Below are 71,225 nucleotides of genomic sequence, written 5' to 3'. Positions count from 1 at the left end.
AAACAATATTACTTTCTTCCTGGCAGGAAGCAGAAAGGGAAATCGTGAGCAAGTAACAAACAAGATGCTTGCAGATAGTGATAACCTGATAACTGATATGGAGAAGAGGAATAGATTTGGTAGGGAGGGTGGGAGAGAGAGATGGAGGGAGGGGATGGCATCAGCCTGTCCCTGCTGAATCTGAGCCTCACCCCCACTCCCACCAAGCCGGAGTCAGGACTGAGCTTTCTCACCTGTGCCTGAGTCATGGGTGATTTGCCCTGGGCATAAAAATCTCCATCCTATATTTCTTCCACCTGCCTCCCCCTTTCCCTGCCCAGAAGGCATGAAAGCAGTAGCCTTGCTGGTGGTCATATTCCAGTCCTCCTTCCAAAGGGATTCCTTTGCTGCTGGGATAGAATTTTCAGCTCTAGGGACAGTTGTTTTGTGGCTGTCTCACTTACCTCACAGCCCTGGCAGCAACCGCAAGCAAAGTCCAGAAACCAGCGCAAAACCACAATATCTGCATCAACACAAGGCAACGCCAGGCAGCCAGTTCTCCCCACCTTCCCTTCTACACCCTTCCCCAAAATACGAGGATTAGAAAGTCATCTACAGCCAACACAGCCCTACCCAAAGTTCGGTGAATTCTAGGCCACGGGGAGCCTGGGAGGGATGGGGGGTGGGGCTGTCCCGGTTTGCACCTTTGGGGCATTCTGGAAAGTAAGACTTAGACCTCAACTTGGAAATTGCAAAAGTGCGAGGGATGTGGTTTGGCAGTGGAATGGGAGGGGAGGTGCTGTCCTGGGGGTAGAGGTGCGCTGGGTCCAGCGGGGTGCCGGGTCGCGGAAGGCTGGGTTGTGGCTCTGGGATCTGCTGTTTCAGAACAGGGTCTTGACCTGGAGGATGGTTGGGGTTTGGGCAGCTGGAGCAGACGAGGAGAACCTTCTCTCAGGGATGGCACCTGCTTCCTGCTCTCAGTTCTCTCTTCTTCCAGGTAAGAAGATGGTATTGTCGTGGCCTCCACTGGGTGGACTTCTGGAAGGTGCAAGTGGCCCGCAAAGGGCCCTGGGGCCATTTTAGAATCACTCATAATAAAACTGAGTGGAAACACAACAGAGAATGTAATTGAATTCCTCCACTTTACGGATGAGACCGAGGGCCGCTCAGTTAAGATCACGCGGGTAGAAAGTGGTTGTCCTGTGGCTGTCCCGTGATTCGACACAGATTTTTGGAATCTAGCTTGATGGCTTTTTTTTTCTACCACACTTCTCCTCTGTCTTACGCCCGGCAGCCCTGAGCCTGACACGTCTACAGACTGAAGGATGGAGGAGAGACGGCCTGGCATCCTGCGGAGTCTAGCAGAGGCCCTGGGTCACTTGGCTTCCCAGAGGCACAGCCAATTTCCCATACTTGTTGTAAGAGAAACTGAAGTCGTCCAGTTCCAATGGTGTTTCAGAGCCCAACAGACTCCCCCGGTGTGGCCAATATTCAGCTGGCCTGGCGTCTTCCGGGCGGTGCCACTGTGCTAGGCAGTGCTCTGCAGACCTGACTCTTAGCTGAAAAGACAAAAGATTGTCTCTTCCACTCATTAGTTATGAGACTTCTGACTTTGATGAACCCCCGTGTTCTTATCTGTACAATAATCTATACTCTTCTTACATCAGTTAGTTGCTAGAACAAAAATAAAATGTCTGCTATGAAAAGTCCATAGCTCTGCTCCAACTCGAACTGTTGGTCTGTGTCTCCTCCTCCTGATCATGTCCAGGGGAAGTTGAAGATGTGCATTATCTTGGATGTCGTTATGCATAACTCTAATTGGTGATTACCAAAGTCCTCAGGGGGCCAATGAGGATACCGATCAGTTACTTGAACTGCCCAGAGTTGGAACTTGTATTCCCAACAATTTCTTCTTTTTTTGAGACAGCCTCACTCTGTCACCCAGGCTGGAGTGCAGTGGTATGATCTCGGCTCACTGCAACCTCCACCTCGAAGGTTCAAGCAATTCTCCTGCCTCAGCCTCCTGAGTAGCTGGAATTAAAGGCATGTGCCACCACGCCCAGCTAATTTTTGTGTTTTTTGTAGAGACGGAGTTTTGTCATGTTGGCCAGGCTGGTCTTGAACTCCTGGCCTCAAGTGACCCACCCACCTTGGCCTACAGGCATGAGTTACTGCACCTGGCCTGGGAACAGTTTCAGTGAGAGGACTGCTCTGCTCCCAGTAGTTTCTGTAAATACTGATTTCTTGACTCACCAACCTCTTCTGAAGGTGGAACCCAGAGAGGCTGGGCATGGAGGTGGTTATATTTAGGGTTCACGGTTGGAGGTTCTACCACCAGCCCCAGCAATACTGCAACAGCTGGAACAGCAGACTGATTCCAGGTAGAGGCACGCCTCCCAGACACTGCAGCCTCTGTTCCAGGCTCCGTTCCAGGCAGAGGCATGCCTCAGAGACATTGTGGGCTCCATTCCAGACCATGGCAATAAAGAGACTACCAAGCTGAAGCTAATCACACTACTTTTTTTGGTTTGTTTCCCAGCACATATAAAAGTTATATTTCCAGCCAGGCATGGTGGCTCATGCCTGTAATCCCAGCACTTTGCGGGGCTGAGGTGGGCGATCACCTGAGGTCAGGAGTTCGAGAGCAGCCTTGCCAACATGGTGAAACCTGGTCTCTACTAAAAATACAAAAATTAGCTGGGCATGTTGGTGGCACGCCTGTAATCCCAGTTACTCGGGAGGCTGAGGCTGGAGAATCGCTTGAACCCAGGAGGCGGAGGTTGCAGTGAGCTGAGATCGCACCATTGCACTCCAGCCTGGGCCACAAAAGCAAAACTCTGTCTCAAAAAAAAAAAGTTATGTTCCACTGTAGTCTGTTAAGTGTGCAATAGTACTGTGCCAAAAAAAAGCCATGCACATACCTTAATTTCAAAATACTTTATTGCTAAAAATGCTAATGAAGTAAGCACATGCTGTTGGAAAAGTGGCACTGATAGACTTGTTCAATGCATGGTTGCCCCAAACCTTCAATTTGTAAAAAATATGAAATAGCTATGAAGTACATAAAGTGCAGTATGATAAAATGAGGTGTGCCTATAAAATGTTCCTAGTGACTGGGGTGAGCTATCCATATACACAAAGCAGGGTACCCCAGGTGGAGCAGTCGAGACAGATTCTCTGGAGGTAAACCTTCTTACCTGGGATGGGGGATAAGTGACTGGTTCCCTGAGCAGGTCAGAACTATGGCTCGTCTAAGATCTCCTGTCCATTCAGCCAGTGTGTGTTGCAAACCATCTGCTGTATAAAGAGCCAAATCATTCATGAGATATTTCCTACCTCCAGAGAATGAAGCCCCTCTTTCAGAGTGACAGGGCAGCGTGTCTACAAATCTGCTCCCCTGAAACAGTGAAAGCACAGTGTAGACTTCACACCCCAGCAGCCTCCTCATCATGCAGTGACAGGAAGGCCGTCTAAGTGGGCCCCTCACCCGGTGGCAGGTAGGTGTATGTTCTGGGGTCTGCGTGGTGTTGCAATACACAGACCGTGGACATCTGTAGGAGGATGGTGGACCCGTGCCCACGGCCCCCATTCCTCCCTAAGGTCTGTGCCAGGTCGACTTTGCTCATCTGTGTGTCCTGCCTGGTTCACGTGAGCAAAGCCTCCCTTTCCCTGTGTGTGATTCCACAGACTGCGTCCTGTGCGTAATCTGGTTTGGGATCATTTCAGGTAGCACTGGGTGAGCAGGCCATCCCCACCCCCTTGTTTGGGAACTAAGGGCCAGCTTTGGTGAGGAAAGTGATGAGCTCAAGGTCCCAGGGTGAGTCGGAGGCGGCAGCCTCCAGTCTCCTGTCTCTGACTGCTGCGATGTTCCCCTGGAGTGGCTGTGCCTCAGCTCCTGCAGGGGGATGGATGCTCCTCAGCTTCTAACCCAGTCCTCTCTGCTTTGCTGAGGCCCTCCTGACTCCAGTGTCTCTGCCTCCCATCACTTGTGGCCACCTGTCTCCATGTGCACCTGGATCCCCTCTCCTGAGCGTCTCCCCTCCCTCACCATCCCCTTCGGAAGAGATCCCACAGAGCTGGTGCCCTAGGGATCAAGCCATGCCCATCACAGAGTCCCGGGAGCCCAGGCCCGAGGAGCCTCTGGTGGACACGGTGAGGTCAGGGGCACGGGGCAAGGGGCCGGGGCTGGGCGGGGGATGATTTGGCCCCAGCGGCCATCCCGAGCCTGAATGGATGGAAGTCCCGGCGGAAACACCTGGTGGGGACGGAAATCCAGGACAACTTTTATTATCCCTGTTCACAGGTCCATTCAGACTATATTGGGGGCTTCCTATTTCCTCTGCTGGCACCTCACACTCATTCATAACAAGAAAGGCTATTGTGCTCCTGACTTATGGGCCCAGGAGCCCCACGGGGCGGGCATTAAACACATCAGCCCCAAAACTTACTTTTAAAATCGTATTCCCTGCTGAGTTGCAATTCTTATTTTTTCCTCCTCCCACAAAGAAAACTTTATGGGTAGTTTTGTCCCAACTTTGAGGGTGAAAAATAAGCGAAGTCCCTTTCAGGCACCCTGTGGGATCCCGCTGACTGGGAGGGGAGCTCCCCACAGCTCCACCCCGATTCCAATCCTGGCTGTGCCCACATAGTCTCTGCCTGGCATTGAGTGAGGGATTTGACCCAATGGTTCAGTCCCTAACTGTCAAATGAGGGAGTGAGCAAGATCTCTAGCGTTTCTTTCAGTTCCTAAATGCTAATGATTACATGGAGTGTGCACTGAAGAGTGAAATCTTCTGCTGGGATGTGGCCCATGGAGAGGAGCTCCACTCAGAGAGCACAAGAAGCCGGGCACAGTGGCTCTTGTCTGAAACCGCAGAACTTTGGGAGACGGAGGCAGGTAGATCGCTTGTGCCCAGGAGTTCGAGGCCAGCCTGGGAAACATGGGGAGAACGGCAGAACCTGTCTCTACAAAAAATAAAATTAAAAAAGTTAGGTGGGCGTGGTGGTGGGTACCTGTAGACCCAGCTACTCAGGAGGCTGAGGTGGGAGGATTGCTTGAACCCGGGAGTTTGAGACTGCAAGCGAGCTATGATCGCCCCCCTCTACTCCAGTCTGAGCAAAAGAGCAAGACCCTGTCTCAACACACACACACACACACACACACACACACACACGGCAAGACATGGACACAAACCTGGTTGTTCATCTGCCTGCAAGAGTCAGCCACAGCTCCAGGAATCACAGCGATGTTCAACACAGACCCTGGCCAGCATCCCACGATACTGGGAGACTGTCTCCAGGGGTGAGGGTGGCTCTCAGCAGAGGCTCCATTTTCAAGTCAGACCCTCAATAAAGAGGCATCCAGCCTTGGTAACCACCAACAGAGCAGTAGCTGGCACTCTGCTAGGGCTCCCCTCCAGGGCTGCTGCCTGGAGCTGCTCAGACTCTCCTCCCCGAAAGGGAGCTCCCACACAACTGGGTGTTCCACCTGCCACAACTCAGTGTTGGTATAAGGCCCCATAATGGCTCCTCGAGTCACTGAGTCAGCTCCACAGCTCATGCAACGCATAGGCAAGCGCCGTATTGAGCAGAGCACCCGTCCAGAGCAGATACGCATTTGTTTGTCTTTGCGTTTGCTCCTAATATTACCTGTTAAAGGAAACATTATTTTGATGTGTGTTTAAAGGGTAACGAAGGCTTTACTCAGGATTATCTGGGCAGGTTTCAAGACCCTCACAACAGAGGAGAGAGACTGGCCCAACTTGGAACATAAGAATAAGTGGGGACTTATCACCAAAGAGCAGGTTAGCGGGTCAGCACGTGGAAAATCACTAAAGGGATATATCAAAGGGAGGGATTCTGGCAAAACTGACCTGCCAGATTCTTGCCGAAGGCAGGCCAAGGTGCCCAGACATCACCGAGGGGATGGGGCGGAGGAGGAATTTGACCTGCTGTCAAGGGTGACTAACGCGGTTCTTAATTAAACTGAACTGTATAAGGGCAGACAAGGAGGCCCAAGGAGGAGTCTGTGCTGAAAACAGGGCACAGAAGAGTGTGTCTCACGGTTGACCACAGTAGTGGCTTGGTCCTGCCCCTGCCCAAACGTGGGACATGGAGTTTCCAGGGAAAAACCACGCCTTTCTCTTCTGGGTCTTGATAATCCTACAGTTGATGAGTTCTCTCCTTTCTTTTCCTGGCAGGGAGAGGGTCCTGGCCTTGGGGGCAGTGGGGTCTGGATGCTGACTCAGTTGCCTTTGGATTCCGAGTCCACGATGGAAGAAGTGCTTTGGGAATGATGGGGAGAGCCCCAGGGCTGCTGGGTGCACCAGTCCCCCTTCCCCAGTGCAAGTAGCTTGCAGGAAGCTGGCTTTTTTTTTTTTTTTTTTTTTTTTTTTTGAGTCTTGCTCTTTCTCCCAGGCTGGAGTGCAATGTCATGATCTCAGCTCACTACAATCTCACCTTCTGGGTTCAAGTGATTCTCCTGTCTCAGCCTCACAAGTAACTGGGATTACAGTCACCCGCCACCATGCCCAGCTAATTTTTAGTAGAGACAAGGTTTCGACATGTTGGCCAGGCTGGTCTCAAACTCCTGGCCTCAATTAATCCACCTGCTTTGGCCTCCCAGAGTTCTGGGATTATAGGCATGAGCCACTGCTCCCAGCAAAGGTGGCATTTCTCTTTGTCTCTTTTTCTTCTTCCTTACTTAGCTGCTTGTAGCCAGGGGAGGGGCCACATGGATTGTCAAGCCTGTGAGGAAAGGGCTGGGGTAGGACCTGTTCTCTGTGCAGAGACTCCTCAAACAGTGCCTGCAGGAGTGAGCGAATGAGGAGCAGACGGGATGGGGGCCGAGATGCAGGGTGAGCAGGTCCCTGGAATGGGAGGCTTTGTGAGGTTGTGGGACCCTTGGCCCACCGTGGCTTCTGAGAAAGGTCCAGGTTTCCCTTGACTGCCTTCTTAGCTCTTATCTGGGGTTTTGCTAGTTTGGCAGCCACTGGAAGTGAAAAAAGGAAAAGAAAATACACTGATAACCCTAATTATTCTTAGTCCCAGACCTCAATGGGTCAGATTAGAGCCAGCCTTGGGGTGGGACAGCTGAGAAAAGAGGCCTCTGCAGACCAGCTCTGCTCTCTGCGGTCCTGGGCTGTCCACCTGCCCTCTTGGAAGGTCAAGGAAGCAAGGAGGGGCTGCCACACCTATTTCCATCTGTGCTTCACAGTTTACTCACTTTGTCTCATCAGCCACTGTGAAAGTCTCTTGATAGATTCTGACATCCCCGTTTTACATCTGAGGACGTTGGGGTTCAGGGAGGTTAACCTTGCCCTAAGTCGTACAACTGCAAAGAGGCTGAGCCAGGATCCCTGCCCTGATCCCCACCCATGCTGCCAAACCGGGCAGTACTCCCCAGTCTGCCATAGCGCCACTGTGAGAACCCCCGGGCATGTCTTTGTCTGGTGTGTGGCTTCCTAGCATGATGTGTCTCTCACAGTCAGAAGATTCTTCTTCTGTCAAATCCCGATCACCTCTGTCTCTTTAAAGTGAGGGGCTTCCTGAAGAAAAGCAAACAGACCAGCAATGAACCAAAGGAAACCTCTGAAGAAGGAACGGGCTGTAGGGGAGAAGCACATGCCTCCATCTCTCCAGGGTGCAGTCAGTGCTTGCTGTGCTGGCCCCATTCACAAAGAACACTGCAGCCTGAACTGCAGACTCCTTATTCCTCCTGGGCCCAAGGGCCTTTCCTCACCTCATCCAGGGCACTCAGCCACTTGTAGTGCATGAGAGTGCACACACACATGCAAACCCATGCATGCATATGCATGCATGGGCACACACGTGCACACACATACACACACATGCATGCCCACACATATAGGCACACGTGTGCACACACACATGCATGCACATACATGCATGACACACACACATATACATGGCACACACGTATGCATGCACACACATGCACACACACACACTACGGAGTAGAAACCTAAATATCAGGAGCCGCTCAGGGACATCCAGGACACCACATATCAGCCGGTCAAACGACTTGTGCAAAGTGAAGATGCGGCTGCCATGAGGACAGAGGCAAGTGCTCCTCAGAGCCTTCAACCCTTTTGAAGGGTTAACAGGACCTTGATCCCACAAGGCCAGGGTAGGAAGCTGGCTCCAGGGCAAAGGGAAAGAGATCTGACTTTCTTGTCCAGGCCACAATGCTGAAAGTGAGCCAGTGGGGGAAGGGCCACGCACCAAAACCCAGCCACCCCAAGCAAAATTCTGAATGGGCTGCTCCACAGTGTGCAAAGTTTGGTGGGGGTGAGGGGCCAGTGTGCTGACAAGTAGCAAGGTCAGGGCCCCCATTAGCACTGTAAACAGGGGCGCACAATGCCCTCCCTTCCTCCGGAGAGGCAGCTCCTCTCCGGGCCAGTCCCCTGGGCCCAGGCCTCCCTGTCCCCCGTCCTTGCGGGAGTCTGACACTGAAAAGCCACTGCTGCTTCCTCAAGGAAAAGCCAGGTCTTTTGTGAGCTCTCACTTCCTCCTTCTGTGGGAACCACTCCTGGGCCTATGAACATCTGCCTGGGGCGTCTTTCTCAGAGGCCCGAGGTGGGAAAAGAGGAGGGGTGCTGGCTGCCAGGGAGTGGGCTGCAACCCGCGGGGCTGGGATTGTCATCACCAGGCTGCGGAAGAGAACAATGGGGGACCCCCAGCCCCCCCTGGCTTGGCTTCCCTCTTCCCACAAGCTTGCTCTTTTGTGCTTAGAGGGAGGCCAGGGGAATTCTTTTGTTTGCTTTTGTTTCCCTTGTTTTGTTTTTGTTTGGCCTTTTGCTCACCTCCCCCCACCCCAGGTTGGAGCTCCGGAGTGTGGAGGTGGCGGCCCAGGCAGAGGGGTAGCGATGGGGTTGGTGGGAAATCCCGCATCTCCTCTGGGAGGAAATGTTTTGGGGGGCTTCGTGAGGTGAGGAGAGTCAGATGCTGGGAGTCAGCGTCAGATGTTTCACTGCTGGGCAGACCTGGCCTCCGAGCTGTGTGCTCTCATCTGGGCAGCTCATGGCGACCCTAGGCAAGTGCAGCGTGGGTCAGCTCATGGTGACCCTAAGCAAGTGCAGCGTGGGTCAGCTCATGGAGACCCTAAGCAAGTGCAGCGTGGGTCAGCTCATGGAGACCCTAAGCAAGTGCAGCGTGGGTCAGCTCATGGCGACCCTAAGCAAGTGCAGCGTGGGTGACAGGTGCCCCATGGTCATCCGAAGGGCCACTGGAGGTGTGGCCTAGAGCTCTCCCTGGAGGGGAATCTGGAAGCAGCTCAGACTCGGGGACTCCGATCCTTGCTTTCAGGCTGCATTCCAGGAAATGTGTCCAAGGAAGTCCTGCCCACGCTCCCAGTGTGGCTGCCCCATGGGTTCACCTTGCCCACTGCCTGGACAGAGCCAATTTATCAAGACAGAATTGCTAGGTAGAAAGAGTAATTCACGCAGAGCCGGCTGTGTGGGGGATCGGAGTTTTATTACTACTTTGTCAATGAAAAGAGTCAAACTCTGTAAGATATTTGAAGAGATTTATTCTGAGCCAAATATGAGTGACCATGGCCAGTGACACAGCCCTCAGGAGGTCCTGAGAACATGTGCCCAAGGTGGTTGAGGCACAGCTTGGTTTTATATATTTTAGGGAGGCACGAGACATCAATCAAATATGTTTAAGAAATACATTGGTTTGGCTCAGAAGGGCGGGACAACTCAAAGCTGGGGGCTTCGAGGCAATCGATAAATTTCAACATTTTCTGGTTGACGATTGGTTATCTGAAGACCTGAGACCAATGGAAAGGAATGTTTAGGTTAAGGGAAAGGATTGTGGAGACCACGTTTTATTGTGCAGAGGAATCTTTCAGGTAGCAGACTTCAGAGAGAGAGCAGGTTGTAAAATGTTTCTTATTAGACCTAAAAGGGTGCCTGGCTCTTGGTCAGTTATCTACTGGATCTGGAAAGAAAGGAAGGAAGACAAAAGGGGAAGGGGATTCTCTATAGAAGGTGGATTTTTCCCACAAAAGACTTTGGAGGGCACTTTCGAGGGATGAAAGAAAATATATGTTGGCGTTAAATATATTTTCCTTGTCTCACAATGTTATGCCAGAGTCAGACTGAAAAGTAAGTCGCAATATATAGGGTCAAATAAACCCCATCTGATGAGAATTTATGGTTTGTAGGACGTGGCTCCCTAGACCCCTTAGGTAGGAATTTGGCTAAGATAAAAAAAATAAGAGCTTAGTCCTCAACTTAAGTCAGTCTCCCCAAGCATTAGGGGATTAGCGTTTTTAAGGATAATTTGGTGGATGGGGCTCAGAAGAGGGGAGTGCTGATTGGTCAGGTCGGAGTTGGAATCATAGGGGGTCAAAGTGAGTGTTTCTTGCTGTCTTCTGTTCCTGAGTGGGATGGCAGGACTGGTGGAGCCAGATTACCGGTCTTGGTGGAGTGCAGGGTCTGCCAAATCTCTCCAGTACTGATCTTAGGTTTCACAATAGTGATGTTATCCCCAGGAGCAATGTGGGGAGGTTCAGGCTCTTGGAGTCAGAGGATGCATGACCTCTGAACTGCAATTTCTAATCTTGTAGCTAATTTGTTAGTCCTGCAAAGGCAGACTGGTCCCCAGACAAGAAGGGGGTCTTTTTGGAAAGGGCAGTTATCAATTCTGTTTCACAGTCAAACTATGAACTGAATTCCTTCCCAAAGTTAGTTTGGCCTCTGCCCAGAAATGAACAAGGACAGCTGAAAGGTTAGAAGCAAGATGGAGTTGGTTAGGTCTGATTTCTTTCACTGTCATCACTTCCTCAGTTACAATTTTGCAAAGGCAGTTTCACCAGCTGCAAATGCTATGTGCTCCTCCTGGCTGGAAAAGACATGGAACACTCATCCCAGAACACCCAACGGAGCCCAGAGAAGTCATACCTCTTGGGAAAGAAACTGCCTTGACTTCGATTCTTTGCAAGCTCCAGCACGAGGCTCAGGGCACAGGAACACTGGGCTATTGCAAAAGGGCTCTGTTCTGGAGGAAAAAACCTCAGCCTCCAAGACAGAGTGCCAGCAGTCAGAGGAACAATTGCCCCCAGTCACAGAGCTCAGCCAGACCCCCCAGTCAGCTGCATTTTAGGCCAGTTTGCTACCCCTGAGACCTGTGCAGATGTCAGTGTGGACACTCACATTCTCTTGAGCTCGCACCCGAGTGGCCCACACATAAGTGTATCAAAGAAGGCAGAGGAAACAGCCCATTTCAGTAGCTGGGAGATGATTCAGAAAGATTTCCCAGGAACAATCCCTGAAAACAACTGAGCGCCTTGTGTTGTGTGTGGATGAAATGAAGACCCCAGCTTCATGAGCTGACATTTCTGCCGCATCTGGGATGCCTCAGTTTGGCTTCCAGAGCAGCAATGCTCAGCCCTGACTGCACAAGAGAGTCATAGGAGAGTTAAAACAACAACAACTACAACAAAACCCATCTCTACAGAGAGATGGAGAGAGAGAGAAATTAGCAGGGCACAGTGATGGACCCGTAGCCCCAGCTACTTGGGAAGCTGAGTGGGGAGGATTGCTTGAGTCCAGGAATTCGAGGCTGCAGTGAGCTATGACTGCACAACTACACTTCAGCCTGAGAGACAGAGCGAGATATTGTTTCAAAACATACCCCCCAAAACCAAAAAGCAACAACATCAACAAAGGCATTTATTGTAGAAAAGAGTTAGGCTGTATCTTATAAAACTGAAATGCAATTATCACAGAACCCAGCATTTGCGCTCTGGGACATTTATTCTAGATAAATGAAAAGTTATGTTCACATGAACACCTGCACCTGAATGTTCATGGCAGCTTTCTTGGGGATAGCCCCAAACTGGAAACAATCTGGATGTTCCTTCAGGGGTGAGTGGTGAAACAAACACTCCGGCCGTGCTCCGTCCGTGCCAGGGAGGTCTGCTCAGCAGCAAAGACGACAGACTCTTGTTGCACATGACAACTTGGGAGGATCTCAAGGGAATCATGCTGAGTGAAAGAAGCCAGTCTCAGAAACGTTCTTTGAGAACGTGTGATTCCATCTACATAACACGCTTGAAATATCACTATCAGAGACGGAGAACATGAGAGGCTGTTCAGGGTTAGGAATGGGGATGGAGCCTCAGGGATAACTGGAGGGATGTCGTTGCCCTGTGGTCATGAAGCAGTTCTGGCTGTTGTCACTTCTGACGGTCACACAAATCTGCACACGTGAGGAAATTGCACAGAACTACACACACCCACACCACGGGCATGTAGACCAGTGACATCTGAAGAAGTTAGGCCGGGTGTGATGGTGCATGCCTGTAGTCCCAGCTACTTGGGGACTGAGACAGAAGGATCTCTTGAGCCCGTGAGGTCGAAGCTGCAGTGAGCCATGTTCCCATCACTGCACTCCAGCCTGGGAGGCAAAGTGAGACCCTGTCTCAAAAAGAAAAAATAGAAAATGAAATACGAACTAGTTCTGTGGATGGTGCCAAAGTCATCCTCGTGGCGCCATCCTGGAGTTCTGCACGGCGTTACCATTGGAGTTGAGGATAAAGACATACAAGCCTGCTGTTTGTTGTTTTGCAAATTTCTGTGAACCCATAATGGCTTCCAGATAAAAAGTAAAAACCAAAACCTAAAATGAAGCATTCCAGCCTGCTGTTGAGTCAGATTCTTGTCAAGTACACCCATGGAACAAGGACAGGGCCTCACACGTGAGCCACTGTTAGAGCCTTTTATTATGCACAGAGATGGAGAAAAGAGTTAGGCCAAAGGTACCATCTCCCCCTGGGCCTCATCCCACACACTGGAAACCCTGACCAGGACACCACAAGACAATGGGCCGGATGGCTGGGATAGGAGCTGTGGGACACCCTGTCCCTAGGGAGCTGGTTCTAGACTGCAGCAGAGTGGTGTTGTATCCTGCACCTGCACTCTAAGCACTTAGAGTATGGGAGAAGATCTTTACTTCATTAACCCTGAGGAGAAGGGAGGGGAGGGGGAGGTGGCTCCAGAGCATCTCCTCTTTGGCTCCCATCCTCTTGGGTTCTGGGGGATCACAAACTGTTCTGTCAAGACCCAGATAGGCAGTGCTTTGATGGAGCCTGTGTGGATCCACACAAGGTTGTCTGGACACCACGGCACAGCAGTTTCCGTGGAACTCTCTTGGAGTGGGCCCAGGCATCAGTATTTGTAAAAGCCTCCCCGCTAATTCAGCTGGGAAGCTGAGCTTGAGACGTCCTGTCTAGCTCGGCAGTAGGAGGAGCCAGAAGCGTGCATTTGGCTTCTGCCTGCAGCATGGCCCCAGGCAAGTCAGCATCCTGCCCCATTTTGGTTCCTCACCTGCAAAAATGCAGGTCTGGCCAGCCTGAACCGGAAAGCCACTGGGTGTAGGATTTGGAACTTGCTCCCTAGCCACTCTGGCACCTGCTGCTATGAGCTGCAGCACAGCCTCCCTGTTGGTAGAGAAATGGTCAGGACATGCAAAAGCCACACAGATCAACCATAGGCCCCAATGAGGCTTTTTCCTGGCCATAAGCAGGACAGTGAGAAAGGCTGGAGAAAGAGTGCATCTGCTACCATATGCACCGCTGCATGCTCTGTCTAGAGCTTTCTAGAGCAACTCCTCCCTCAGACTGGGAGAGTCTTTTGCACATGCATATACATGCATCTAAGAGGGGGAATATGATGGTTTTCACCTACACATAAAAATACATTAGCACAATGTCCTAGATCCTAGCTTATTAGCTTTCTCATTCATTCAGCTAATCCACATGTCCATTCAATCTCTCATTCATTCAGTCCACAAACACTAAAATGTGACTCATCATCACTGAGCTTCACTTACATCAGGTTTCAACTTCTCACTTGGGATTGCATGTTCAGGTTGAAACTCTGGGGCCTTTAGAAAAGCCCCAGCTCCTTGAGTGACAGAAGCAAATTTTAAAAAAAAGAAAAGAAAAGAGAAAGAAAGCCCCAGCTCCTTGCTATTAGATCAGGGCTTGAAATATAATGAAGTATCGGGGTAAAGACAAGACTAGGGGCTTGGTGAAGAAGCAGGGAGCTGGACTTGGGATACCTAGGAAGAAAAGGGCTGGTGCATGTGCCGGTAGCCAAATTATCAGTGCTTGGCTGGAGCAATCACACCAGAACGCCTGTGTGAAATGTCCGTGTCTGTCTGCATCATTCGTGGCATGTTCACAAATGTTATGTGGACATGGGAGTCCAGGGTCACCAAGGTTTAGGGAAGGCCAGGTTCACCTGATGGAACAGTAGCTTATAGTGCAGAACCTTCCAGAAACTTTACAGTGCTAACACAGTGAATCTCCAATATGAAGATGGAGACTTTCAAGATGGAGATGCAACCAGGAGAGTTTCCCAGACACGCATTGAGAGGGTTTGGATCTGCGTCGCTGCCCAAATCCCATGTCAAATTGTAATCCCCAGTGTTGAAGGTGGGGTCTGGAGGGAGGTGATTGGATTGTAGGGGTGGAACCTTCAAGAATGGTTTAGCAGCATCACCTTGGTGCTGTCTTGTGACAGAGTTCTCTTGAGATCTCGTTGTTTAAAAGTATGTGCCACCGCTCTTTCTTGCTCCTGCTCCAGGCATGTGAGATGTGCCTGCTTCCCCTTTGCCTTCCACCATGATTCTAAGTTTCCTAAGGCCTCCCCAGAAGCAGAAGCCACTATGCTTCCTGCACAGCCTGCAGAGCCGTGGGCCAATGAAAGCTCTTTTCTTTATAAATTACCCAGTCTCAGGTGTTTCTTTACAGCAGTGAGAGAATGGACAAACACAGCCACGAGCATGGAACATCTCATGGGACCCTTGGAAGTGTTACCTGAGGGCAGTAACAAGATCTGTTGGAAGGGACGGCTGACTCTGGGTCCTTGGAGAGGCCAGGCTCAGGCCAAGGGCCAAGCAGCCAGGTCAAGGGTGGGGACAGGAGGAAAAGGAGTCAGCTGGGATGGCAAGGGTGTGAGCCGGGAGGTTTTTTAGGATTTGGGACCAGGAGTGACCTGAAAGTGACAGGAACACATTCTGTCAACTCTAAAGGAAGAGGCAGCTGCTTCTCCCTGGGTTCTGAAGGACTTGGGGCAACCCAGTTTAGAGTGAAGGCAGACTCTAGAGAGCAGGAAGAAGATGGTGGATATCTCATCTGCAGGGGACAAAGATCCTGGCGAGAGAAGGAGCAGGCCTGGGGAGTAGCAGAGGCTTCCCTAACAGGGGCTTCTTACAGACTCACAGCCCGGGCAGGATGGGGCCTGATCTTTAACATTCCCTCCCATGGTTAATCCATCAACTTAGCAGTCATAAGAAACCACAACTGGGGGAGCTGTTGGTAGAAGTCTCAGAATCCAAAGGCCCAAGAACCAGGAGCTCCAATGTTCAAGGGTAAGAGAAGATGGATGTCCCAGCTTGAGAAGAGAGAGAACGAATGTACCCTTCCTCTGCCTTTTTGTTCTATCTGGGTCCTCAGTGGATTTGGTGATGCCCACCCACATGGGAGAAGGAGGATCTTTCTTACTCATTCTTCATATTCAAATACTCATCTCTTCTGGAAACAGCCTTGCAGAGATACCCACAAATAATGTGTTCCCAGCTATCTAGGCATCACTTAGCTCAGTCAAGTTGATACATGAAATTAACCATCACACCCTCTTTCAGCCTCTGAGATCCAGCATGTCCCCTCTTGCGAGGGTGTTGAGCACATTGTGCCCTTTGTCTGGAATGCTCTTTCCTTCATTGTTCTCCTACTTGTCACTTCCTATTTTGGTTTTAAAACTGAGTACTTCCATCTTTCTAAGAACAAGAGAATGAGTTTATTATTATTTTTTTCTTCTTTTCTCCTTCCTGCTTTTCCTCTGCTTCCCACTTTCTACTTAGCTCTTTAGAAGTGCAATTATAGCCTTTTACCTCCCCTTCAACCAGGTACTGTCCAAAGGGCAAGTTCAGCTAACTAGGTGCTTAGTAGCTCCAGTGTGGGACTCTCTCTCAGCTTGAGACAGAGCAATCCATCTACAACTCAAAGTATCCCCAACATGAAACTCTCTCCCACCTGGAGATTGCCTCCAGAGACAGCAGTCTATCCACAACTCAAAGTATGGTCAACATGAAACTCTCCCACCTGGAGATATTCAATAACTTTTACAACTTAGTTCTGCCCGTGAAGGTGCCAACTCGACCACCTAGTAGATAAAGCACCAAAGTGAGTTATACAGACCCCTACCTGCCTGCTTCCTCCACTGCATGCCATTTATGTCAACTTTTCTTTCTTTCTTTTTTGTTTTTTGAGACAGAGTTTTGCTTTTGTTGCCCAGGCTGGAGTGCAATGGCATGATCTCATCTCACTGCAACCTCCACTTCCCAGGTTCAAGCAATGCTCTTGCCTCAGCCCCCCAAGTAGCTGGGATTACGGGCAAGCACCATCATGCCAGGCTAATTTTCTTGTGTTTTCAGTAAAGACGGGGTTTCTCCATGCTGGCCAGACTGGCTTGAACTCCTGACCTCAGGTGATCCACCTGCCTCGACCTCCCAAAGTGCTGGGTTTACAGGCGTGAGCCACTGTGCCCGACCTGCCAATTTTCCTTTTAAAAGCACCTGCTTTCTGTTCCAAAAGGGAAGCAGAACGCTTAAGGCAGAAAGCCTGTACTTCTTCCCCTAAGCTAGCTCTGTAATAAAAAGTCACTTTCTTTATACCAGACCTCACTCTTATTAATTATACTCTGCCAGCAAAGAACAACTGAGTCTGTGTTTTGGTTACAGCTTCAATGCCATGTTCACAGGAAGACTTCTAGGAGACTGTCCAGAAACCAACTCCTCTCATCTCCACTTTCTCTCTACAAAGTCATGTTGACAAAAGGAGAAAAAATAAAATATTTGAAGACATTTATTCTGAGCCAAATATGGGTGACCATGGCAGATCCTGAGAACATGTGGCCTAGGAGATCCTGAGAACGTGTGCTCAAGGTGGTCAGGCTACAGCTTGGTTTTATACATTTTAGGGAGACAGAAGGCATCAATCAATACATATAAGATGTAAATTGGTTGGTCATAGGGCTTCCAGGTCATAGGTGGATTCAAAGATTTTCTAATTGGCAATTGGTTGAAAGAATTAAATTGTTATCTAAAGACCTGGAATCAATAGAATGGAGTGTCTAGATTATGATGAGGGATTGTGGAGACCAAGGTTTTTATTATGTAGATGAAGTCTCCAGGCAGCAGGTTTCAGAGAGATTGTAAATGTTTCTTAACAGACTTAGAAAGAGGCCAGACTCTCAGTTAATTCTCTCCTGGATCAGAGAAAGATCTGGAAAGGGAAGAGAATTACAGAATGTAGATTTTCCTCACAAGAGACAGCTTTGTGAGACCATTTCAAAATGTATCAAAGATATAGATTTTAGGGCAAAAAGCTTCAATTTCTTTCAGGGCCTGCTATCTGTCATGTTGGTATCTTATTACTACAAAGAGTCAGTTTTGTCAGTCTTAATGCATCTGTTTTAATGTTAATGCTGGCCAGCTGTGCCTGAATTCCAAAGGGAGGATGGCATAATGAGGCATGCCTGATCCCCACCTCCCATCATGCCCTGAACTAGTGTTTCAGGTTAAATTTGGAATGCCCTTGGCTAAAAGGAGGGGGTCCATTCAGTTGGTTGTGGGGCGTAGAATTTTTTATTTGCATTCATGTTTATTGCAGTTGCAACTTATATATATTTGTGTAGTGATTTCATAGATGCTAGTATTCCCCATACTGTATATGCTCCACAGAGCAATGCCTGTTCCTTTTTGCTCACTGCTCCATTCCCAGCCCCAAGCCCATGGATGGCTTCTCATGAGGCATCTGTTAAATGGTTGTGAGACAAATGGAGGACATCAGGACAAACAATAGGGGCAGGTTGGTGGGGCTGAGCATTCAGAGTGAAAGGGATTATAATTAAAACTTGTCTCACCCTTGGATCCTTTACAAAATAATTGTTGGGTTATTTTCTTGGTGACGCAGTGATCCATATTGATTTTAGAAAATGCATGCATCTCAGCTGGGGGATCTGGAAGTCTAGAGGGTGGCTACAGGAGCAAAGACCATACAGTGCAGGCAGAAGAAGTCCTTGGAGCCCTGTTCCCTAGCTTAGGAGACCACGTGCCCCAAACCTGGCTGGCCACCAGGGCTTGCTCTTTCCTGGGTGGTTCTCAGCAACTTCATGGAGGATGACCCAGAAGGCAGGAAGTCTACTGCCAGTTCCTGTGCGCCCTTGGGCAAGCTATCTAAACCTTTTATGTCTCATTTTTGTAATCAGTCAATAGGTATAAATAGTCGGGCCTACTTCATTTGGCCATATTGAGGATTAAGTGAGATTTTACGTACAGTGCCTAACAGTACACATAAAAAGTGTTAAATAAATATCATTATTAAATCAGTCATCATTCAAAGGTACACCAAAGCAGACTCCTGGGCCCCTCTCTTGCCATGAAATAAAACCAGTAGTCATAGTCGTGATGAGGCCTACTTCTCCTACCAAGGCAACTTGTTCTCTTTGCTAGTAATTGCTTGGATTTTCATTATTAGACAAGAAAAGAGAACCCTTTAGCAACAATTTGAGGCTACTCCTATCAGAAAGCATGAGCATCATCAAAATGGAGAGGTTATGGTTGATTTTTTCAGTCATTTGGACAGAAAATGCCCTCAAAGATTTTCAATTCAAGGCTATGACCAAGGGTATGTTTTCTACCTCAAAAATGACTCCATGTAGAAGAAAGCGCAAAGCACCAGTTTTGCAGATGGAAGGTGTGAGACCCAGGTGGCTTTGTTTGAGAGCTTCTGGTACTCATTCTTTGTAAAGTGGGAAAATAGCTTCGCTTTTAAAAAAATTTTAAGTATAATTGACAAATTTAAAAAATTGTACGTATTTGTGATGTACAATGTGATGCTTTGATTTATGTATACATTGTGAAATGGTTACTCCAACTGAACTAATTAACATATCCATCACCTTACTTATTGCTTTTTTGTGATGAGAACATTCAAGGTCTCTTCTCTTAGCAATTTTCAAGTCTGTAGTACATTATTACTGTATTAACAATAGTAGCCATGCTGTACAATAGATCTTCAAAATTTAATTCTCCTGTCTAACTGAAATTTTGTGCCCTTTGACCATTTCCTCCCTCAGGTCTCATAACCACCATTCTACTCTGTGATTCCATGAGTTCAAACTTTTTATATTCCGTATGTATGTGAGACAATGCGGTATTTGTCTTCCTAGGCCTGGTTTAATTCACTTAGTCTAATGTCCTCTAGGTTCATCTGTGTCATTGTCAATGACAGAATTTCCTTCTTGTTTAAGGCTGAATAGCATTTTATTGTGTATATTATATATATATCCATCCTATATATATGTCCATCAACAAATGAATGATAAAGATATATATATCTATATCGCATTCTCTTTATCATTCATTTGTTGATGGACACATAGGTTGTTTCAGGTTGTATTAGTCTATTCTCACACTGCTATAAAGACACACCCAAGACTGGGTAATTTATTTAAAAAAGAGGTTTGATTCACTCCCAGTTCCACACGGCTGGAGAGACCTCAGGAAACTTACAATCGTGGCAGAAGATGAGAGAGAAGCAAAGGCATGTCTTACACGGCAGCAGGTGAGAGGGAGAGCAAACGAAGGGGGAAGAGCCCCTTATGAAACCATCAGATCTTGTGAGCACTCACTCACTATCACGAGAATAGCAAAGGGAAAACTGCCCCACGATCCAATCACTTCCCACCAGGTCCCATCCTCTGCACCTGGGAATTATGGGGATTATGCTTCAAACTGAGATCTGGCTGGGGACACGGAACTAAACCACAACACATGTCTTGGCTGTTATGAATAATACAAGCATGAGCGTGCAAATATCTTTTCAACATACTGACTTCATTTCCTTTGAAAAGATACCCTCAAGTGGGATTGCTGGATTATATGCTAGTTTTTGAGAAGCCTCCATACTGTTCCCCATTTTGGTTGTATTAATTTACATTCACACCAACGGAGTACAAACATTCCCCTTTCTCCACATACTCACCGACACTCACTATCTCTTGTCTTTTTGATAATAGCCATTCTAACAGGTGTGAGACGGTCATATGTCTTTGTGATATTAATTTGCATTTCCTTGATGATTAGTGATGTTGAGAAGTGTTTCATTCGGCCACTTATGTGTCTTCTTTTGAGAAATGTCTATTCAGGTCCTTTGCCCATTTTTAAATTGGGTTACTTGTTTTCTTACTATTGAGTTGTTTGGATTTTTTGTATATTTTAGGGATTAACCCCTTAAAAGGTACATGGTTTGCAAATGTTTTCTCCCATTCCATAGGTTGTCTCTTTACTCTGTTAATTGTTTCCTTGGCTGTATAGAAGCTTCTTAGTTTAGTGCAACCCCATTTGTCTATTTTTTTGCTTTTGCTGTCTGTGCTTTTGGGATCACATCTAAGCTTTGCTTTTTCAACCCAGTGCTCAGTAGATTAAAGTAAGAAGATGTTTCCTGGAGGCCTCCAGCCATCCTTAGCTTTGCCATGATTAACACTCCCATGATTTCACTCTCTCAAAGAATGGGATTCTTTAAAAGTTCCAATCTTGAGGGCATCAGCAAGTTAGAAATGGGCTCTCTGCTTTCAATCAAATAGACCCCAGCCTTTGTTCTAAGAGAAAGATGAGGAGCTTGCTCATAACCAGTAGCTTCCAATACTCTTTATTCTAAGCATGAAGACATTTCCTTTGCACAGGGCACATTAAGGCTTACTGAGGCAAGGCAGGAAATGGTGCCCTTTCCCCCAGTAACTTCCAGCATGTTCTGCGGTGCATCTCAACATCCGGCTGCTCTGTACTGCTATTATCCAAATGGACAATGTTTCTGTCATTTAACTGCGTCTTTGGGCAGGAACAGTTGAAAGCAGGGATTTTGCAAAGGTTCTACTTTCCGAAGAATTTGTTGGTTTTAAATGAGCGGATGGAAAGCACAGGGAATCTGGAGATGCTTTACAGTAAGGACAGCACGGGCTTGAAAAAAGAGAGGGAGGAGTGCGAATTTTTTCATGCCCCCCTAAAAGGATGGGATGAGAGCTTTTCCCCATCACCAAGTGCTCTTAGAGCCTGTGCAAATGGAGAGACATGGTTCCATTGTTCTCAGCCGTTCCCTTCAGTCCCTCTCATTGGCATATTGGTCAGCATTGCCAGAGTTAGGAGGTGAAACCCTGCTGCAGGGTGCCCCTACCTTGCACAAGATGACCTTGCAGGACATGCAGTCACAGGGAAGCTGGTCCTCGATCTGCTGGGATTCATGGCCTCAGTTCATGCCTCCACCTGTGCTGCATCTCACGCCTGCAATGCTGCCGGGTACCCTGCCTTCCCCACCAGAGGTCGAGCTCCCTAAGACAGCAACCGGGCACTGCCTGTCTTTGTGTTTCCCAGCACAAAGAAAAGAACTGAACACTTATTCTGATTCAATAACAGGAAGAATAAATGAATGAATGAATGAGTGAGTGCATTTTAAAGCCAAGGGAGTTTCTGCCTCACAAGCTCATTGTCTTAGAAGAAAAGAAGGCAAATAAGGAGATCAGTAAGAAGTCCTGTGTGCCCGATTGCTTCCTGTGCCTTTCGACCTTCAGCCATGAAGCACGACCTTTATTGCTTGTTGAGCACAGACAGCTTTTAAAGGATATCCTTCCACTGCCCTCTCAGAAGGAAGGGGTCTTGGAAAGTGCTCAAAGCCCATCACTTGCAGGACCTTCTGAGTACGCTATGAATAAGAAGATAGTAAGAGAAGGTGGAGGCAACAGGGGATGTCAAAGTGTCCTGGAAGGCTGGGTCCATGTCACTCTTGGGGCAGCAAAATGTTTTAGTGGGAGTAATTGATTTATTCAGTGTCATCTGAAAGTGAAAGAAGACAGGATAGCTGAGCAAGCAATCCTCCCTCCAGCTTTCCATCCACCCCTGCAGATGTGTTTGTGCTCATGCACACACATGTGCACACACGTGCTCACATGCTCACACACACATGCCCCCACATACATCAGGTGATTAACACAGGTATTGAATGGAAAGCTACATCTTCAGGAGAAGCTGATAGAGTAAAAACCCAGGTAACATATCCCAGGGTAACACAGTTGTCATCAAGCATTCTCTAGGGGCAGGCAGGGAGGAGAGGGGAAGGCTGGTTGGGAAACTGCAGGCAATCAGTCTCAGAAGTGGGGAGGCAGGGATTGGGTCCCTGTGCCCCAATTTTCTCCAGTCAAGTCAACAAAATGGCATCAGTTGGGAGTGTTCTGGAGTTTGCGTCTGTCTTGGACGCAAACTCTTGGAAGTCCCATCAAGAGTCCCAGAAATTCTTGATGTTTAAGGCACAGCAGCCAACTGCCACCAGCTGATGCCACACCAGAGCCAGGACTAGGACAGATTCATGGGGCCAGGAACGTGTGGCCAGGCTGCCGGCTCCACAGGCTCGGCCCCTTCCTTCATTGACTTGGCCATAACCAGCCTTGCACTTCAGGAGCTGGGAGTTCTGGACCCCCACTTATGTGTTTTGGGGCTCACTAGGTAATTCTCTGTGGATAACGATGACTTGGATAGCTAAAATGCCTTGCAGGCCGGGTGCGGTGGCTCACACCTATAATCCCAGCAATTTCGGAAGCCAAAGTGGACAGATCACCTGAAATCAGGAGTTGGAGACCAGCCTGACCAACACGGAGAAACCCTGTTCTACTAAAAATACAAAAATTAGCAGGGCATGGTGGCGGGCGCCTGTAATTCCAGCTACTTGGGAGGCTGAGGCAGGAGAATCTCTGGAACCTGGGAGGCAGAGGCTGCAGTGAGCTGAGATCGCGGCACTGCACTCCAGCCTGAGCGACAGAGTGAGACTCTGTCTCAAAAATTAAAAAAAAAAAAAGATAAAAATGCTTTATGGATTATCAGTGCTTCTCTATGCATCATCTCGCTGTAGCAAGACGGAGAGCCAGGCCGGGAACGGGGCCTTACCTACACCTTGCAGGTAAGAAAATTGCAGTTTAGAGAAATGACAGAGCGGGGAGCTGCTGGCTGTGCCTGTGCTGTTCCCGAGCACTCCATCTTTCTCCAACGACAGGGGGAGAGACACAGCCCAAAAGGGGCACTGAGCGTTGGAACTGACGTCAGGAAGCCCCTGCCTGGCACCCTAACACGGCCAATGAACAGCGGGTGGGCTGAGCTCCTGGGGCCTTGTTTCGCATTGTAGAACCAGCGGCTTTTCTTGATGCTCTGCGGGGTCTCATCACTGTCGCGTTTAGCAGGGCTTGGTGAGCCTCTGTGTGACCCCCAGAGTTCTGGACACAGGCTGGACGCGGGCTTAGCCCTGAACCCAACCCACATCTCAACATTCCGATGCCATCGTCCACCCCCTGAAATGCCGTCAACCTCGGACCCTTTCCCATCCCCACAGCCGCCTTCCTAGGCTCTTACAACCATCTCCCACCAGGGCGCTGGCTCTGCGGCTGTCCCCTCACCCCCACTTCCCACATCAGAGTTTCTGGGATTGGATCGTGTCACTCCTGCTCAAGCCTCTTCAGTGGCTCTCTGTGACCATGGCCGCTGCAGGAACCTTTCAGAGGCCTACAGGACAGGACCCAGCTCCGTCCCTCGTCTGCCCGCACCTCTGTCCTAGCACGTATTATGGTGAAGGTGACTGTCCGTTTACATCCATCTCCCCCTCTAGACCAGGGTAAGCGAATGTTTTCTGTCAAGGGTCGGGTAGTAAATGCCCCAGGCTCCAGGGGCCACCCAGCCTTGGTTACATCTATTGAGCTTATGCCTGTATATACAGCAGTACCCACAGACCAGACGCCAGGCAACAGGCATGGCTGCGGTCCGGTAACACACACAGTGGGCTTGATCCAACCCCGGCCCGGTGGGGCCCCTGCTCTTGACTTTGATCTCTGGGGCTGGCCATTCCAATCTGTCTGCCCCACCACCAGGTCCCCAGCACAGTACCTGGCACACAGCAGATGCTTAATAGAAGGCTTAGAGTGGATGTGTGACCAGGAGGGCTGCCCGGAGGGGGCACGGGAGCCCTAAGGCTGCCCGGCAGATCCAAGTCTGAGGCTTTGGAGCCGTGGGTGCCTCAGGCTGCCGGTCCCGCCTGTGCCTGGGCTTCTGCCTCAGCAGCTCCTCGTCTGCTTCTGGAGGGAACTTCCAGGCAGGGGAATGGCCAGGGCTAAGCTGTTGGCCCAGATTCCTGGCTCACTGTGTCGGGAAGGGAAGGGTCCAAAGTGGCCCCAGTCTTAGAGTGAGGGAAATCGTTTCCCAGCTCCCAGGACCCGGGGGACGGGGGAACCCCGCGGAGCCACAGCCCATCCGACGCAATGCCTGGGCCCCGGGCCCCACCCGTGAGGGCCCAGGAGGGTGGCAGCCATCGGGAGGGTGGGGACACAGCCGCTCCTGGAAGGAGTGCAGGTTTCCAGTCCACCAGAAGCTCAAAGAGGAGAGAAAAGACACGGGCTCTCGGAGCTGGTTCCAGCCAGGCGTCAGGGAACCTCTGCTTCCCTCCCCTTCCAGGGCTGTGTCTGTCGCCTCCCTGGCTGCCCCAGGTCTCCAGGCCTGACCAAGCACAGGGCGACACTGAAGTCCTCGTGCCTGGTCTGGAGTCACTCTGCCACCTTGAGGCGACATCTGGGAACTGCAGCCAGGCCCAGAACTGGAGCCAGAACTGGAGCCAGGCCCAGCTGAGAGCTCGCTGCCTGAGCTCCGTCTCCAAAGCCAGCCCCAGCTGCCTAAGGAAGCCTGTCCATTCTGCAAAGCTCTGGGAAGCTCTGTTCTGGAAAGGCCCGGAGATCCCCGAGACACCCCTTTCACACGGAGCAGTCCTGTCCTGAGCCTCCTGTCCTCCAGGTCTCAGCTCTCAGCCAGGCCTTCCCTGACACCTGCTGCAGGAAGGAGTCCCTCCTCTGCCCCGCTCCCTCTTCCTCATTCTCCCCTGTGCCTCTCCACCCGTCAGGTTCAGCAACAGCTGTGTGTTTATGGCGTCTGTCCCCTTAGAGTGTCGGCTTCTGAGGGCGTGACATTTTGTTCTCTGTTCTTCCCCGCGACTGGAACAGCAACGGCATATAAAAGACTCTCCGCAAATGTTTGATGAGTGAATGAGCAACACCAAATCCGCAACAATCCACCAAGACTGAGTGGAGGCGGGGAGGCAAGCGGAGGGAAGAAAGGGAGAGGGAGGAAGGGAAGGAAAGAAAAGGAGGGAAAAGGAGTGGGAAGGGAAGGGAAAAGGAGGGACGGGAAGGAGAAGGTGCCAACTTGGGGCTTCGAGCCTGAGTGGTGCCTGCTGATGGGGTTGGCTGGAGGAGCAGAGCACCGGGAGGCCCGGGAATGTGGCGAGGCAGCCGTGGTGTCAGAAAGAGGAAGGCAGGAGGCTGAGACTGAGGGCCCTGCAATCTCGCACATTCCAGGGTTTAGAAAGATCAGGGTGGGGTCCACCTCTGGAGTCCACAAAAGGGAAGTGCGGGGTGGGGATGAGTCTAGAAGCAGCTCTGCAAAACAGTGCAGGTTTCCAGTCCACCAGAAGCTCAAAGAGGAGAGAAAAGACACGGGCTCTCGGAGCGGGAGGGGGGCGTTGTTGGAGGCCCGATCTTTGGGTGAGTGCTGACACCCCTGTGTCAGAGCCAACAGGTTGGCGCACGCCTGGACCACCCTCGGCGGCTCACTCCGGGAAGAGTGTTACAAGGGAGGTTGTCTAGTGACAAGGATGGCGGGAATCGTGGAGCTATAAATAGGAGCGGTGACTGCCCTAGCTGAGATGTGTGGTTTGGGGATGTCATGGCCCCATGAAGCCCGAGCGTGGTCTTCCAGCCTGCACACTGCCGTCTGCTGGGCTATGGCGAGGCTGATGTGGCTCAGCATAGGATTCTGTACTCTTGGTCAAAGCTGACGGCTGAGCTGGGAACAGTGGCTCACACCTGTAATCCCAGCCCTTTGAGAGGCTGAGGTGGGAGGATCATTTGAGCCCAGGAGTACAAGGCCAGCCTGGGAAACATAGGAGAACCTGTATCTACAAAAAATAATTAGCTAGGTGTGTGCACACTCCTGTGGTCCCAGCTACTCAGGAGGCTGAAGTGGAAGGATCACTTGAGCCTGGAGGGTGAGGCTTCAGTGAGCCGTGATTGGGCCACTGAACTTCTGCCTGGGCAACAGAGTGAGACCCTGTGTTTTTGTTTCTTTGTTTTGTTTTGTTTGTCAAGAGCAGGCAGCAGAGGGCTGCCTGTAGGGGGTGAGTTCTTTGTGTGACCAGGAGGGCTGCCTGGAGGGGGCAACAGGAGCAGGTGGCTGCCCTGTGGATCCAAGACTAAGACTTTGGAGCTTGCTGAGGCTGGGTTGACAGAGTGTATGGTCAGTTTTCTGATGCTGGATGCCTTGTTACTGCAGAGGCATTCAAGGGTACAACTAGCTGTTGGGATTGATGTGAAGAGCGTCAAGGGGACTTGATCCTGTAGCAGGGAGGGATTTAGGGGTGAGATAGGTAACTGGCCAGCCCCGAGGGTTATAAGGGTCGGTGGCAACCCTGGGGCCGTGTGGCTCTGCTTTGTCTGGGGCCATTTAGTTCCCTGAGTGTTCAGTGTATGGCAGGCTCTGCTCATGGCTCTTTCTGCATCGTCACAGCCTCAGTGGCCTTACTCTGCGCATGCAATGATTCTCATTTTACAGGCAAGAGACCTGGGACTTAGAGGCTCACATTCTTGGGGCTAAGCTTTGAACCATGGCCAGCTTCATTCTGGAAGCTGGCTCAGCTGAGGGGAGCCTAGTTCCCCTGGATAAGTGACACTGAGGCCTGCCTTTGCTCCTCGGACCTCAGATGGGGGCTGCCTTCCTCTCCCCATCTGTGCCTAGCAGCTGCTCACACAGCATCTGAGTCTCAGGGTAATCTGGGGACAGCACTCTGGCAAGAAGCTCTGCAGGGAGGGGCCCAGCATTCACACACGCAAGCAAAGAGCAATAAGCCAGGACTAAAGATAGAAGATGCCTCTTACTGGGCCGGTTCTGATGTAAAAATGCAAAACTCAGAATTAAACAGGCACTTTGCATTGCAGAGCAACAGTGCCCAATTAAGCTATTCTGGGCTAGGACACTGAGAAGCTTTGTGAGCTCTTACTGCTCAAGACAATGAATAATACATAAGTCTCTACAGTCTCAATTCAAACGATGATTCATGAGCCACACCGAAAGCTTCATTCCAATCCAATCCATATTCTAATGTGATCCTCTTCTACCTTAGAAAGCCTGGGCTTGGTAGCCAGGTGGCATCTATTTCTTGATGATTAAAGTCTGGATCTTCTAGGGAAATGCTTCTGAAGTGTGGAACAGAGACCACTGCTGGTCTGCAAACTGCTTGTTACTGGCCCATGAAGAGATACGCAGAGAAATGGAGAGTAAATGCTTAGAAACCTTTACAGAAACTTAAAGTTAAGTGGGTTATGTGGGTTGACTGTAATAAAAAAGTTTGCAACCTGGGCAACATGGCGAGACCCCATCTCTCCATAAAATAAAATTAGCCAGGCATGATGGTGCACACCTGTGGTCCCAGATACTTAGAAAGCTGAGACAGGAGGATCACTTGAGCCCGGGAGGTTGAGGCTGCAGTGAGTCCTGATTGCACCCTGCCCTCCAGCCTGGGTGACAGAGTGAGACACTCTCTCCAAAAAAAAAATAACGTGGGCTTGCATTTTATGTGTTCATTTTCAATTTCATTTTTCAAGTAGTTCAATTTTATGTTTTATGAAAGTATTTGTTTGAAATAAGTTGGAAATTTCAAACAAAGCAAAACCAAAAGCCCTGGTCTTTTTCCTCACAGACAGTCTGAGAAGCATGGGTCCAGGCCACCATGTCCTGTTTGTTGAGGCTGGGTCAACAGAGTACACGGTCAGTTTTCTGTGCCTGTTAAGGTTAATATAAAAAGTGTATAAATACATACTTTATCTCCTTTTCTTCTCTTAAAATCTATGAGACATAAAGTTAAATAATGTAACAATTATAGTGAGGTATTTTTGGATTTATACATATGTAGATGTAAATATATGAAAATAATAGCAAAAAGAAAAAAGAGGAGGAGGAAATAGGACTATGTAGGAAGAAAGTTTTGATCTCTTACTAGAAATAAGTTAGTCTAAACCAGAAGTTAATTCTAATAAGTTGAGATGTGTATTATAAGTTCTAGTGCAACTACTAAGAAAACAACTCAAACATATAATTAGCATCATTAAAAAATTAAAATGCTACACTAGAAAATATTGACTTGATGCAAAAGGCTATAAAGGAAGATCAGAGGCACACAAAGGAAAAGCATCATACAGGAAAACTAACCAAAATGGCATATGTCAATCAAACTATATCAATGATCACATTAAATGTGAGTGGACTAAAAATCCAATTAAAAGACAGAGATTGTCAGACTGGATAAACAAACAAGTTCCACTATGTGTTGTCTACAGGAAGCACATTTAAATTCACATATATAAGTAGGTTAAAAATAAAAAGATGGAAACAGATATACTATGCAAATGGTAACGATAAAAGAGCTGATATGATGCTAATAATATCAACAAAATAGACTGTAAAACAAAAAAGTCATTAGAGATAAAGAGGGACATTTTATAATGACTAAAGGGTCAATGATTCAGAAAGATACGACAACTATAAACATATATGCACCTAACAATAGAACATTAAAATATTGGAAGCAAAAAATGACAGAATTGAAGGAAGAAAGAGGCAATTTAATAACAGAAGTTGGAGACTTAAATCTCATCATGTTAAATAATGGATAGAACAACTATGCAGAAGATTAACAAGGATACAGAAGATTTTGGCAATACTATAAACCAGCTAGACCTAACAAACATCTATAGAACACGCTACCCAATAATAGCAGAATATACTTTTTAAAATAGAGTACATAAAATATGCTTTAGGGTAGACCATATTCTAAGCTATAAAGCAATTCTCAAATTTTTAAAAGGATTGAAATAATACAAAGTATGTTCTCCAACCTCAGTGGAATTGAATTAGAAATAAATAACAGGAGAATAATTACAAATATATAAAAATTAAACAGCACACTCCTAAATAACCAATGAGCAAAAAGAACTCACATGGGAAATTAGAAAATACTTGAAGGTCAATGAGAGTGAAAACATAACACACAAAAACATATGTGATGCACTAAAGCAGCAGTGAGAGGGAAATGTATAGCTGTAGATGCTTATATGATGTGGAAACTAAAAGATGTTCATCTCATAAAAGTAAAAATTAGAACAGAGAATACTAGAACCTAGGAAGGATAGGGGAAAGGGGAAGATAGGGAAAGATTTGTTAAAGGAAACAAAATTGTGCCACTGCACTTAGCCTGGGCAACAGAGTGAAGACCTTGTCTAAAAAAAAAAAAAAAAAAAGAAAGAAAATAAAAGAAATCTGTGGTGCAGGCATGCCTGGCTCTAAGGGCTATAAAAATGTCATCAGGATGTGATGTCTTCACTCTTTGACTTCACTCTCAGGGCAGTCACCTCCACCTGGCGCCCCCAGAAGCTCTAGGCTTACATTCTCCAAGGGTCAGTCCTAGCAGACAGAGAGAGAGCTGCTAATCTCAAAAAGCCTGTGTAAGTCCCAGGTGAAGTTCTGGGACTTGCCAAGATTGCCAAGCTTGGTTCTTAGGGCCACCTGAAAGACATCCTGAGGCCCTGGGTTGAGGGCCTCTCATTGGCCAGGCCTGGTTCCTCTGGAATCAGAGGTGGGGCTCTACCTGTCCATACGAAATGGATCTTGAGAAAGGTGAGATCAGAAACTGACAATGAGGAAAAGGGTTCCCTCAAATAAACCGGAGCCACTAGGTGCAGAGCAGACAAAACAGCCCACAGACACCTGAGCCTTGATTTCATGTCCCTGCTGCAGGAGGTCGTTTTTATTTTGTTTTATTTTTTGAGACAAAGTTTTGCTCTTGTCACCCAGGCTGGAGTGCCATGGTGTGATCTCAGCTCACTGCAACCTCTGCCTCCTCTGCGATTCTCCTGCCTCAGCCTCTCAAGTAGCTGGAATTACAGGCGCCCACCACCACACCCAGCTAATTTTTTTGTATTTTTAGTTGAGATGGGGTTTCACCATTTTGGCCAGGCTGGTCTTGAACTCCTTAACTCAGGTGATCCACCTGCCTCAGCCTCCCAAAGTGCTGGGATTACAGACGTGAGCCACCGTGCCTGGCCAGGTCATCTTTAAGGAGACGTTTGGGCTACTCTCAAATTACCCTCCACAAAACTATGGTAACAACTCACCCCTTATTCTTAAGTACAAAATATTAAAATCGGCAATTATCTTTTAGGCCAGAGGTTTTTCAAACTTTCCCAGGTCACAAACCCTTAGCGTCTTAGCTTTTTTTTTTTTTTTTTCTCATGGTGCTTCTAGGTCAAATGAAATGCCTAACAATTGCATTTATTAAGTTGTTAAGTTTAAACACCTTAGTAGCAGTGGTCGACTCCATGTCCAACAGACATCGTTGTTTCCCTTGATGTCCAACAGATGTCTCTGTGTGTCTGTCTTGTCCCCGCTCATCCGCACTGGGGAACCACAGTGCAGTTTAGACACCACACTGTGTGACTCTAGGTATGAAAAGTCTCTTGGGACACAGATGATAATCCTGTAGCCTGACTAATCACAATTGACAGGATAATGTTTAAACTGACAATTTCCATATCATGACAAAATGTGGCATTCACTGGTGAAACAGGGCCAGGTGTGGTGACTTATGCCTGTAATCACAGCACTTTGGGAGGCCATGGCGGGAGGATTGCTCGAGCCCAGGAGTTTGAGACCAGCCTAGGTAACATAGTGAGACTCCCATCTTACAAAAAATTTTTAAAAATGAGCCAGGTGTGGTGATGTGCACCTGTAGTCCCAGCTATTAGAGAGACTGAGTTGGGAGGATCGCCTGAGATCTAGGTGGCAGTGAACTGTGATCATGCCACTGTACTCCAGCCTGGGTGACAGAGTGAGACCGTGTCTCAAAAAAGAAAAGTAAAACAGCAACATTGCTTCCACCTCATTATCTAAGAAGCCCCTTCACGGTACAGAAGCTCTTCCCCCATATTGGTCAGAGTTCTCCAGAAAAAACAGGAGAGATAGATTAGATAGATAGAGTTGATAGAGAGATGAGATGTAGATATATAGGTGATATAAATATGGATATACAGATATGAAGCTGTTTATTCTAAGGAATTGGCTCACCTGATTACAGAGACTGGCAGGCTCGAACCTGGTGTGTGGACCGGCAGACTCGAGATGCAGGAGAGCCGATGGTGCCGCTCTGGTTTAGAGACTGGCAAGCAGAGCCCCAGAATTGCTGACAATGCAGGTGAAGTCCGAAGGTGGGCGGCTGAGGAATTCCCTCTTGTGCAGGGAGGCCAATCATTTTTGTCCTACTCAGGCCTTCAGTGGATTGGATGAGGCCCACCCCCATTATGGAAGGCAATCTCCTTCTTCAAAGTTTACCAATTTAAACATTAATCTCATCCGAAGATGCCCTCCAAGTTGACAGATAAAAGGAACCACCACACTCCCCAGCAGCCTTCACACGAGCAGTACCTTCCACATGCACCTACCGTCTTGGGAGTCCCAGGAGAGAGAGAGAGAGTCTTGTCCCTGATAACTCCAGCAGAAGTCCTGGTCTCGCTCTTATGACCCATAAAGCCCACAGCCCATTGCTGCTCCCATCCCTGTGGCCAAAATCAATGTCCTTCTAGGCCAGGTTTGAGTTCTATGCCCACCCCAGGCCCCAGCAAAGGGCCAACCATCCACAACTACGCAAATTGGAGAGTGGGTGAAAACCATCCAGAACTATGTAAATTGGAGGACCCCCAATTTGAGAGTCCTTCTGTGTGGGAGGGTCCCCACACAGAAGTCAGAGGGCAATGAGCAAGAAAGTGGAGTGGACACTGGCGATGTGCTGAGATGGCGAACACTCTGGCTGGCCACCCTCCACTGGGCCTGCCTGAGTCCCAGGTTCTTAGGAGCTTCTGAAAAAATGGCTTCTAGACATTGTAGCTGTAGGACCTCTGGAGGAGAAGGGTTAGAGTGGGAAAAAGGAGAACTAGGAAGTTTTTTTTCTTTTTTCTTTTTTTTGGAGATGGAGTTTCACTCTTGTTGCCTAGGCTGGAGTGCAATGGTGCAATCTCGGCTCATTGCAACCTTCACCTCCTGGGTTCAAGCCATTATCCTGCCTCAGCCTCCCAAGTGGCTGGGATTACAGGTACCTGCCACCACATCCAACTAATTTTTGTATTTTTTAAAGTAGAGATGGGGTTTCACCACGTGGGCCAGACTGGTCTTGAGCTCCTGATCTCAGGTGATCCACCTGCTTCAGCCTCCCAAAGTGCTGGGATTACAGGCGTTGAGCCACCGTGCCCAGCCAGGAAGCTTTTTTTCACAGTCTCTCTCTGGAGAACTCTCAGCCAGGCTGTAGGTCCCCAGGAGAAGCCCAAGCTTCCATTTAAGGATTTGCATTTCCTGAATTGCCTTTGCATCTTTGGTGGTGGCCCAGGAAATTGGAATCCAGAGGAAAGAGGCACGCCGCAGCACTGGGTCTACATGAGGGGAAGACGAGAACATGTTCTCAAGGGGCTTCTTGTGAATGGTAGTCTGCCCCACACCAGCCCTCGCAGCTACAGGGTTGGGCAGTCCTGCTCGGTGTGGGGAGGGACCCTTCAACACACTGGTGGAACACAGCAGGCAACTCAGAAGGACTGAGTCATGGAGGGAGGTCAGCTGATAGAAGAGGCGAGAGCCTCCGAACATGAAGGAGAGCAAGAGGGGAGCACCATCAGCTTGGCTTCAAGATGAGCCAGAAAGGAGAACAGGTGACAACTTGAGAGGCGAGGGAAAGGGGAGCCCAGGCCTTCCTGCCCCAAAAGAGAGAATGCCCAAGATGGGAAACGGAAAAAAGGTGATTTTGAGAAGTCGGTGTGTTAGTCTGTTTTCACACAAGGGATAAAGACGTACCTGAGACTGGGTAATTTATAAAGAAAAAGAGGTTTGTGGACTCACAGTTCCATGTAGCTGGAGAGGCCTCACAGTCATGGTGGAAGGCAAAACACACATCTTACAGGGCAGCAGGCAAGAGAGAACAAGAGCCAAGCAAAAAGGGAAACCTCTGATCAAACCATCAGATCTCGTGAGACTTAATCACTACCATGAGAATAGTATGGGAAAACCACGGCATGACTCGATTATCTCCCACTGGGTCCCTCCCACAACACGTGGGATTAAAGATGAGATTTGGATGGGGACATAGGCAAGCCATATCAGCGGGGTCCTCAGGAAACATTAAGGTTGCTTGATAGAAGGGTTACAATAAGCTGTTGTCCTTAAGGTAGGGTGAGCATAAGCACCTCGTTCGTTCTGATGGGCGGGAGTAATGTAAACACCATGTGAAGGCTGCCTGGGCAGTGTGGTGGTTCATCTCATAGGTCAACTTGCAGGGCATCTTTGGATAAGATTGACATTTAAATTGATAACTTTTGAATCAGCAGATTGCCCTCCATAACGTGGGTGGGCCTTGTCCAACCCGCTGAAGGCCTGCGTAGATCTAAGAGACTAACTTCCCAGCACAACAGGAAATTCTTTATTCTCATCATGGCCACCACTGAGAAGCCCTTCTTGAGGGAAATGGCCACAGACAACAGTCACTGCCTTCACCTTTCAGCCCCTCGACTCAGCCACGCCTGAAGTCATCATGCCTGCCCTGGATATTTGTGTGTCGGTTTTTTATTTTTATTTATTTTTTCCTGTTATATGTATCCACAAATGCCTCATTTTGGCTGAATTCAGTCAGAATTAGGTGACTGTCACCTAGAATGGAAAGAGTCCTGACTAATCCACAGACCCAAAGTGCAGTCCCCAAACCAGGGCCCCAGCCTGACTTTCTGGTCCTCGTGGTTCCAGTCTCAGTTTCCATCCTTGAGCTGCAGCCAGAGACTCTGCTGGAGAGACATTTTCATGCACCCTCCCTTGGTTAAAAAAATAGCCTCTATTTTATTATCAGTACAAAATAGCTCTGAACAACACATGGGACAGGGGACAGAGCAGGAGCCAGGATCTGAGGCTGCCTGGCTCTGGGGCTCCCGAGACTCGGGAGCCCATAGGTTTCTGTTTGACCGAGGTCCTCATTTTCTCCGCACTGAAGGGCCTGCCCTCTAACTGGGTCACCTTCTCGATCCAGAGGTTGTAGTTCACCAACGAGGTGTATATCCCTGGGGTGTTCTTCTCGCCACAGCTCTTTCCCCAGCTGATGATACCCACCTGGTACCACTTCTCACCAGGCTCTGGGGTGCAGACCAGAGGTCCCCCGCTGTCACCCTGTGGGCAGAGAACACAGCTCAGCAGGGAGTCTGGTTCTAAGCTGCCCATGTGAGGCTGGGCACCGTTCATTCGCGGAAGAGGATTCCTCACCTCCCCAACTCTGGCTGCCAAAGGACATCTCATCAATGCTGACCTTTACCCACACCATCCCTACTCCACGGGAGAAGCGTGTGGCTGCCAGGTGGGCTCTGGAGGTTGTAGGGTTGTAGAGCATTGGGGGTGGGTGCTGTGGATGAGATGGGACTGACGATGGGGGAGGAAGAGGGAGGGCTTGGTGAGAAAAGACCACTCCATCTGCAGCACAGAGAGACGCAGGCCAAGGGATGAGTGGAGACTTGTTTTGAGGGTCTTATCAAATGAGAGGCGCTGGAAAGGGCAGGAAGGGAAACGGGACACGTGAAGAAGTGTTGTAGGGGCTAGGAACTGGGTCTCCTTTGTGTTCTTGCAGAAGCACAGAGAGAAGGACGTTCCTTTTTAATTCAGCCAAGCTTTTCCGAATGGGTGACCCTTCCGGGATGGAATCACATGGTCTGTGACTCGCATAGTCATCCATTTATGTTGAGCTTCTGAACCAAGTCCCTGCCATGCCCCACATCTACATAAATCAAACAAATGCCCCACATCTTTCCGTCCACCTTCACACAAGGCAGATGAGCCTGCAGGAGGAGAAAGGGCTTGCTGAGGGTTCTATGGTAGACTGGCTGGGATTGGAACCCAGGATTTTCTTCTTATTAATTTTAAATTAATTATTATGGGTACATAATAGTTTTATATGTTTATGGGGTATACATTTTGATATAGGCATACAGTGTGCAATAATTAAATCAGGGTAACTGGGGTATCCATTCCCTCAAGTATTTATCATTTCTTTGTATTAAGAACGTTTCAATTCCACTCTTCTAGTTATTTCGAAATATATACTTGTTATCTATAATCACTTTATTGTGCTACCAAATACTAGATTGTTTTCATTCTAACTAACTGTGTTTTCATGCTCCTTCACTGGAGTCCCCACCTTTCCCAGCCTCTGGTAACAACTATCATTCTTTATCTCCATGAGGTTTTTTGTTTTTAAGCTTCCGTTTATGAGTGAGAACGTGCATTGTATTTCTGTACCTGGCTTATTTCACTTAATGTAATGTCCTCCAGTTCTATCCATGTTGTTGCAAAGGACAGGATTTCATTCTTTATGGCTAAATAATATTCCATTGTGTATATGTACCTCATATTCTTTATCCATTCATCCATTGAGGGACCATATCTTGGTTATTGTGAATAGTGCTACAGTAAAAATGCAAGTGCCAATGTCTCTTTGATATACTGATTTCCTTTCTTTTGGATGTATACCCAGCAGTGGGGTTGCTGGATCATATGGTAGTTCTATTTTTAATTTTTTTAGTACCCTCCGTCCTGTAACCCAAGATTTTCTTATTTTCTTTTTCAACTTTTATCTTACTTTAATAGGGAACATGTGCAGATTTGTTATGTGAGTAAATTGCATGTCACTGGGGTTTGGTGTACAAATGATTTAATCACCCAGGTAGTAAGCACAGTATCTGATGAGTAGGTTTTTGCTTCTTTCCCTCTTCATACCTTCTACCTTTAAGTAGGCCCTGGTGTCTACTGTTTCCCTCTTTGTGTCCATGCGTATTCAACATTTAGTTCCAACTTATAAGTGAGAACATGCGATATTTGCTTTTCTGTTCCTGCATTAATTCACTTAGGATAATGGCCTCTAGCTGCATCCAATTTGCTGCAAAGGATATGATTTTGTTCTTTTTTATGGCTGCGTAGTATTCCACGGTGTGTATGTACCACAATTTCTTTATCCAGTACACCATTGATGGACATCTAGTTTGATTCCATGTCTTTGCTACTGTGAATAGTGCTGTGATGAACATATGCATACCTGTGTCTTTTTGGTAGAATAATTTATATTCCTTTGGATATGTACCAAAGTATTGAGATTGCCAGGTTTAATGGTAGTTGTGTTTTAAGTTCTCTGAGAAATCTACAAACTGCTTTTTACAGTGGCTGAACTAATGATTTATGTTCCCACCAGGAGTGTAGAAGCCTTCTCTTTTCTCTGCAACCTCACCAACATCTGTTATTTTCTGACCTTAATAACAGCTATTCTGACTGGTGTGGGATGGTATCTCATCGTGGCTTTGATTTGCATTTCTCTAACAATTAGTGATATTGAGCATTTTTTTTTCATATGCTTGCTGGCTGCATGTATGTCTTCTTTTGGGAAGTGTCTGTTCATGTCATCTGCCCATTTTTTAATGAGGTTGTTTAGTTTTTGCTTGTTGAGTGGTTTAAGTTCCTTATAAATTCTGAATATTAGACCTTTGTCAGATGCATAGTTTGCAAATATTTTCTCCCATTGTGTAGGTTGTCTGTTTACTCTGTTAACAGTTTCTTTAGCTGTGCAGATGCTCTTTAATTAGGCCAATGTTTTACTTTGTTGCAATTGCTTTTGGAGACTTCCTCATGAAATCTTTGCTAAGGCCTGTGTCAAGAATGGTATTTCGTAGTGACTTTCTTTTAGTGTTTTCACAGTTTTATGTTTTATATTTAAGTCTTTTATTCATCTTGAGTTGATTTCAGTTGATGGTGAAAGGAAAGGGTCCAGTTTCGATCTTCTGCATATGGCTAGCTAGTTATCCCAACACCATTTATTGAATAGGAAGTGCTTTCCCCATTGCTTGTTATTGTTGACTTTGATGAAGATCAGATGGTTGTAGGTGTACAGCTGTATTTCTGGGTTCTCTAACCTATTCCATTAGTCTAGGTGTCAGTTTTGGTACCAGTACCATGCTGTTCTGGTTACCATAGCCCTGTATATAGTTTGAAGTTGGATAGCATGATGCCTCCAGCTTTTTTTTTTTTGCCTAGGATTGCCTTGGCTACTTGGGCTCTTTTCTGGTTTCATATGAATTTTAAAATAGTTTTTTCTAATTCTGTGAAGAATGTCATTGGTAGTTTGATAGGGAACGTATTGAATCTGTAAATTGCTTTGGGTAGTATGGCAATTTTAATGATATTGATTCTTTCTATCCATGAGCATGGAATGTCTTTCATTTGTTTGTGTTGTCTCGGATTTCTTTCAGTAATGTTTTGTAATTCTCATCATAGAGATCTTTCACCTCCCTGATTATCTGTCTTCCTAGACATTTTATTCTTTTGGTGGATATTGTGAATGGAATTGCAATCTTGATTTGGCTTTCAGCTTGTGTGTTATCTGGTGTATATAAATGTCACAAATTTTTGTACATTGATTTTGTATCCTGAAACTTTGCTGAAGCTGCTTATCAGTTCTAGGAGACTTTGAGCAGAGACGATGAAGTTTTTCAGGTATGGAATCACACCATTTGCAAAGAGGGATAGTTTGACATCTTCTCTTCCTATTTGGATGCCTTTCATTTCTTTTTCTTGCCTGATTGCTCTGGCTAAGACTCCTGGGACTATGTGGAATAGGAGCGGTGAAGGAGGGCGTCCTTTTCTTGTTCTGGTCCTGAGAGGGAGGCTTCCAGCTTTTGCTCATTCGGTATGATTTTGGCTGTGGGTTTGTCACAGACGGCTCTTATTATTTTGAGGTATGTGTAACCCAGGATTTTCATGCCAAAGCCCATGCCCTCTCTACCTTTGTTATATTACTCTCTCACCAAAGGAGCTGAGCAACTACAACCTTGCAAGCAGACTTCAGTGAGAGATGATGTCCCATTCCACGATCCTTGAGAGATGACTAGAATAAGTACAGTATTACAACAAATTCTAATCAGGGAGGACAATTAATGTTTTCTGGTCATGCTGTGTGTAGTGCATTCTTGCATGGCTATAAAGAAATACCCGAGGATCTCCAATCAGACCACCTTCTCCTCACCTTTCAGAGCCTTTTTGTTTTTATTTTACAAGATACTATCCCGTGCTTTTAGTTGTATTTAGTGGGAGGGGCTGGGAGGATTGTGCTTACTCCATCTTGTCTGGAACCAGAAGTCTCAATTCTGTGTGCATTGTTTTTGTTTTTTTGTTGTTCTTGTTGTTGTTTGGTAATATTTTAAATTGCCCAGAAAGTGAAGAAAATACAAGGTTCATGTGTCACTCTTTTTGGTCCCCACAGTTTTCACCACATGGGGGGCTCCTAAACCTAGTGCTATGCTGCCAGGGTCTACTTCTTACTTCAGAATGCCTTCTCCTTTCTCTTTTCCCTTTCTGCCTCTAACCCCGTTCCAGTACCCACCTCTCAAGGCTCTCATAGCCTATCAGGAAAAACTACCAATTTTCTCACATTAAACCATAACAGATTATTCTAGATAAATATATTTCTTTTCCATGGGGCAGCCTCTCCATCACTGTTCAGAATATTTATCATCTGCATTTGTGGTTTTATACCAATGACCAGGTCCACTGCCTGGCCAATGAGCAGGTCCCTAGTCTTCAGCTGGGACTAAGCAGGTTCATCAGGGTGGCCACTTTTAAGATGAAGAGAGCACCTTTGAGCACGAAAGACAAATTTCATCATTCATCCTTAGAGCCAGAGGAAGCTAATTTATGGGTTTTTTTTTTTTCTATTTTTCTGGGTATCAATAATTTTTAAAGAAGAACTTGTGTTCATTTTATTAAAGACAGGCAAATAGACCAGTTTTGGTTCAATGAAACCCACACGCAACACCCAATATATTATCATCGTTTGTTTATCCACTGCCTGCCCAGGAAACCGTAGGGTCCCTTAGGTGAGGAACCATATCTCATTGACGGGTCTCCAGGGCCTTGTATGCTCAACAAAGGTTTCTAAATTAATGAATTCAAATGACTTCTTATATAGATACCAAGTCCTCCTTGGATTTTTTTTTTTTTAAAGAATTCCCAGAAATGAGAAAAGCCTTGGCACCCTGTTTACCTAGTGTACCTGACGAAGATCAGAAATAGTTAAGCAGAGTTGCAGCATATTGACTCCCAGGTGTGCTCACTCATAGCTCCAGAGGTTCTGCAATCCACATCCTCATTCCCATGGCCGAAGGCCCTAATTCCCATACCTTTTCCAGACTCAGAATGGTCTATTTGCAGCAGAGAGAGAATATCCTTGCACTGGCGGTTCTGCAATCCACATCCTCATTCCCATGGCCGAAGGCCCTAATTCCCACACCTTTTCCAGACTCAGAATGGTCTATTTGCAGCAGAGAGAGAATATCCTTGCACTGGCGGTTCTGCAATCCACATCCTCATTCCCATGGCCGAAGGCCCTAATTCCCACACCTTTTCCAGACTCAGAATGGTCTATTTGCAGCAGAGAGAGAATATCCTTGCACTGGCAGTTCCGAGAGGGTGAGGACTTACTAGGTGAGGGAGGGTACCCCCTAGTTACCTGGCAGGCATCATAGCTCTCATTATTGTATCCGGCACACAGCATATTTTTGGTAAGTTTTGGAAACAGCTTTGAACACTCCTCCCAGTCCATGATGACCATTGGCGCTTTCATCAGATCCGTTTTCACAGAGTTTTTGTCAGCTGGTCCAGAGAGAAAGCACATTAGAGAAGCTACCAGGCCTCATGTCCCCATGCTCATGATGCAGCTGGCCGTGCCCTCGGCCCTGTGTTCACCAGCCCCCATCCCCTGCCTCCACAGGCTCTGTAGCCCCTCGCTTCCTTCAGGCTACCCCATGCCTGCAACTTACCCACTCCCCCCAAAACTCCCACAGCTACTGGAATTCTTCTTCTCATTCAAAACCAAATTTCTACTTCCAAGAAGACTTCCAACTTGACTCCAGTCAGCCCCACAGACTCAGCTTCTTGGAACTGGCTACTGACCGTTTCTCAGCATAATCCTGCCTCATCAATACATGTGCCTAGTGTGATGTTGTATTACATGAGGATGGCATTTCCTTCACACAGGGCCTTGGGAGGTGGGTTTGCACCCCCAGCAAAACAACTGTAGTTCCTCAGCAAGGGCAGGTTGGCAGAGTGTCTTGAGATGGAATCAGAGGGGATTTGCAGAGGCCCTTTCTGGGCCACCAGATGCCGGAAATTCACCCAGATTCCTCTCCATCTCATTAACTCTGACCACAAAGAGATTTCGCATTTCTTCCCCTGATTGAAGATTTTTAAACTTGTACATGCCCATGTGCCTCCTCTCCCTCTTCTACCTTTCCAGGAGTGCCTGGAGCCCAGAACTAAGGTCCCGTCACTTTCCCTCTGGTTGCTCAACTCCTGAAACACCCACGGTCGTCCAGGCCCAGGCTCGCTGCGAACCATCCCTGTGGATCCAGAGCCTCGTTCAGGCTGACGCAATGCTTTGCTGTTCTCATCCCCTCCCCTCCCCTATCTATTTGCTTTTGGTTTTGTTGGGTTTTCTTTGGGGACAGTCCGGCAGGCCCTTCATCGTATCTTTCTGTCCCAGTAGACTTTCTTCTGCTTTGGCCAAGTCACGGCATAACAACAAGTAACAACAGATTCATTTCTAAGAAGAGCCAGGCAATGCTCCAGGACCATCAAAGCCTAGCCCAGGGTGGGCGTCTCCAATGCTTGGAGGAGCCAGGTAGGAAACACACCCATGGGAATCACGGAAGATATTTATGAATACAGAGTAGAGAGGCCTCTGGCTAACTGCAGAGTTTAAGTTCGAGTAAACACACAAACCACACTGCTCTGTGCTGGCTGGATCAGACTGGCTCAGACCTGGTGTCTCAGTTTGGGGTTTCAGCACTCAAAAGGAGCTAAGGCTTGGGCTCTGTGAGCCTCCCCTGCACAGGAATCTGCTCCAAAGCAAGTCTTGTCCTCACTCCTTCCTCAGCTCTTCCCCTTCCCCCTTCCTCCCCTCTCCTTCAGATTGCAGTGGCTCTTTCCCCAGGGGAAGCTGAGCAGTCACATACCAGCATTGGTCTGGCCCCAGCCTGCCACCCAGCATTCGCGCCACGTGGCGGGGCCGCGCTGCGTAGGGAGGCAGATGGGCACCTTCAGGTCATCGAGTGTGATGGGCGAGGCCAGCAGCAGCAAGGCAATGTCGTTGTCCATGCTGGCTCTCTTAAAGTCCTTGTGAAGAATGATGCTGGCGACCTCCTTTATTTCCACGGATGAGCTAGTTAAGTCATTGGTCCCCAGCACGACACTCAGTTCTTCTGGACTGGTGGCAGAGAACCAGAGAGGGGCGAGTGGAAGGGGAAGGGAAGCCTCAAAAGAGGCAGAATTGGCTGTGCCCAGAAATCTAAATCTCATATAGCTCTAGGACATTTAGACCCTACTGGGGCTGTTGCTCAGAGGGTGTGAGGATTGGAAAAAGGCAGGAAAAACAAAAACAAAAAACAGAACAGCCGGTGAGCAGACCACAGCCACACCATGGCACCATCGGGGGCCCCAGAGATGTGAATGAGGTGCTTCTGTCTAACACAGCAAAGGCAGAGCTGGGTTTAGGGCACTCTACAGAGCCCACAAAAAGCCACTTGGCACAGATCAAACTGGTGTTCAGATAGGTAAGGCATTCATTATTATGTCTCTTTTGTATCAACCGGTCTACCAACACTTTAGAAACTCGGGACCAGAAGTTAATCTAGACCGCCACTGACCAAGCAGACAGGAGCTTCAGTAATAAGTCCACATTCAGAACCCCACAGGATATTTGATATCCCATGACAGCAGGTGCCACAAGGGTCTTTGGTTATGACATGATGAAACTGTCCCTGGGTTTTTGATTAACCTTCTAAAATCAGCTCTTCTGTGGGTCTTCAAACTTCCTTGAGCTGGTGTAGCAGAAAGCACAAGCGCTAGAGCCAGAATTTGAATTCTGTCTCTATATACTAGGTGGGTACCGTGGGTGAGCGGCCTCAATTTATTGGACCTCAGTTTCCTTATCTATAAATGAGGGCTATTCATTCTATCTGCTCCAGGGGTCACTGTGTGATTAAATGAGTTAACAGAGGAATCTTTCTTTCCTTCCTTCCTTCCTTCCTTCCTTTTTTTTTTTTTTTTTTAGATGGAGTCTTGCTCTGTCGCCCAGGCTGGAGTGCCAGTGGTGTGATCTTGGCTCACTGCAACTTCCGCCTCCTGGGTTCAAGCAATTCTCCTGTCTCAGCCTCCTTAACAGCTGGAACTACAGGCGCACGTCACCATGCCCAGCTAATTTAGTAGAGATGGGGTTTCACCATATTGGCCAGGCTGGTCTTGAACTCCTGACCACTGAAGTCCTGATCCACCCGCCTCAGCCTCCCAAAGTGCTGGGATTACAGGCGTGAGCCACCGTGCCTGGCCAATAGAGGAAAGTTTCTTAGCAGGGTCCCCAGCACATAGTTAGTCATCAGTAATACCGGGCATTCATCCACATGCTGTCACACAGAGAACGCTCTACAAGGAGCAGGAGAGTAGGGGGTCAGGTGGCCCAGGAAGCCAGGCTTCCAGAATTAGAAGAATTTCCCCCTAGATGGACCTGAATGCCCCAGAAGAGGCATTTGGACCAAGCCACGTGGCTCCATCAAGCCACAGGTGTTCCTGGAGAGGGCAGATGTGACCTCAGGGAGGTCGCAGTCATTGGCCCTGGGTGATGTGAGGAGACGCAGCCTCAGGCTGGCTACCTCCAAGTCCCCAGGGCTAGGGGATGGCTGGGTGGGTGGGAGCCGTTCATGCTGACTGGACACCGAACAGCTGCAGGTCCTCTCAGCCACCAGGTGTGGGTGAGGGGGAGGGTGCCCCAGGGGTGGGCGCCCTGAAAGGCAGCAGCGGGAGGCTCGTAGTACTTACAACAACTCTTCGGAATGTAAGCAGTGAGCCGCAGTGAGAATCCACCACTTGTTGAGGATGGAGCCGCCACAGAAAGATTCACCTCTGGCCTGAATACTCACCTGCCACGGAAACTCACCCACCTCCGCCTCCATCCCCCCTGTGATTCTGGAATACCGAGTTCCTCCCTCGAAAATGGATCTGTTGCCACATTCTGGTGGAATGAAACAGAGTGGAAAGGAAAAACGGAAACATTTAGTCAGCATCCAGTGTGAGCCCGGGACCAGGCTGGGAGGAGGAGGCTTCCAAGTGGATATCCTCGCCCCCATTCTAGAGAGGAGCTCACTGAGGCTGGCGAGCGGGGCAACTCTTGTGGCATCAGCCAGCAGATGCTTTATTTTCTCTACACAGAGCTCCACAGGCGAGTCAGAAGCATTGGCTCTGACTCTATCCAGCATTTGTGACCTCAGGAGAGTCACTTCACTGAGCTTGTTTCTGCTCTCATCCAGGAGAAATTGGAAGAAAAATAGCATCCAAAGCCAACGTCCTGTGGTGGGCAGGACGGTAGCCCCCCAAAGAGGTCCAAGTTCTAATGGGCCATCTCCCCAGGACCTGTGAATATTTTAGCTTGCAAGGAAAGAGGCACTTTGGAGGTGAAATTTGGGTTGCCAACCACTGCTCTCAGAGTGGGGACACCATTCTGGCTTTTCCACGGGGCCAGTGGAATCACTGAGGCCCTTGAGAGGGGTGGAGGGAAGCAGAAGGTCAGGCTGAGGGGGAAGTGACTGCAGAGGAAAGGCAGAGAGATGCAACATAGCTGGCTTTGAAGATGAAGGCAGGGGCCCAGAGAAGCTTCTAGAAGCTGGAAGTGGAAAGGCAAAGAATTCTCCCTTAGAGCGTCCAATAGGAATGCAGACCTGCCGCACCCTGAATTCAGCCCCGGAAGGCCTGTGGTGGAGCTCTGTCCCACAGTACTGTAGGATAAGATATTTGTGTTGTTTAAGCCACCAAGTGTGTAGTCATTCATTTCAGCAGCCCTAAGAAACCACAAGGGGCGGGGCACAGAAAGTGCCAGAACCTACCGGAAAGCCCTGGCTGAAAGCCCTGGCTGTTCTAGGCTAGTCCAGGCTGAGCAGCTCCTTTACTTGGGGGACTGAGAGCAAAGCTGTAACTGCCTGTGCTGAGGCAGGAAATTCCCCTTCCGGACAGAAGCCGGGTCCAGCGCCTCGCCCCCAGGAAGAGGAGATGCTCCATTAATATTTGCTGACTTGAATGTCTGCCTTGTGTTCTGGGACAAGGCATGAGTTTGACTCTAAAATGCCCAAGACCCTATTCTTGTCTCTTTCTTGCTGCTCATTTTCCAACCATCAGCTCAATAGAAGCTGTGAGGGTTTTGTCGTTTGGGTGACCCCGTGGTGATCATTTTTGGTTTAAAAAAAATACACTAGTGAGAACTTAGCAATGTGCATCCAGAGCCTTCTGCTGTCAGTAATGCACAAAAGCTCTCTTCGGGACTTTTGTTCTGTTTTTGAGAGATGAAGTCTTGCTCTACCGCCCAGGCTGGAGTGCAGTAGCACGATCTTGGCTCACTGCAACTTCTGCCTCCCAGGTTCCAGCGATCCTCCTGCCTCAGCATCCCAAGTAGCTGGGACTACAGTTTTTGTATTTTTTAGTAGAGACAGGGTTTCACTAAACCTGTATGTTGGTCAGGCTGGTCTTGAGCTCCTGACCTCAGGTGATCCGCCCGCCTCTGCCTCCCAAAGTGCTGGGATTACAGGCATGAGCCACCGTGCCCGGCCTATTCGCGACTTTTGGATCTACACTTCTTCTCTGATTTTATTTACATATGATGCTTACTGTGTGTCAGGCACTGTCGCAAGCACTTGACAAGCACCGATTCACTTGGTTGTCATAACTGCCCTATTGAGGTAGGCTCTCTTGTTTTCATCCTCACTTTGTAGTTGAGACAAATGAGGCACAGAGAGGTTAAGTAGTTTGCCCAAGGTCACACAGCTAGTCAGTGACTGAACCATGATATGAGCCCCAGGCAGGCTGGCAGCAGAGCTGGTGTTCTCATCACTGCCCCATGTGGCTCTCTGCCTGAAATATTCTTCCCCAGGCAGCTACTTGGCTCACCTCCTCACTACGCCCAAGAATCCCTTCTCCAGAGTGTCCTTCCCTGACCTGTGTCTGAAACAGCCCCTCCCATCCTGGTGACTCCTTATTTCCTACCCTGTGTTACATTTCTTCATTGCATCCTCATTACATTAACTCCTACATTATAAGTCCCTTTTGCCTGACTCTGGTACCAGAATGTATGCTCCAGACAGAGACGGCAACATGCTTGTCTGGTTGATAGTGGGTCCCAGGGTCCGAAAGCCACACGTGGCATGGAAGAGGCACTCAACAACCATAAGTCATCCTCTGACTCAATGACTCTGGGAGTCTGGAAGGCAGCACATATGTGCATCTGATGATGTTCACTGCAGCGATCTCTATCATCGTGACAAATTGAAAACCAGCTAAATGCTAGGGCTGAATAAAGGAAGGCACATCCATATCATCAACTACTTCTCAGCCACAAAATTAGGCTCATGGGGGATTTTTAACAACACAGGAAAATGTTTGTGATATAAAATTGAGTGAAAAAAACAGGATGAAAATCATATTTAAAACTTGTGATTTATTATGTTAAGAATGTGGGTTTATAAGTATGGAAGGAAGTACATCAAAATGCCAAGTGTCTATGAGGTGGATTGGATGGTGGGCAGCTATGATGGGTGCCCTCTGTCTCTCCATCTGAGATGCAGAACATGGCACATGCCAGACAGCCCAAGCTTGAATCCAGGCTCTTTTGCTTACTCACTAAATGATTTAGGGAAAGCTACTTATCTTTGAGTACCCCCCCCTCCACTTTCTTCATCCCTAAAATAAGGATAAGATAATGCCAACTTTATAAGACTGACGTGTGGATGAAATGAGAAGATGGATGTTGAAATGGCCGACAAAGTGCTTGGATCAAAGTCAACTCTCCAGAATGAACTGGCAGAATTTCTCATATCCATTTTGCATCAAAGTCCCCATGGGACCCATCCCCCACATTCTTGGTCCTGAGATCAGCCCACAACATCCATATGGAATCGTGTGGACTTTTAGGTTCATGCAAAAGCTCAGAGCCTGGAAGCAGTGATGGAAGCAGAAACGGCTGCTTCTGAGTGATCTGAGCAATCATACATTTTGGGCCCCCTTGCAATGGGACACCAGAGGAGCATGTTCTGCTGATGAGCTCCCCTCACGCCCCCCACCCCCTGTTCACACAGAGTGCAGTGGACCCCAGGCTGGACTGAAGGAGGCCAGGTGAACCTGCCGTGTTCTGGGCACGAGGCAGTGTGCACAGGGCAGGCAACCTGGCGCTGCGGTCGCCCAGTGCAGGCCAAGCAGACAGCTCTGTCATTTCCCCATAGGTCAACTTTGGGCAAAGCCTCATCTTCAGGGAGGCTGAGTTCCTTGTCCACACGTGGTCTGAGAGAGCAGATGCCTCACCGTGGTGGTGTGGGCGTTCAACACGGGGAAGTGCTCGACCCCTAACAGTTGCTAGGTACCCCAGTGTCCCTGAAGTCTCGCCCATCCCCTTGGAGAAAGAAATGAGCCATCAGGGAGCCGTAGGGGCCCAGGTACAAGGACACAAGCATCCTTGAACTTGGTCTGACTGATCTAGGCTTCCCTGGGCATCTGTGGCTCCTGGAAGCCTGGTGCTGATGGGAGCCACAGAGGCCCAGGGTAATGGTCCCCCTCCAAGTGGGAGAACTCAGTCTCAGCTAGTTCTAGGCACGAGCTTCAGGGCAGCCTACTATTCCTCTGAGGATAAAATGTCAGGTTTCAAAACCAAAACTCAAGGTCAGACAGGTCAAACACTGGGTCAGGGAAGAGAGGAGAAAAAGGAGAAGTGATTTGGAGGAGGGGTATGTGGGGACCCCTGGAGCTCTGGCCTTGTGTTCTGCGATCCACCCTCCTGGCAGCCAGTCAGCTGGACCATGAGCCCCCATCCATGCCCCCTCTGCTCCTGTACTCACCACTGACTGGGCGGGGGGGAAGAGGGGGCTGAGGGTGGTGGGCGCCCCTAGCCCCACCTAGGAGAGCCACTCCAGCCTCTGGGAGAGGAGTCCGCGGACTGAGCTGAGCTTCTGTGACCAGGGACAGGAGCAGCAACACTGAGAACAGGAGCATGGCCCTAGGCTGTGCTGTGGGCCCGGGGGTGACAGGGGCCAGGGCTGAGGAAGTGAGGCTGACAGCCTCTGGCTCAGATCCAGGGCCCCCAGGTGATGTCACAATGGGCTGTGGAGCCCAGAACTCAGACTGCAGCCATGAAGACTTCTGTTCTGACTGCTTTGTTTCTGGGATGGCTGCACAGAGGCCCCTCATCTCAGAGCCTTTCTTATCCCAGGTTTCCTTCTCCCTGACCTGGGCACCACCCAACTTCCCGAGTGTATTAGTCCATTTTCATGTTGCTGATAAAGACATACCCGAGACTGGATAATTTATAAAGAAAAAGAGGTTTAATGGACTCACAGTTCCAGGTGGCTGGGGGGGCCCCACAATCACGGCAGAAGGTGAAAGGCGCGTCTTACGTGTCGGCAGACGAGAGAGAATGAGACCACGTGAAATGGGAAACCGCTTATAAAGCCACCAGACCTCGTAAGACTTATTCACGACCAAGACAGCAGTATGGGGGAAACTGCCCCCGTAACTCAGGCATCTCCTGCCGGGTCCTTCCCACAACCCGTGGGAATTATGGGAGCTACAATCAAGATGAGAGTAGGGTGGGGGCACGGTGGGCACAATGATGCTTTCAGCCACTGTCACCTCCAAACATTTTTTGAGGCTCAGTTCAGGCCACAGCTTCTCTGTGAACGTGGGGGTAATGTCTGGAGGAAGGGCTTCCAGCCTGGGCCCTCGGGAATGGGGTGGGGCCCGGGGAGGCCCGGAGGCCTCTGCCAGCACCTGCACCCTATGGGGTACAGCTGTCTGCTTGGTTCTCTGCCCAGGATTCTGACCCGGGGCCTCAGGTGTGGCTGCCCAGGTCAGGTTGAGAGGTTCTGGCCTCCCCTCATGCCCAGCGTGGCGGGTCCCAATCCCCCTCCTACGACCTTCTAGAGGGATCCCACATGGCCCCCAAGTGTCCTGATGGGCCCCTGTGTGTTCCAGATGAAACAACCAGCCTCAGATGGAGGTTCCTGGTGTGTGGCCTCACTGGATGTCAGTGACTCAGTCATGCTTTAGACCTTGTGTATTTTTAAAACTTCCACAACCCTCAGTGCACTGACCCAAGTGGACTTACCCAAGCAGCCTGGGCGCTGCCTTCCTGGTCACAGGCTGAGCCTAGTGGTTGGAAGTGACTTATGGGCTCAATCGCCAAAGTGCCCACATGTTACCTCCTGCCCAGTCTTACCTCCTCGGTTTTCTCATCTGCAGCAGAGAAACGCAATGCTCACTGGCATGCAGGTTACTGTGAGGCTTAAAGTGAGATCACATGACCGGCAAGGTGGCCTCTCATGGGTGTGGCTCGAGCTACTTCCTGGGGAGGAGATTCCAGAACTTCTCTGCTCTTTCTGCCAAGGCAGCTCCCTGGCGAATGTTGCTCCTCACTGCTCCAGGCATCCCTGCTGAGGCTGAGCCACAGCCTGTTGAGTGGCCCTAGGTGGTGCCCTCCCCACCTGCTCTGAACCATGCTTCACCCACCTGTTCAACAGGGGATGCCTGGCCCTCATGGAGGCCAGGACTTTCCTGACTGGCATGTGGGACAGGAACCCACAGCACACCCAGGCACCTGGCCCTGATCTCACCACTTAGTCTCGCTCCTTGGCCCTCAGGGTGGCCTCATAAGGAGCCCCTTGGCTTTCCTCTTCCCCTCCTTCGGGCTCAGGTCCCCACTGGACCTACTACTCATGCATCTACTATATGCCAATGCTTTCTCCTTTGCTCAGTTTCTATTGGCTCTGGGGGTAGGGTGTGGAGGGGAGGAAGAGCCTGGGCTCCAGGTCTGATGAGGGAATGGAAGATGACAGCTAATCTCATGGGTGGGGAGACAAGGGGCACAGGCATATCCACTGCAAACTGCTGCTCATTTTCAACAGAAGTCACTGAACAAAATCGTCGGTCACCTCTGGAAAGACTGATTTCCTGCTGAAGACCACCTCGTAGAGTCTACGTCCCTCCTAAGAACGTGACTTAGACCTGTTCTTGTGAAATACTCATTTACTGTCCAGCATTGCTTTGCAAATCTTCACAGTGATGCTGGGTTGCACCATGTCCCATCTTCTGGATGGAGACAGCCCAGCCTCACATACTGAGCTCTGCACAACTCCAGAGGGCGCCAGCCCCCATGGGAAAGTCTCTCCCTCGGACTGTGCTAATGAGGGGGTCCAGGGTGAGAAGAGCAATGCTAGTGCTCTAGAAGGAATCTGATGAAATTCAAAGAGGAAAGGAGGCACATGATGATATAGGTTGGATATGGGTTATGTGGGGACTGTTGCCTGGCTGACGCCCCAGAGGCCCCAGGGTGGCATTGACTTGGGGACTTTACCGAAGTCTGGGCCAGTGATTCTCTGACTGTCTTAGCCTATTTTTGCTGCTATGACGGAATACCACAGATTGGGTAAATGTTTTTTCTTTCAGATGGCATCCTACTCTGCCACCCAGGCTGGAGTGTGGTGGTGCAATCCTGGCTTACTGCAACTTCCGCTTCCCAGGTTCAAGCGATTCTCATGCCTCAGCCTCCCCAGTAGTTGGGATTACAGGTGTGCACCACTATGCCTGGCCAATGTTTGTATTTTTAGTAGAGAAGGGATTTCACCATGTTGACCAGGCTGGTCTCGAACTCCTGACCTCAGGTGATCTGCCCACCTCGGCCTGCCTGCCACCTCCCAAAGTGCTAGGATTATAGGCATGAGCCACTGCGCCTGGCCAGATTGGGTGATTTATAAAGAACAGAAAGGTATTCTTTCACAGTTCTGGAGGCTGGGAAGTCCAAGATCAAGGTGCTGGCAGGTTTGGTCTCTGGTTCCAAAATGGTGCCACATTTCTACGTCCTGTGGGGAAGAGGAATGTTGTGTCTTCAAGTTCTTCAGAGGAACAGAAGAGAGTGAACCCACTCCTGCAAGCCCTTTGTAAAGTGGTGTTAATCTGTACATGAGGCCAGAGCTTTCATTACCCAGACGCTTCCTAAAGGTCTCACCCCTCAACGCTGTTGCATTGGAGATTAAGTTTCCAACGCATAACTTTTAGAGGAGACGCATTGGAACTGTGGTGCTGACTTGGATGTGCACCCCAGGGAGCTTGTTCAGTACAGATGAGGGTTGCCAGATTTAGCAAATAAAAATCCAGGATGCCTTGTCAAATTTGAATTTTAGATAAACAAATATTTTTAGTATAAATACACTCCATATCATGTTTAGGACATTTTCATCCTAAAATAATTTGCTGTTTATTTGAACTTTAAACATAGCTCATGTCCTATATTTTATCTGTCAACTCTAGTACCTGTTTACAGGCTGAGTCCTTCAGATCCTGATCCAGTGGGACGGGGCGGGCCAGGGGTGGGGAAGAGGTCTGAGCCCTTGTAACAGCACAGCTTCTTCCAGATGCATCCAGTGCAGGTCATCTCTGGACATCTTTGAGAAGTATCAGTTAGGCCCCTTGGAGGGAGCTTTGCTGGGATCGCTGGGGTCTGACTCACACCTGGGAAATCCGGAAGTGAGAGAGTGGTTCTGGGAGGGATGCTGCTGGGTAGGGACTGTCCTGAACCCACAGTTTTTCCTTGGAACCAGTGTGGCCTGCACAGAGAGAGATATGCCCAGGGTTGGTCTTAGGATTCATCCCATGAGACTTCCTGGAGGGGGCAAAGAAATCTGTAGGAAAGAGTCTGGGGTGTATCACCAGGTGCTCAGGGGATGACAAAGAGCAGAAAGCAACACGGCATAGAGAGAGCCCCACCCTGACCTGGGGACTTCAGGAGAAAGCCACCCAGCAGGGAACCATGGAAGAGCCCATGAAGACACCACATAAGAGCCAGCCTTCAATATCTGCCAGGCCCAAGGAACAGTGAGCTGATATGTGGGCTCACCTGGACCTGTGCCTTCCCCTAAACTTTCACCTGTGGGGGGCAGGTGAGCAGAGCGGGAGGTGAGAAAGGAACCATGTTCCTAACAGGACCCAGGTAGCGAGGAGGCTGAGCACTGAGTCAGATTCTGTGTCCAGAATGTGACAAGGGCTTGGATATTCTAATGCATAAATCCCCCTGAATTCGGACCCAAGTGACTGTAGGACTATTACCTGAGAATAACCAGAAAAGCTCCGAGTCCAAGTTTTATCTGGACAGCACACATCATGCCCTCTGAATGGCTTATTTATATATTTATTTTTTTGAGACAGAGTCTCGCTTTGTCCCCCAGGCTGGTGTGCAGTGGCATGATCTCAGCTCAGTGCAACCTTCATCTCCCGGGTTCAAGCAATTCTCCTTCCTCAGGCTCGCAAGTAGCTGGCACTACAGGCGCGCACCACCATGTCTGGCTAATTTTTGTATTTTTAGTAGAGACGGGGTTTTACCATGTTGGCCAGGCTGGTCTCGAACTCTTGACCTCAGGTGATCCACCCACCTCATCCTCCCAAAGTGCTGGGATTACAGGCGTGAGCTACCGCGCCCGGCCTCTGAATGGCTTTAACAGGAGACAGTCAGCTGTGTTTTCATCACAAGCCATGTTGCAGTGCCCATTCCACTCCTCAGTGCCTTTGCTGCAGGGTTTTCTGTTCAGGCTGGTGGGAGAGGTCTGGCTGAAGCCTCACGATTCCTCCATGTACGGCAGTTTGCTGAACAGCATGTGTGGAAACCTACAAAATCACACAAGCACAGGCAAGTCCCCTGGCACAGGCAGGCAGCGGTCTGGAACAACGGCCACACTCTACCTCCTCCCCCTCCCCAGCTCTCATGCTGGTCTTGGCCGATGGATCACAATCGAGCCAAAAGTTGGCCTTGGAATCTCTTCCAGTGTAGCAGTTTGGGCATCTATTGCCCAGTGAGCAGATGAAACCCACCGTCATTGTTAGACTAGAACCTTACAGACGTAAGGACCTCACAGGGATGAGGGATCTCCAGCAGAGACGAAGGTCAGAGGCTTTGGGAGGATGCTTCTTGTGTCCTCTCTGAGGTTCACGCAGCCACTCGCTGCTCTGAGAAGCTGTTCTTCTATTTAGGTTGCGTGCATTGTTTAGGAGGTGGTCTGCCTGCTGCTTTGGAGAGTGGGTTCTGGAATCAGACGTACCTTGCTTCAAATTCTGCTTCTGCCATCTCCACAAGGGGCTTTGCACAGCTTATTTAGCCTCGCAGAGCTTCACTTTCCTTACCACTACATGGGGGATAAGAATAGGCTGACCTCCGCAGTCACAGTGATGACGGCACAGTAAGGCGTCCATAACTAGTTTGCTGTGATGGTGGCGTTGATGTTCTGCAGCCCAGGTTACAACTTTAACCACCAAGTTGGCATTTGCAGCCAGTGATAGATCACGGCCATAGACTTGGCTCAGGCACATGGGATCTCAGAGGCCATTCCCATCTAATCTTGTCCGATTCCAAGTGAGTCACTGGGGTGCTAGAGGGGCCGGGTGTTGATTGGTTCTGATGCTTTCCTGCGTGCTGATGGCTTTGCATTTCAGAACAATCCTGAGAACTGGATGAAGTCAGCCCCTGCCTCATTTCATGGAGGATACAGCCAGCATCACAGGGCACTGAGCATCACACCTGGATTCCAATCCAGGTTGCCAGTCTCAGAGGACCTGCTGCTGTCATGGTGTGCTTTTATATACAATCCTAGCGAATGATGACACGATTTTCCTTAATCTTCTCAAAAAACCCACAAGAGGGGAGGAGACTCAGACTTTAAATGACTTGGTCAAGAGAATGCAACTCATCAGGGTGAAGCCAGGTCCGGAACACCTCAGGGTCAGCCCCTAGCTTGAGAGGGAGGCGAAGCCTTCTCTTCTCAGGGCATCCAGCCAGGCATGCATGCATTCATTCATTCTGACTATTTATCAGTGCCTAATATGTTCCAAGCAGCACTCTAAAAATGAGATAAGGGAGTACATATAAAGGAAAAAGCTCTCACCCTCATCCAGGTTATAGTCTAGTGAGAGAGACAGAAAGCAAATAAGTACTGAAGGCATAGATGATGTCAGAGGGTGACAAGCGCTAGGGGAAAAAATGAAGCAGAGAAGGGCATGGGGAGAGCAGGCTGGGAGGGGTGGGTGCTGTTTTCTGCAGGGTGATCGGGCAGGTCTCACTGACAGGGCGACTGGGAAGACACCTGAAGTAAGGCGGGAGTGACACTTGGAAATAACTGGGGGGCCTCTTGGATAACTTGGGAGCCTTGTAGATAGCTGCTGTTTCAGGCAGCAGGCACTTCATTCATTTCTTCTTTGAGTGACAAAGACTGTGGTTGTGAATGAGAGGAGATGGGGAGGTGGCTGTAGGTAAGTCACTGACAGGGAGGGGATTGGGGAGCTGTTTATTCTGAAGGATTTAAGGTGGCATGACTAAAGCACCTTCTGAAGGATTTAAGGTGGCATGACTAAAGCACCTTCAAAGGCTGATGAGAAGGATGTGGAAGAGTAGGAGAAGTGGAGGATGAGGGAGAGGGCACATAACCGATGGTATCAGATCCTTGAGGCTGTAGGAGGAGCAGAGGGGAGGGATTATCTGTAATCAGAGGCCCCTCTCCTTGGAGCGTTCTTGGCCCATTTTCCGTTTTCCACAGCAACTCCCTCTCCTGGGTTTCCTCCAGCTCTTCTGGCAATTGCCAGCCTCCTTTTCCAGCTCGGCCTCCTCTGTGTAGAGGCTGAGGGTTCTTCAGGGTCCAGCCTGGGCCTTCTGCACTCCTCTCTGCAGATGCTCTCCCTGGGGACCTCACCCACCCCTGGACTTCAGTAGGCTGATGACTCCCCAGCTTATCCTTCCACCCCAGACTTTCAGATTGGGCTTGTAGCTGCCTGCTCATCCCGCAGAGCGCGTCAACCACAGTGCCTCTCTGCTCTGCCTCGTTGTTTCTCTGTGTTTCTCTGCAGGTCCACCACGTCTTTCCTACTTTAGGCCCCTGTCATGTCCCGTCTGTACGACTGGAGCCACTTCCTACGTGATACTCTCTCCTAGTTTCATCCTCTCCAAAGTATTTTCCACCTTACACCAAGAGTCATCTTTTTTTTTCTTTCTTGACAGGATTTTGTTCTGACGGCCAGGCTGGAGCAGTGGAGCAATGACAGCTCACTACTGCTTCAACCTCCTGGGCTCAAGCATCCTCTTGCCTTGGCCTGCAGAGTAGCTGAAACCACAGGCACCCACCACCATGCCTGCCTTTTTTTTTTTTTTTTTTTTAGTAGAGATGGATCATCTTTTAATGCAAATGTTACCACATGACCTTCTTTAATTCTATCCCTTCCTCCCCAGCTGACCTCATGGGTAAGATCCAAATGTCCTAACAAGGCATTTTAGGTTTTTTGTAACTTGGTTCCAGAGAACATAAAAAATCACCCAAAGACCTAGAGCTCTTTAACACCAAGGCAGACACTGGAGTAAAAGCGCAGCATCAAAGGCGGGAGGGGAGTATGCCGACAGCTGCTCACCCAGCCTGGCCCTTCCAGGATGCCCCGTTAGCCCCTGCTGCGGAGGGGACGCGAGACAGGGAAGGACAGGACATGCAGACTCTGCTCACCCAGGCTGACCTGTGTCCCCTGCCCCTCCCTGAGCCCAGGGCTCACTGTGAAGTCACCAGCCCCACTCTGCCCTGCATTGTGACGCCCCTGCCAGAAACCACTGTGGCTGGCATGTTATCAGCTCTGGCTGGAGGCAAAGGTGGGGCAATTTTGGACTGCAATGACAAGAAGATGTTCCAGCTTCTAATTCCCCTGCTTTTGGCACTCAAGGGACATGCCCAGGACGATCCAGGTCTGTGCCAGGCCCTCCAGGAGCAGAGGTTGGGGGAAGGGATGCCATCTCTTACCTGGCTCCTGGAGAGTTAACTTAGGGGCCCAAAGGATGCTGAGTTAGGGCCAGTCACTCAGGAAATGAAGAGATTATAATTGATCAATCCAAGTCCATGCATTCGTTCTGCGAAGATGCCGTCTAAAATGATTCCCCAGGGTCTGGTACCAGAGTTCTAGAAGTTCAGGGGAATTGGAGGAACGATTTAGCAACTGACTTTGCTTCTCATCTCCACCTTCCTCTTTGTAAAATCATTAACAATCTTTCCAGGTCCAACACCCTTGGGGCGGGGGCAGCAAAGTAGCGGTGGAATAAGACCTTATTTAATTTAGAATGCCAGTATTAGATTATATAATCTCATAACATGGAGAGCATGATAGGGCTATTATGTGGAGTAGATGAGTTAATGCAAAGTTTGTTTTGCAGAGCCTCAGTCCTGGGAAAAGCTCCAGAGGAAAAAGTTCTATGCTAGACATGATTTGGAAAGGTTCCATTTGATAATTTTTCTGTAGAATCACTGTGGATAACCACCTATAAAAGGCTCTGATATATTTTACAGTAAAGAAAGTGGCTTAAGTTTAATTTTGTTGAATCTGGCATTTTTGAGATGGATTTAGCCACAAGATCACTCTTGCCCCAACTCCCAGCCTGATTCAGAACATTTTATATTTATTCTTTTGAGAATTACCTGTTCCTAGAGTTTTCCCATTTTTCGTATCTGGGCGAGTTTTTAAAGTTGATTTGCGGACTGTTTTGAATTTTAATGACATTAGACCTTTGTCTCTTATAAGTGCTGCAAAATCTTCCTACTTCTTCAGTTCTCTTGCAATTTTATTTTGGACCAAACAAATTTAAAATGTGTGTAAAAAACTTGTCAGTATTTTTACTTATGATTCTTGACTTTTATTTCATGTTATTGGAAGGGCTTTTTCATCCCAAGAATATGAACCCAGCATATTGGACAGCATAGAGTGAGCTCTGAAGTAAGACTGTGTTCTAATTATATTTCTTCCACGTACCTGCTATGTGACCTTAGGATGAGTTACTTAATGTTTCTGCATTTCAATTTTCTCATCTGCAAAATGGCCATATTAAGGTTGTTGTGAAAATGAGATTTGCACAAAGCTCTGAGAACTGTGCCTGAAACTTTGTACATACTCAAAATACATTAGCTTTTATTATTCTAGAACTTTCATGACTTTACTTCTTAATTTTTCCCCATTCTGGATCAGTAAAGATATTTTCCTATGTTATTCTCTAGAAGTTTCACACTTTTATCTTTTACATTTAGACTTAGAATCCATTTGGTATCAATTTTCATACACAATAAAAGGATTGGGATGAATTTTTTTCCACCTGGATATCCTACCGACCCAGCTCATCTGGGAACATTTGTTCTCCAGCCGCCACCTTTGTCAAAAATCAGGTCTCACTGTATCTATCGGCTGTTGGTAGACGCTGTTTATTTCATTGGCATATTTATTGATCTCTGTGTCGCACCACACAGTCTGAATTCACACAGTTTTATAAAAGTCATGAATGGGCCAGGCGCCATGGCTTACGCCTGTAATCCCAGCATTTTGGAAGGCCGAAGTGGGTGGATCATGAGGTCAGGAGTTCGAGACCAGCCTGGCCAACATGGTGAAACCCTGTCTCTAATAAAAATACCAAAAAAAAAAAAAAAAAAATTAGCCGGGTGTGGTGGTGGCACCTGTAATCCCAGCTATTTAGGAGGCTGAGACAGGAGAATCGCTTGAAGCTGGGAGGCAGAGGTTGCAGTGAGCCGCAGTCATGCCACTGCACTCCATCTGGGTGACAGAGTAAGACTCTATCTCAAAAAATAATAAAATAAAATAGAAAAAACACTGCATCAATGCTTGCCACTTCACCTCTGCCCCCTCTGCCCGTCATATCCAAGGTGCTCAAGCTGTCACGTGTCAGGTAGGTGAAGCTTCTGGGCCATGTGTTGTTACTGCCTAGTATATTGCAGCAGCTCTTGAGGAGATGAAATATTATTCCGCGTGTACACGTGTAGCCCAGTTTACTTGTGATGTGCTCATACTCCTAGGGTGCAGACCATTACGCTCCTAACCAAAGCCACAGGAACTTATGACGCCCCTCACCATTGACTAGGCCTAGAGTCACAAACTGCCAAGTTGCCCCCAGGGCATTCCTATTGCCTGGCTCACCTCTCTGGATTTCCTTCTTTTGCTATAAACTGGCCCAGTAACTCTGCATTAACTTAACTCTTCAGTGTTTTTGACCAAGGGATGGTACATATTTTACACTTTGTCATTATTCTCAGCAACAAGGTTGTCCAAATTTCATATTCCATCTATTTTGGTTTTAATTTTTCGTTTCGTTTTCTTTTTCTTTTTTTTTTTTCTTTTTTGAGATGGAGCCTTGCTGTGTCTCCCAGGCTGGAGTGCCGTGGCGTGAGCTCGGCTCACTGCAACCTCCGCCTCCCAGTTTAAGCGATTCTCCTGCCTCAACCTCCTGAGTATCTGGGATTACAGGCGCCCACCACCACGGCCCACTAATTTTCCTGTTTTTAGTAGAGTTGGAGTTTCACCATGTTGGCCAGGCTGGTCTCGAATTCCTGACCTCAAGTGATCTATTCCGCCTCTCAAAGTCCTGGGATTACAGGATTGAGCTACTGTGTCCGGTCTAATTTTTCAATTCTGTTATTACTGCTTATTTTTTATCTGTTCCTGCCAGCTCCTTCTTATTTTATTCTTTCCTCTTACGAGCTTCTGTTTTATAGTGTTTCATCTTTTCTTCAACATCCTTGCATAAAACAGTTCTAAGCTATTTTTCCCCTGATACTAGCCAAACAAATGTATTATTCATGTTTAATGTTGTATATTTTGTTTCTTTTTTTGTAATAGTTTTGCAAGATTTTCCTATTTTTCAGCTTGTTTGTTTTTAACTCGGGGCCAGTTCTAGGAGATCTGCCTTTTGGTCCACGTGATCTAGATAGAAACCCACTGCTGTCTTTCCCTTTTGACATGAGCCTAGTCGTGATCTTCTCTCTGCACCTGGAGGGCTGTATGCTGGCAATTCATCATCTCTGTTCAGCCTGCCTGGGGACAGTGGCCAGGGAGTTGGTGTCCCAATCAGTCACAATCAAGGAATACAGTATTGGAATATTTTCCTTCAGAAGGGGGCCAAGAAAGGAGTGAAGTTCTATCAGCTTGGATGGAATCTTTTCATGTGTAGGGGTATCCTTGGATTTCAAGAGGTTCTTCCATCTTTGTGGTGATTTTCTTGAATCTCAAAGCCTTTTTAATTTCCTGAGCCAGATACGTATTTTTCTGTGCAAAGATGGCTCTAGTCCTGGCTGGGAAACTTAGTTGCCTCCTCATCTTGCCCATGACCTTGAAGAAGCTGTGTCAAGAGCGGGAGGAGAGGTATCATACAGGCAGACTGTTCTGTCCAGCCTGTCCCAACAGAGGTCAAGTGGCTTCCAACGGGAGCTCCCTGTCCTTCCCATCATCTGCTTGGGCCACAGGCTTTTGTCCTCTAAGCTGTAGGCCGTGGTGGGACTCTGTGGACTTTTTTTCATGTCGTTCCCAGTCCTCTGCATTTCAAGGAACTGTAGAATAACAATGCTACATGCCTGTGCCTTTTCTGGGTCTCCTTTCATCCTGGTAAAATTATAATGAAAACATACAAAGTTTGCAGAAAGAGTTTGGTTCTTCTAATTTCAACACAGATAAGTTTTTTTTCTTTTTTAAAAATGTATTTTGGCCGAGCGCAGTGGCTCACGCCTGTAATCCCAGCACTTTCGGAGGCAGAGGCAAGTGGATCACTTGAGGTCAGGAGTTTGAGACCAGCCTGACCAACATGGTGAAACCCCGTCTCTACTAAAAATATAAAAAAAGTTAGCTGGGTGCAGTCATGGGCACCTGTAATCCCAGCTACTTAGGAGGCTGAGGCAGGAGAATTGCTTGAACCTGGGAGGCAGAGGTTGCAGTGAGCTGGGATTGTGCCATTGCACTCCAGCCTGGGCAACAAGAGCCAAACTCGGTCTCAAAAAAATAAAATAAAATAAAATATATTTTGGTTAATTTCAGTATGCACCTGGGATGGGTGTATATGTATATTGTGTGCATAATGTATTTATAAGCCATCTTTCCTTAAATGTCACTGTAAAGTTATTTTACAATTCAAACAAAAGATTATATATTGAAACTCAAACTACAGACCCGATTTTATTTTAAAACAACTGAAGTGTACTGAAAATATCTAAATATATCAAAGAAAAGATTATATATTGAAACTCAAACTAGAGACCTGATTTTATTTTAAAACGACTGAGGCATATTGAAAATATCTAAATATATTAATAAAGGGTCCAAATCATCAAAAAGAATGGTGGTGGAACTATGGCCAATATCTTTTCTTAAGGGCCATAGTGTAGAGAATACATGTCAGGGCCTGGAAACTATTTTCCTGGTTCATCCATGGAAAATGTCCAGACAGTGGAAATCCTTGATGGAAAAATCTCCAAGGTTTTTCTATGCATAAGGCAAAAAAGTGATGATTTCCCATGGGGGCTATTGCAAATAAAGCACATAAAATGTAAGTTAGAATGGGGAGCTTGCTTCTTTCAGCTGTGTCCAGAGAAGCAACACTGAAACATGAATCTAGCGTTATAGTGGCCAGAAGGAGCAATGGCATGTGAGTAGGCAGAACTGTGCACTGCTATGAAGAAATACCTGAGGCTGGGCTGAGACTAGGTGATTTATAAGAAAGGAGGTTTCATAATTCTGCACACTGTACAGCAAGCAAAGTGGTATCTGCTTCTGGGGAGGCCTCAGGAAGATTCCAATGATGGCAGAAGGCAAAAGGGGGACAGGCACATCAGCAGGAGCAAGAAGGAGAGAAAGGGAAGGTACGACACACTTTTAAACAACCGGATCTCGCAAGAACTCACTCACTATCGCGAGAACACCCCCAAGGGGATGATGGGAAACCACTCATGAGAAATCCACCCCCATGATCAAATGCCCTCCCTTCAGGCCCACCTTCAACTCTGGGATTACAGTTCAACATGAGATTTGAGTGGGGGCATGGATCCAAACTATATATGGTCTGACTCTAGAATCAGACTGCCTGGCTTCCATTCCGGGTTCGAGCAATTACTGACAGTATGCCCCCGAGGAACTTGCCTGCCTCTCTGGGCCTCCATTACTTCTGTGAGATAGATTTAATAATAGACTCCATCTTATAAGTGAAGATTAAAGGAGTTAATATGTATAAGATCAAGAACATAGCACAGTGCCTGGGCTACAATGGGTGTTAGCAGTTACTATTATAATGTCTTGCCCTGCAGGGTCCTTGAGGAAGGGGCTGGGCCTGATTGACAGATGGTCTATGTGGAAGGAATAGCACTGAACTAGGATTGAGAAGACCTGGGTTTGAAGCTCAAATTTGCCACTAAGATAATATACAACCTTATGCCTGGTAGATTTTCAATAAATATTTCTGAGATGAATGGATGAGTGAGTGAATAATGAATAATTGATAGCTCTTAATCACTACCCAGATTCAACCAATTCCTGAGAGAGAATCAAAGAGGTTTCCAAGATATTGTGCCAGCAGAACTAAGACTTTCTGATTCAATCCCCTAAACGAGTTGTTCTGAGCACAGTTTGAAGATCTAAAAAGCTTAAAACTGGGATAAATAGAAACTGAAAATTATGGGTGGTAAACCTCTGTGAGTAACGACTCCAAAAGGTTGCATAAGCTGAAATTATAAAGCGCTCAAAACATTCAGGAAACGTATAGCTTTTTTGTTCACTCATTTATTCAATAAACATTTACTGAAACTTCACATATTCAAAGACTGTGTTAAATGTTAGCAGTACAGAGAGGGCACAATATGATTTACAGCCTCAAGGCATTTATAGTCTAGTCATGGAGACAGACATGTCAACAGATAATTCATACAACATGGAAAGTGCCCTGTTGACATGTTTTCAAGATGCTTTGGGGTTTCAGAGAGGGGCTGAATGCTGAGTTGACCACCAATGGCCAATGATTTAATCAATCATGACTACGCAAAAAAGCATCCACAAAACCCCCAAAGGCAAGAATTTGGAGCACTTCCAGATTTCTGAACACGGGGAAGGTGGCATGCCCAGAGAGGGCATGGAAGCAGCACGTCCCCTCCCCGATACCTTGCTCTGGGCATCTCTTCACCTGGCTGTTCATTTGCACTATTTAAAATATCCTTTGAAATAAATGAGCACTAGTAAGTAAATGGTTTTTCCTGTGTTCTGTGAGCTGCTCTAATGAATCAGCAAACCTGAGGATGGGGTTGTGGGAATCCCCAATTTGTAGTCAAGTCAGAAGTTGTGACCTGGAAACCTACTATTTGTGATTGTCGTCTGAAGTTAGTCGGGGGGGCGTCTGTGGGACTGAGCCCTTTTACCCTGTGAGGTCTGCACTAACTCTGGTCTCTATCAGATTGAGTTGAATTGTACGAGGCCCAGCTGGGGCCCCATGGAAAATTGCTTAGTGTGTGAAAAACACCCATCCACCTGGCGTCAAAAATGAACTATTGAGAGTGGGGGTGTATAGAGTAGGAGGAAACAGTTTGTTTTTTTCCTATCCACTGAGCAATGTGACTTTGTCTTGTTTGTGGACATGGGAAGGGACCGTGGAAGGGTTTAAGGAGAAAATCAGCAAGATCGCCCCCACATGCTAGCCAGGGAACTGAGGTGGCCGTGTGGGAGGTGGGAGGAGGCGGCCGAGGGATGAGGGCTAACATGAGGGTAAGGAGACTGCCCCACAGTCCCAAGGAGAGATGTCAAGGAGGCTGACAGAGGGAGGGGCACAGGAAGAGGAAGGACAGGGTCCTCCTCTGTGTGTTGGAATATGGGGGATTTTTGGAGCTGCAGGGGCTTGAGGAAGAAGTTGCAGCTTCAGCGGGGAAGAGAACAGCTCTAGGCAACATGGACCAATGCAATCTCTGTTTCACATGGGGAGCAACCTGGGGAAACAGGAGGACTAAGAACAGCCAACTCAGAGTAAAATGCAATATCCTCACAGGGTGGCAAGAGTAAAAAAAGACAGTGCCAACTTTTAATTTATTGCCATAAATTTGGTGTCATGGGCAATCTGTGTTTATTGAATTTTAAGCATTGTCAGCATTAAACACAAAATGAACTTTTACTCTCTGTTTAAATGCTACTAGCTGTGGGGTTTTCCTTAGTGCTATGACCAAGATTGTTAAACAATTCTACCACTGCAACCATGCGCTCTTAAACCTGGTGGCTGAGAGCTCTGAGAATTAAATAAACTCTTTGATGAAGAATTTGGGCACTGAATTCAGATTTGGTTTAAACCTTCAATATAAAAACAAACATTTGTCCATTTTTGTATTGGTGGAGAATGACTACCACTCAGTTTCAGTGTAACAATCAAAATTGAAACCAGCCAGGCATCTGTAACAAGAGCTATTGCTACACACTTATGCTAAGCTGGGTGTAGAGCTCACCGTGGGCTTGCATCCTCCGTGGATATGTGTTCACTTGGGAATTCGAGAAACTCTACAGAGATGGGGAGAGGAAAATGCAGAGAGAATGGGGAGACAATGAGGAGATCAAGAGTGGAGCTGTGAGAAATGGGGAACACCCTTTCTACTCTGATTTAAATTTCAAGTCTGGAATTGCAAAACGTGAAATGAAAATCTGGGGCAAGAGATGGGATGAGAAATATCCACCCTGAATTAACAAGAGATGAGCCCTAAATAAATTCTCCTAATGATGTTACAGCATTCTAATGCTGCACAGTGACATCTTCTAACATAAATCTCTACTAATTTATTGTCATAAACTTGGTGTCCTTGGCAACCTATGTTTATTGAATTTACATTCTAATGCTGTAACATCACTAATGTTTCTTCTCTCAGAAAGAAGATTATTAGAGCAAACGATGGCAATCATGACAGATGGACATGGACAGATTCCTTCAAAAGAAGCTTCTTCAATAATCTCTTAGAAAAGAGAATGACTTTCTAAGCATTTAAACCATAAGAAGAAATGAAAAAGGAAAAGGTTTAATGAAGCAACAAATTTTAACTTCCAAACATCAAAACAGAAGAAATTGATACATTGGGTGAGCTGAGTATTATTCACTGAAAAACAGGTTTTATTTTCAGAAAAAAAGATGTTCAAATATCCTTAATATTTAAATAACTTTTTTACAAAAACAGTTGGTAAATATTCTACTTAAAATGAACTTTCATAGGTGAGGTCCTAGGAGCACAGAGGTAGCGAAATGACCTTTCAGAGCAGATTCTTGGGGGGAAAAAACCATGTGGGACCCCAGATAAGTATCCTGAAGGAGCCAGGGCAAGATCACATCCCTCAACTTTAAATATAGTCAGGGGATGCATAACAACGTTTGGGGCAATGACAAACTGCATATATGACAGTGGTCCCACAAGATTACAATGGAGGTGAAAAATTCCTGTCCCCTAGTGACATAGTAGCTGTCACCGGAGCACAACTCATCACTCATGTGTCAGTGGTACCGCTGGTTTTAGCAAACCTCCCACACTGCCAGTTGTATAAAAGCCCAGCACCTACAATTAGGCACATCGAATGATACTTGATCATGATAAGAGGCGATTATGTTACTGATTTGTGTATTTATTACACTATATATTTTTTCATAATTTTAGAGTATGCTCCTTCTTGTTAAAACATAATTAACTATAAAACAGCCTGAGACAGGTCCTTCAGGAGGTATCCAGAAGAAGGTATTGTTATCATAGGAGATGACAGCTCCAGGCATGTTCTTGCCCCTGAAGATCTCCCAGTGGGACAAGAGGTAGAGGTGGAGACCATGATATCGATGATCCTGACCACTGTGTAGGTCTATGAAGAGCTAATGTGTGTGTTTGTGTCTTAATTTCTTTAAAAAATGCTTAAAAGGTGAAAGATATTTTTTTAAAAAATAAAAAAGCTCATGAAATAAGGACATAAAGTTTTTTTGTTTTTGTTTTTTGTTTTTTTGTGATGGAGTCTCAGTCTGTCACCCAGCTGGAGTGCAGTGGCATGATCTCGGCTCACTGCAACCTCCGCCTCTGGGTTCAAGTGATTCTCCTGCCTCAGTCTCCCGAGTAGCTGGGACTGCAGGTGCACGTCACCACACCCGGCTAATTTTTGTATTTTTAGTAGAGACAAAGTTTCACCATATTGGCCAGGCTGGTCTCAAACTCCTGACCTCATGGTCTACCCACCTCGATCTCCTAAAGTGCTGGGATTACAGGTGTAAGCCACCACACCTGGCCAGAAAGAAAATAGTTTTACAGTGTACAAGGTGGGTTTTAAGCTATGTTATGACAAAATAATTTTAAGAGATTAAAAAAATAAAAGTTTATAGGTAAAAAAAAGTTACAGAAGCTAAGATGAATTTATTAATGAAGAAAGAAAAACTATTCTTTATAAATTTAATGTAGCCTAAGTGTACAGTGTTTGCAAAGTCTACAGCCGTGTAGAGTCATGTCCTAGGCCTTCACGTTCACTCATTGCTCACTCACTGACTCATCCAGAGCAACTCCAGTCCTGCAAGCTCCATTCATGGTAAGTGTCCCGGACGAGTGCACTATAATATCTTTTATATCATATTTTTACTGTACCTTCTCTACATTTAGATACACAAATACCATCGTGTTACAGTTGCCTACAATATTCAGTACAGTAACTTGCTGTATGGGTGTGTAGTCTAGGAACAATAGGCTATGCCATATAGCCTAGGCGTGAGCAGGCTACACCATCTAGCTGTGTGTAAGTTCACTCTATGATGCTTGCCTTTAACCACATATTTCTCAGAAAGTATCCCATTTTTAAGTAATCCTCCAACTATCCCTGGCCCACTCAAGAGACTCTTTTTTTTTTTTTTTCCAGACAGAATCTTGCTCTGTCTCCCAGGCTAGAGTGCAATGGCATGATCTCGACTCACTGCAACCTCTGCCTCTCGGGTTCAAGCAATTCTCCTGCCTCAGTCTCTCAAGTAGCTGGGACTACAGGTGCCCACGACCATGACTGGCTAATTTTTGTATTTTTAGTAGAGACGGGGTTTCACCATGTTGGCCAGGCTGGTCTTGAACTCCTGGCCTTATGTGATCTGCCCACCACGGCCTCTCAAAGTGCTGGGATGACAGGCGTGATCCACTGCACCCGGCCCCTCATAGACTCTTCTAGGTAGAAGCCCTGTCTCACTCTCCTCCCATGTGCCTGTTCCCACCCCCTCCAGCCATCATCTAACACAGTGGCAGAGGGATCCTCTGGGTTTCCTCTGCTCAAAATCTATCACCATCTCCTCCTAGCCGCCTGTACAATGGTAACAAGTAGCAGAGGTAGTGGACATCGGTGTTGTTCTTGACTCCATGGGGAGGCTTCTAGCTTTTCCCCAGTCAGCATGCTACTCACTTTCAGGCCAAGATACACTTTATCACGTTAGCGAGATGCTCATCTATTCCTATTTTTATGTGTCATTTAAAATTCAAGAACAATCATTGCTTGTATTCTCTAGCTATCATTTTTTCTCATTATTTTTATAAAGAGTAACATTTATGTTTTGGGGTACCATTCTATGGGCTTTTACACATGCGTAGATTCATGTTACCCTCACTATAGACAAGATATTGAAATTTTTAGTACTCCCAAGAATCCCCTCTATCTGCTCCTTTGTACTCACCCTCCCCCACCCCCAACTCCTGGCAGCCACTGTACCTGTTATCCATGCCTAGAGTTTTGCCTTGTCCAGAATGCCATACAAATATAACCCTACACAGTACGTGACTTTCTCAGCCTGTGTTCTCTGACTTAGCGTAATGCTTTTGAGATTCCTCTGTTGTTGCATGCACCCATAGTTCCTTTTTATTCCTGGATGGTATTCCATCATGTGGGTAGATTACAGTTCACTTATCCATTCACCCATAGACGGATATTTGGGTATTTCCAGTTTGGAGGATTGTGAACAATCCCACAATAAATATTGCTGTGTGTCTGCTACAATGGCTAAAATAAAAACTTCTGACAGTACCAAGTGTTGGCAAGGATGTAAAGTGATAGGAACTTCTATTCATCATTTTTTTTTTTTTTTTTTGAGATGGAGTCTTGCTCTGTCTCCCAGGCTGGAGTGCAGTGGTGCGATCTTGGCTCACTGCAACCTCTGCCTCCTGGGTTCAAGTGATTCTCCTGCCTCCTGCCTCAGCCTCCCGAGTAGCTGGGACCACAGGCCCATGCCACCATGCCCAGCTAATTTTTGTATTTTTAGTAGAGACAGCGTTTCACCATGTTGGTCAGCCTTGTTTCAAACTCCCGACCACAGGCCTCCCAAAGTGTTGGGATTACAGGCGTGAGCCACTGCACCCAGCAGGACCTCTTACCCATTGTTGATGGGAATGCAAAATGCTGCAGCCACGTGGAAAGCAATTGGGCAGTTTCATAAAAGGTTGAGCATGCACTGACCACGTGACCTAGCAGTTGCTATCTGGATATTTATCTCCCCAAAATTAAAAATTGCATTCTCACAAAAATCTCTTTTAAACTCTGTTTTTATTTAATTTTCATTGCTTCTCTAATTTACACACTCCTTATCCCTTACTATGCTGTCCAAAGAATTTTCTGTATTTTATTCTTCCTTTCCTAGCCCAACATCTGCCAGCTCATGCCCCATCTCCTCCTGTTTTCTCACTTTCTCCTCATGTTTTCTTACAACCTCTTCCTTGAGTTTCTAATTTATAATCTTCTTTCACATAGGTGATTGCTTTATAAGGTTTTATTTTTTATGATTTATGGCAACATATCTACTCAGATTTTTTTATTTGATCTGGGTAATATTTTCCTATTTAGAGTTTCATCTAGTAAATGTTGCTGTTTTTTCCCATCCCTGTTCCTTTAAAAAAAAATACATATTTATTATGCCTGTGCCAAATCTCTATTTGCTTCTCATTTTCCTGGGCTATTTCCAGGAGTCCTTCAGGGCATGTATATTTGCTGGAGACTGGTGGCCACAGTGACCATGTCCTTTACTCTGCATGTCTTTTGTGTCCCCCAACCCCCTACAGGCCTTCTTTGGATCCCTGTAAATTGGGTCGCCAATAATGCAGCTGGACCCTGTAAGACGTGGTTCTTTGTAGCAAGCCCAACATTAAGCTTTCTCAGCAGTAGGCGCTGGAAGGACACTGTAGGCGGAAGGGGCCTTTCTTCCTGGGCCTCTCCAGCAAGCTTCTGTTTGCTGCTTCTTGCTCCTTTGGCGTGGTTGCCACCAGCACGTGGGGAACACCTGGTGGTGCTCGACTCTGCCATCCTTCTCTCAGTGAGCTCCAGCCCTGTCTTCTGTTCAGTGACCTGTTCTATAAATGAGCCAAGGATGGCCCTTAGCTTGTCAATTTGTTCATGGCAGGCTTCTCCTCGTTAGCTCAAAAGCCTGCTGGTCCTAAATTCAATGTTTTACACATCCAGCTGTTTTTGAACATAGTCCAAATACACAGATATTTAGCCATCTAAAGCTTGTCTGCTTTGCATACCCTGTGAAACTGCACCCAACATCTGCTCGCCACAGGTAATATGCAGCCTATGGCTAGGAAAGGCCCGCAGCCGTTGCTGCCCCTGAGAGCTCTCTGACCCAGAGACTCCCCACTGTGCCAGTGAACCACATCACCTAGACAGGTAACCCCCTGTCAGAGTCCTCTTTCCTCAGAAGTCCCCTTGTCCTCTTCCTCTTCTGGATGGTGTCTCCTTAACCTCCAGATAGTCTCAGACCATCACGGGCTTCCCCTGCACGCAACCTCCCAAAGCATTTCCCAAATGAAACTTGTGTGTGCTGCCACCACCTTGTGATCATATCGTTTTCTTGGATCAGCGTCGAAATCCCCTGAGCCTTCCACACCTTTTCACTGCAGCTGTCCCAAGGCGGACACACACACCCAGGCCTTGCACCCCCCAGCCAGTGGGCAGGCTCTTGACAAGCCCCCTGCAGGCATCTGTGTGCTGCACAGTCCGCCTGCACTCCAGAGCGGTGTTCCTTGTTGCCATTCCTGGCCACCGTTTCCCGGCCACCCGCACTCCAGAGGGGTGCATTCTGCTTCTCTAGTAAGGGCATCAGCCCTGGCCCGGGGCAAGCCGGCAAATGTCTCTGCCTTCCGCTGGGCTGCAGACACCTTCTCCAATGTGTTGTGAGTCCCACTCCTGGGGAGGGGGAGAGGCTCCCCTGCCAAGTTTGGCTCCTCCTCAGATACTCTCCTCCTGCCCTGCCATATCTTAGAGTGCTTCTGATGCTTTGCAGTCACTCCCCAGTTACAGTTTGTGATTCTTCCTGTTAGACTTTCCTTGTTCAAATCACTGCACAGTTTCCATCTCCTGAGTGGACCCTGTGTATCTTTGGTGCATCTCCATGGCCACCCTAAGCCCATACGCCTCTGACAGAGCACTGCCCAGACTTCCCCAGGTCTCCCAGCTCTCTGCAGCCGTGAAGAATAGATATGGAAAAAGATGCAGGTTGCTGGTGTTTTCTGAGCTCTCCCCCTCCTCGGCCTGTTTGCACTACCTCACTCAGCTTTCAGCACTGGTCTTACTTGGGAAGATTCCGGGAATAAGGGATAGGGATCTCTCCATGCTTCTCATGTACAAATGGCTCTTTCCTTTCTCCTTCAGAAAACGTTCAATGTGGCTACAGGCCTGCTTTTCCAAACTCGTCATGGTTACCATTTCATGAACGGCTTCAAGTCCAGAATGGTGAGTTTCCGTGGCAAGTGAGTATCCAGATGTCTTGGAAACACCTCTGTGGAGGCTCAATCATACATCAGTGGTGGGTTCTGACGGCCGCACACTGCTTCCCAAGAACCCTGTAAGTGTCTTCATCGACATCCCGTCTTGTCAATGTATTGTCTGGGCTGGGCAGCTCAGCACAGCCCTGTGAAGCCCTAGGTTCTACGTGCAGAATGTTGCACTGGCTTTGTGCCCCAGGGTCTCTGCTGTACACCCACTCTCTCCTCTTTATTTAGCCAACCATATCCAAATGTGGGCTGCTAGTCAGAGCTATGCACCCAGTACATCAGTACACTCTCTCCTGCCTGTCATCTGTGTATGAAGACAACACACTGAAGTCATTGATTGAACACCTTCCCATTGAGCACCTACTATGTGCTGTTCCAAGAGCTGGGGACATAGGAGTTGACAAGACTGCCTAGGTCCTTGTCATCAAGGAGCTTACAATCTCATCTCTCAGAGGGATTCATTCCTCTTCTTTTGGTCAGGAGAGTTTCCCTGGACTGTCAACCCACCGGTTCAGAGATTTGTCAGAGTTTGGGCTCCTGGTTCCTACATATCTGATCCTAGCCATGCTCCAGACCATGGTAGCTCACCCACTGCACTGGACTTCTCCTTAGTTGTCAACTCACTGTTTACAAATGTGTCTATGAATGTGAATTGCATTATCACCCTTGTTAGCACTGGTGCTTTCTTTATATTCTTTGTAATATTTCTTTATATTTCTTTATATTCATTCTTTAGATTAGACATGGCCATGGTAAATGTCACTGTGGTAATGGGAACGAGAACATTCAGCAACATCCACTCAGAGAGAAAGCAAGTGCAGAAGGTCATTATTCACAAAGATTACAAACCACCCCAGCTCGACAGTGACCTCTCTCTGCTTCTACTTGCCACACCAGTGCAATTCAGCAATTTCAAAATGCCTGTCTGCCTGCAGGAGGAGGAGAGGACCTGGGACCGGTGTTGGATGGCAGAGTGGGTAACGACAAATGGGTATGGTACGTGCCCTCTTTTCAGAACCCATAGAAAGCCCAAATGTAGGGTGCCCTGGGCTAGAGAGCATGATGCTTTGGGTGTGGGAATGCTTGGGTGGGTCTGAATTGTGGCTTTGTCTCTCTTGAGCTCCTTCACCTTCCTCACCTTTAGTTTTCTCATCTACAGAATGCCAGGAACGCCTCCTCAAATAAGTTATGGGGATTAAATTAAATGAGGTACCCAGTAAAAGCCTAGGACATAGAAGAATCTCAAAATACGAGACCAATGATAATTTTTGTGGAGTCAAAAGCATGATAAGCCAGTTTGGATCATCCCACTTGTGGCTGCTTCACAATGGCCATCTCCCCATCTGTTGGCCACCCCATGTAAAACACCATCCCAAGATAGCTCTGAGCCACTGATTCTCCAAGCAAGCTCCATTACGGATGACTCCACCCTTTTCCCTGCAGGGCACCAGGCTGCCTGGCCAGGGAAGATCTCTGGGAGGGTGAGAGTGTGGTGGGGAGAAGGCCAAGAGTTCCCCTGGTATTGTGATCAGTTCCTTCCTACAAAGTGGCATGACCAGGCGTGTCTTCTTCTTGGTGTCTCCATTTGGCTTGGTGAAGACACTGGCCAACACCAATTCAGAGGTTGGGCCGCTCTGATCCTCAGGACAAAGCCTGGCTATGAAGGGAAGGTGGGGCCAGGGAGGACCTTCATTCCAAGTTCCCCTGGCAGGGGCTGAGGCTGGGGCTTTTGTGGGCTGCTTCTGGAGAGAGCAAACTTCCCACAGGAAGCACACATTTACTGGAGGAACTTCTTGTTGGGACTGTTGGAGAGGAGACTGAAGTCATCCCAGGCCTCCACGCCCTGTGAATTTGTGATCTGCTGGATGCTGGTGGCCTCCCAGGCTTCCATGCTGATCGCATGTGGGCTGGTCACTGTTGGCAGCTGATGTAGTGCTCACTCTCACACCGGCTTTCTCCCTTTGTCAGACCAATATGATGACCTAAACATGCACCTGGAAAAGCTGAGAGTGGTGCAGATTAGCCAGAAAGAATGTGCCAAGAGGGTAAACCAGCTCTCCAGGAACATGATTTGTGCTTGGAAGGAACCAGGCACCAATGGTATCTGCAAGGTACTCACCCCTGTCCAGCCCCCTCCTCCCTCCAGGTACCCCATCACTTTCTAGGTTCCCAAACAGGGCGGGGGCTAGCCTACACCACTAGGACTCTCCCATTTTCCCCTCCATGTTCTTTCTGGAGGTACCATTGACAGCAGACTGTTCTTCCTTTTCTCATTCCCAGGGAGACAGT

General features: G+C 47.8%; 1 protein-coding gene across 2 annotated transcripts; it reads right to left on the bottom strand.

Moving 5' to 3' along the window:
- Positions 1–18,623: 18,623 nt before the first annotated feature.
- On the bottom strand, positions 18,624–47,371 carry PRSS55 (protease, serine, 55). Of its 2 annotated transcripts, none has more exons than XM_011942816.1 (5): positions 47,184–47,371; positions 43,132–43,324; positions 41,274–41,524; positions 39,770–39,912; positions 18,624–18,846 (listed from the first exon to the last, which is right to left on the bottom strand). In XM_011942816.1, the coding sequence occupies exons 1-5, from the start codon at positions 47,335–47,337 to the stop codon at positions 18,721–18,723; spliced, it is 867 nt and encodes a 288-aa protein (XP_011798206.1). In that variant the 5' UTR covers positions 47,338–47,371; the 3' UTR covers positions 18,624–18,720. The 2 variants fall into 2 exon arrangements, with proteins under 2 accessions (XP_011798206.1, XP_011798205.1); XM_011942815.1 differs by lacking the exon at positions 18,624–18,846 and adding an exon at positions 34,053–34,398.
- Between the last annotated feature and the right edge of the window lie 23,854 nt (positions 47,372–71,225).

Source organism: Colobus angolensis, unplaced genomic scaffold, assembly GCF_000951035.1.
Source record: "Colobus angolensis palliatus isolate OR3802 unplaced genomic scaffold, Cang.pa_1.0 Scaffold210, whole genome shotgun sequence".
Classification (NCBI taxonomy): domain Eukaryota; kingdom Metazoa; phylum Chordata; class Mammalia; order Primates; family Cercopithecidae; genus Colobus; species Colobus angolensis.
The sequence above is the reverse complement of the archived record's forward strand: the minus strand, read 5'-3'. Positions and strand labels throughout refer to the sequence as shown.

What these genes read in the sequence shown, in the direction of transcription:
- PRSS55 (XM_011942815.1), bottom strand. Translation starts at nt 47,337, where the DNA reads ATGCTCCTGTTCTCAGTGTTGCTGCTCCTGTCCCTGGTCACAGAAGCT. An exon ending in TTACATTCCGAAGAGTTGTT is followed by an intron (nt 41,525 to 43,131) that starts GTAAGTACTACG and finishes CTCTGCCACCAG; the next exon opens with TCCAGAAGAACTGAGTGTCG. An exon ending in CTGGGGCCAGACCAATGCTG is followed by an intron (nt 39,913 to 41,273) that starts GTATGTGACTGC and finishes TCTCTGGACCAG; the next exon opens with CTGACAAAAACTCTGTGAAA.